The sequence below is a fragment of the Capsicum annuum genome, chromosome 9 (assembly GCF_002878395.1).
Source record: "Capsicum annuum cultivar UCD-10X-F1 chromosome 9, UCD10Xv1.1, whole genome shotgun sequence".
Classification (NCBI taxonomy): Eukaryota; Viridiplantae; Streptophyta; class Magnoliopsida; order Solanales; family Solanaceae; genus Capsicum; species Capsicum annuum.
The window spans coordinates 213,328,323-213,400,411 of NC_061119.1; the positions used below are offsets into that span (position 1 = coordinate 213,328,323).

The window sequence follows — 72,089 nt, forward strand, 5'->3', positions numbered from 1 at the left end:
AAACTTAGTGGTGGCTTGCAGAACTTGGCTTTTCAGGTATCTGCCCTAGCACTTGTTCCTTTCGTCCTTGCTTCCAAATCGCTGACACCTGCCCTGTCTTGCCGCATCATTGACCCGGACCTATATTGAGGGAAATGAATTCTGACTCAAACAACGAGTTTCCATTTTACCATGCCCCTAAGGTGCACTCTTTTCCCAAATCTGAATGTTTGTACGAATCCAATAGCCTGTCGGTTGATAGACTTCCTTTACTTCATGTTGAATTACGATCATATTTCTTCCTGTGTTGTTCCTTGGCTTTTCCTCATATAATTGAAAAGACTGGTAATAAATTTTAAAATCCTTTCTCGCTTGTTTTGACACAGACTTGACTTAAAGATGTAAAGAAATGATGGTGACTTTTATTTTGATAAATGACATAAAAAAACAAAAAGCATGAATATGTAAATGAAAGAAAAGGGCAATGTCCCATATTCAAAAGAAAACTTATCTGAATACGACAACCAACTCCAATGAGTATGACATGCATTTTGGATTGAGCTGCCTGATCTTCCTATCCAAACTCCCCATTTGTTGTTGAATTCATGCCTTTGCTGCTGAGCCGCTTCTTCAAATCTATTGGACTCATACATCACATTCGACTGACGACATCTTAAAACACTTTTGCCAACAAATCTCTTTCTTTTCACTTTTCTCTTTTCTCTTGAACTCTCCATCGCCTTACGGTGCCTGCAAAGGTTTTCACCGATAAGACTCTCTCATTTTCATTTTCTCTCAACTCACCATCGCCTTATGGTGTCTGCAAAGGTTTTCACCAATAAGACTCTCTCATTTTCATTTTCTCTCAACTCACCATCGCATTATGGTGCCTGCAAAGGTTTTCACCAATAAAACTCTCTCATTTTATTTTCTCTCAACTCACCATCGCCTTATGGTTCCTGCAAAGGTTTTCACCAATAAGACTCTCTCATTTTATTTTCTCTCAACTCACCATCACCTTATGGTGCCTGCAAAGTTTTTCACCAATAAGACTCTCTCATTTTTATTTCTTTCCTAATTTCTTATGCTGAGGGAGACAAGTGGCACTTCACACTGTATCATCATATCCATTGCAAGCTTAGCCTTAACATTATCAAAAATTGATCTGAAGGGCTTTCTTTGGTTGTAACTTGGCTTTTGGTTAAGGTTAGAAAAGATGGTAAGAGGCTCAAACGATACTTGAAGTGGGGGTGGGACTTACAACTTTTAGAATCGACTCAAACAACACATTAACTCATGCCCCAGCTTCATTGACTGGGTGAATCTTAAATCTTTATTTGGTTGTACCGAGCCCGAAATAGGGCAGCCTACGTATCTCACTCCCGAGAGAGGAGAATCAGGTCGGGCGTAGTTCCATCAGCTTGTTCTTTGTTTTGATTTGATTTTGATTTTTTTTCCTTCTTTTTTTTATTTTCAAACTCTTTCTTTTGTTCTTATTTTCTTGACATTTATCTTTACTCTATTTTGATTCCAAAAGAGGGATATGAAAGAAAAATAAAATGAAGCTCAAACGGGTAAACAAGGGATGATACAATGTTTGGATAGAAGAATAAAATACCTTCATCATATCAATCTTCAAAAATCCAAGTACTAAACATGCAATAAAATCAACAAAGGATCAAGTATCATACATAATATCTTTTGACTGCATCAGCATTGATAGCCATTTCTGCCATTTTGCCTTCAGTATCTGTCAAATAAGGCTCTATTGGGCAACACTTTCTTCACAACAAAGGGACCTTGCCAGTTAGGGGAGAACTTGCCTTTTGCTTCAACCTGGTGAGGAAGGATACGTCTCAATACCAACTGACCAACTTCAAAATTCTTGGGACGGACCTTTTTGTTATACGCTTGAGTCATCCTCCTCTGATACAGGCCATGACACACAGACGTTAGCCTTTTTTCCTCAATTAAACTAAAATGTTCCAGTCGAGTTTTTACCCATTCGTCATCATCAATCTCTGATTCTACAATGACTCGAAGAGAGGGAATTTCAACTTCTGCAGGGATGACTGCTTCTGTCCCATACACCAATAAATATGGAGTTGCCCCTGTTGAAGTGCGAACAGTGGTGCGATAACCTAGCAATGCAAATGGCAACTTTTCATGCCACTGTCTAGACCCTTGTACCATTTTTTGTAGTATCTTTTTTATATTCTTATTGGCGGCTTCTACAGCACCATTGGCCTTTGGGCGATATGGAGTAGAATTTCGATATGCGATCTTAAACTGTTGACATACTTCTTGCATCAAATGACTATTGAGATTCGCAGCATTGTCTGTAATGATCATCTTAGGAATTCCAAATCTACAAATGATATTGGCATGAACAAAATCTACCACAGCTTTCTTTGTCACTGACTTGAAAGTTACTGCTTCTACCCACTTTGTGAAGTAGTCAATGGCTACCAAAATGAATCTATGCCCATTTGACGCCTTTGGCTCAATCGATCCAATCACATCCATTCCCCAAGTTATGAATGGCCATGGGGCGGCCATTGCATGCAACTCAACAGGAGAGGAACGTATCAGATCACCGTGTACCTGACATTGATGACACTTCCGAACAAATTGAATAGAATCCTTTTCCATAGTAAGCCAGTAATAACCTGCTTGAAGAATCTTCTTTGACAAGACATGACCGTTCATATGCGACCCGCATACTCCGGAGTGTATTTCAACCATGATTGCCGAGGCTTCTTTTGTATCTACACACCTCAAAAGTTCGAGATCTGGGGTTCTCTTATACAAGATTCCCCCACTTAAGAAAAATCCACTAGCCAAACGCCTAATTGTCCTCTTTTGATTGTTGGGGGCATATGCTGGGTATTCTCCTGACTGAATGTACCGCTTGATATCCAAGAACCAAGGTTCTCCATCGAGCTCTTCTTCAATCGCATTACAGTAAGCATGCTGATCACGACTCTGTATATGCACTGGATCGATGTAGGCTTTGTCAGGATGTTGGAGCATTGAAGACAAAGTGGCTAAAGCATCAGCAATTTCATTATGAATCCTGGGAATATGCCTAAATTTTACTAACACAAGCCGTTGACATAGCTCCTACAAGCATTGTTGATATGGGATAAGCTTCAAATCTCGCGTCTCCCAATTGCCTTGAATTTGATGGACGAGCAAATACGAATCTCCCAACACTAATAATTCCTGGACTCCCATATCAAAAGCTAGCCTCAAACAAAGAATGCAGGCTTCATACTCTGCCATATTGTTAGTACAGTAGAATCGAAGTTATGTTGTTACCGGGAAATATTGTCCCGATTCAGAAATAAGAACCGCACCTATTCCGACTCCTTTCATATTGACAGCTCCATCAAAAAATAACCTCCAACCTGGATCAGAATCTATGACGACTTCATCGACACACGACACTTCTTCGTCAGGAAAATATGTCTTTAATGGCTCGTACTCTTCATCGATGGGGTTCTCAGCAAGATGTTCTGCCAAGGCTTGGGCTTTCATGGTGGTTCGAGTCACATATACAATGTTGAACTCGGTAAGCAATATTTGCCACTTTGCCAATCGACCTGTCGGCATAGGCTTCTGAAAGATATACTTCAAAGTATCCATGCGGGAGATGAGATAAGTAGTATAGGATGAGAGATAATGCTTCAACTTCTGTGCTATCCAAGTTAGGGCACAACACGTCCTTTCAAGAAGAGTATACCTAGCCTCATATGCGGTGAACTTCTTGCTAAGATAATAAATAGACTGCTCATTTTTGCCTGTGATATCATGTTGACCCAGGACACAACCAAAAGAATTATCCATGATCGATAAATATAAGATCAAAGGCCTACCAGGCTCCGGGGGTACCAACATGGGCGGATTCAACAAATATCTTTTGATGCGATCAAACGCTTCCTGATATTCTTCAGTTCATTTTACCGCAGCACTCTTTTTCAACAACTTGAATATGGGCTCATAAGTGGTTGTGAGTTGAGCAATAAACCTGCTACTGTAGTTCAGTCTACCAAGCAAACTCATCACCTCTGTTCTATTCTTGGGCGGGGGCAAATCCTGAATGGCTTTGATTTTTGAGGGATCCAATTCAATTCCCCGATGGTTGACTACAAACCCCAATAGCTTTCCAGATGGAACTCCAAATACATATTTTGCCGGGTTGAGTTTGAGATTATACCTGCGAAGCCTTTCAAAGAACTTTCTTAAATCTTTAACATGGTCGGCCTGACTTTTTGACTTAATAATCACATCATCCACGTAGACCTCAATCTCCTTATGCATCATGTCATGAAATATAATGGTCATGGCTCTCATATATGTTGCTCCAGCATTCTTCAAACCGAACGGCATCACTCGATAATAATAAGTTCCCCATGGTGTGATAAAATATGTCTTCTCCGCGTCTTCATCATCCATAATGATCTGATGATATCCGGCATAGCAATCCACAAAAGAGGCAACCTCATGTTTAGCACAGTTGTCTAACAAAATGTGAATGTTGGGCAGTGGAAAATCATCTTTCGGACTTGCTCTGTTTAAATCACGGTAATCAACACACACTCAAATTTTGCCATCTTTCTTTGGTACGGGAACAACATTGGACAACCACATGGGATAACAAGCCACTCGAATTACTTTGGCTTCAAGTTGTTTCATGATTTCCTCTTCAATTTTAATACTTACATCCATTTTAAACTTCCTCAACTTTTGTTTGACAGGAGGGAATGAGGGATCAGTTGGCAATTTGTGAGCCACTAATTCAGTGCTTAAACCCTGCATATCATCATAAGACCATGCAAAAACATCCCTATAATCCATTAATGCTTGAATCATTTCATCTTTTAGCTGAGGCAAAACATGTACACTGATTTTAGTTTCCCTAACATCTTCTTGATCCCCTAGATTTATTGGCTCAGTCTCATTCAAATTAGGATTCGGTTTGTCTTCAAATTGTTCCAACTCTTTGCTTATTTCTTCTAGTGCTTATTTTTCATCATATTCCCTATCCTGCTTCATTACATATGGATTAGTTTGGATTTTAAGACCAGGCTGAAAATTTCGCATGCATGTCATGTCACTAGAATCAGCATAAAGAGAACTGTGTAAGAAAGAAAAAACAAAATATATTAGACACAAAACAAAAGGGACATTGTATTTCATTAAATAAAATATAGAAGGGTTTAAACATAGATACCAACATAACATAAACAAACTAAAATCCGAATTACAACCCTGAAATAACTCGGACAAACAGAAAGAAAAATGAAATAAACTACCAAAACTCCCTCCTGACGGGGAGAGGAGTGACTTCCCAATTATTGAGTCGAACAGCTGGACCTATAAATTGTACATCGGCCATACTGGTACCTTCTCCTGCTTCAACCATATCAACTTCAATACAAAGGTTCTGGAAGTCATTAACCAATTCAACCTCAAATTCCACATGCTTCGTGACACCGCTCTTAACAAATGATTCATTGAGTAGTGGCATTGGGCAAGGGAGTGACCATATTTCCTTTTTCCTTCCCTTGGCCTTCTTCAGATCTTCAGCTGTAGGCTCAAATCCTAGACCAAACGTGCCCACGTTCTCACTCGGACATATGGGATGAACTATACCATGCAGAGACGCTTCCAAACCCTTTCCTAGCTCAAATCCGTACTTCTAAAGTTCACTCACCATCATGATAGAAGCAGAAGACAATTGTGGTCCCGGTATAGCCTGCCATTCAGGGATACGACTCACTGGCACTATATCAAAAATTTGATAGACGAATGTCTCCTCTACGTTATTTGCTTCAATAAGGGACAAGGGAGAATCTTCGTAGGCTGACAAATCTCCTTTACCATAAATAACTACCTCTTGCCTATCATGCTCAAACTTAATCATTTGGTGCAGTGTAGGTACAACCGCCTTGGCCTTGTGGATCCACGGCCTCCTCAACAACAGATTGTAAGAGGATTCTACACTCAATACTTGAAACTCTATGGCGAACTCAACAGGCCCTATGGTCAACATTAGTTCTATTTCGCCAATGGAATTTGATTTTGCACCATCGAAAGCCCTAACACATACATTGTTGGGCCTGATCCTGTCAGCACCAATATTCAACTTTTGCAAAGTAGAAATAGGGCAAATATTTGCACCTAAACCTCCATCAATCATAACATGTGTGATGTAGAAATCTTCACACTTCAGTGTAATGTAAAGGCCCCGGTTATGCCCTGTACCTTCAATAGGAAATTCATCATCAGAAAAGCTGATCCGATTGACCTCAAAGATTTTTTCTAACCATTTTCTCAAGTTAGTTGATTGTAATCTCCCTTGGAACATATGCTTCATTTAATACCTTCAGTAAAATATCACGATACTCCTTGGAGTGCAACAGCAAAGATAAAAGGGAAATTTGAGCAGGGGTTTTCTTCAACTGGTCTAATATTGAATACTCTGGTAACTTCATCTTTTTCAAAAATTCTTCGGCTTCCTCTTCAGTGATAAGCTTTTTGATATACGACGGTCCACTCACCATTGGCTTGGACTTTCTTAAACTTTCAGGCACGAAGCATCTTCCTGACCTAGTCAAACCTCCTACCTCATCTACATCTTCCACAACTTCTTTCCCTTGATAGGTCATCACAGTCCGCCCATACTTCCAGGGAATCCTTTTCGTATCAACTATCGGAGGTTGGTTCACCGGTTTGAGGACAATAGGCGCTGTCAGTGCTCCTTTCACCGTCAAGATGGGCTGACTCAGAGCTCCCACCACTGTCAATTTGGGTTTATCCTGACTTGAATCAACATGCCTTCTGGCGCCTTGTACTGTGATCAGGGGTTTCTTTGTGCTTTCTTGGGCTTTATCGTCTCTCATTCCTTCCCGATTCAATAACATTGCTTTCAAAGACTCCGCTACATTACCGACTTCTCCTCAGTGGTCTGTATCTTGACAATAGGCTTATAACTCCCCGAAGACTCTTTCCCGTCATATATCAATTCTAACATATTGGCTTCAGCATGGGTTGGGAGCAGATTCTGGTTAATATTTGGACCCTTCGGGGCCTGGACCAGCATCTGATTTGTGTCAATTAAATCCTGGACAGCTCTTTTTAAATGCTAGCATTTCTCAATATCATGGCCTGGCATATCAGAATAGTACGCACACCTTAAAGAATAATCAAGATTCCTTGGTGGTGGATTTGAAAGCCTTCCTTAAATTGGGCTTAAAACCTTCAACTTTCTCAACCTATCAAACAAGCTAGCATATGACTCCCCAAGAGATGTGAATTGATTTTTGACCGCCTTCTCCTTCTTATACTCGGTCCTAGGCTGAAAACTGGGTCTGGAGGGGTTTTGGTAATTTGGTGGAGCGAATAGGCGATTTTGTGGAGCTTGCGCACGCCATTGCGGGTAAGAAGGGGTTTGGGCAATGGTTGTGCGCTATATACTGGGTACGGTGGTGGTGGAATGGAATATAAAGGGGTTTGTGAAGGGTAGTAATGGTGGGGAGGAATATATGGAGCTTGGGTGTAGACTTGGGCTTGGGATTGGGGATAGGGGTGAGGTGATCTTTTGGGATAGGAATTGGTTCCAGCTACGACAGTCGTCGCGTCCTCTTTCTTCTTTCTATCTCCAAATGCGCCAGATCCACCTTGAATCACTTGTGTGGTGGCTTTTAATGCGGCAAAACTCACTATTCGGCCGGTCTTAATTCCGTCCTCTATTATCTCCCCCATTTTGAGAACTTCCATAAAAGATTTTCCCATTGCCGGAAGTAAATGCTGAAAATAGGTCTCATCTTGTGCCTGAATGAAAACTTCTACCAACTTACTTTCTTTCATTGGAGGCTTTACCCTGGAGGCCTATCCACGCCACCTTATCGCGTATTCCCTGAAACCTTCAGTGCTCTTTTTCTTCATGTTGACCAACGATTTTTCGTCCGAAATCAAGTCGATGTTGTACTGAAAATGTTGAACAAATTCAGAAGCCAAATCATCCCAGCTGTTCCATTTATCGATATCTCGATCGATAAACCATTCGGAGGCCAGGTCTGAAAGACTCTCCCCAAAGAAGGCCATGAGCAATTCTTCCTTTCCTCCTGCAGCCCTCAACTGGTTGCAATAACATCTTAAGTGTGCCACGGGATCGCCGTGTCCTGCATACTTCTCGAACTTAGGCATCTTAAAATCGGGGGGAAGATTGATGTCTGGGAACACGCACAGATCTTTATAAGAAACACTCTTGTAATCTCCGATCCCTTGCAGATTTCTCATAGCCTGCTCTAAACTCTTCAGTTTTCGAGCTATGATATCGTGTTCCTCTATCGCGACAGGTTTCTCCGTATCAAATGGAAATGCAGGCGGTTGAGTGTACCCATACGATTCATTCATTTGCAAAGTAGGCTCCGGGGCATAATACTGACCATCTGAAACCTTCAGTACTAGCTCACTGGAAGATCTGGGAAGCCTCATTGTGGGTCGCGCAGCATCTATGGGAGTTTTATGTGGTGGCAGAGCCACGAATACCGGTGTGATCGGTGGCGCTGGCTCAGCAGCGGGTCTGGTTGAGGAGCTACCAAGGGCACACTAGAACTGCTAGGATAATAATGTCGCGGAGTGTATCTCGGCGAGTGGTCGGGTGACTCAGTAGGAGCAGAGAATTGCGCCTGAGAGAGCGGTGGGAAATTAGAGATATTTCCAAGACCTTCAGGGAGTGGAGGAGGAGGCATTCCACTGGCCCATGCCCGGTGCAAATCTATCAATTGTTGCCTGAGCCTTACTATCTCATTATTGTGTTCAGAATTTTCTTCCCTGTGATCCTGATCCGGGTCAATGAGCGAATTTTCAATCTCCCTGCTAGCCATGGCGAACTTTGCTTTGGATCTGGTGAAGTATGGGTGACTAGCCAGAGTGCTGCAAACCTACCACTGTTATCTGAAAGAACATGCTCATCAAAGACGACATCCGTTAGGATTAAGGCACACAACAAACATGGGAATCACATTGGTAAAATTGCCCTAAATTCATGCTCATTTCTACCAACTTTTGAGGGTAGCGAGGTTATTTCAACATCATCCTGATTTTTGTCTACACTAATTTTATCTTCTACGCTCCTTATTATTATTATTTTTTTGCATAATCTCTGTTCTTTTTCTTTTCTCTCGTTATCTACCTTTATTTTATAATTCTTTATGGCTTTTGTTTTTCTTTAAAAGAGGAAAAACAATGAAAAACAACGAAACAAAATGATTAGATCGAACCCAAAAGTAGGTTGTCTACGTATCATGTTGTACATGAATCAAATCTTGCGTAGTTCGGACAGCATGTGCATAAACACTACCCACACTTTTTTTTTGTGAAAACAAAAAAAAAAAAACCAAGGAAAGACGTAACAATAAAACATTTTGAAGAAAGAAAACAACAAAAACGTACAAAAGTTTGGGACCACTTTAAAACTAAACAACAAATACGAAACAACATTATAAACCCCTAAGACGACACAGGTGAAATTACTAGTAAAGACTCTAATACCCAAAACAACTTGATTTCGACTTAAAACCGACACCACTCTACAGTGACAGACACATAAAAGACTCAAACTAAATAAAGATAAGAAGTGCTCTTTCAGACTGGTGCTCTGCGTGATGACCCTGGCTGATATGGACCAGCCTCTGAAGTTCTCTTTCTCCCGTTTAAACTTTGTAGCATATCCTGTAAAGACACCCCGATACCGGGGAAGAAGCTTCGGGCCCGTAGTCCTTCTTCATGAGGAGTGCACTTGGAAAGATTATTCTGACACCTTTCTACTGTCTTGAACAAATCTGCTAGCTGAACCCTCAGTGTTTCCACTTTGGACCCTACACTTTCATCCTGTTGATCGTCTACTATGCATTCTTCCTGTATTCTCCCTCTAAGCTGTGCTGGTAAGGGTTGACTGATACCCCGAGGGACAGATTGAAGCCAGACCTCATATCCCTGAGTGTGGCCCGAATTATCCAAACTTTCTTTGAGTGTGTCCACACCTAGCTTTGTTGCATGCTTCCAAAACTGCTCATACCTGCTCTCACCTAAGGCTTGGTCCTTGAAGTACTCAACATCCTTCAGAAGATCCACTGCTGGTGGCACGTCCTGTAGCCTGCCTAACTGGCGCATTACCCTAGAAGGATTGTATGGTCTAGTGCAATTGAGCCCTAACATAACTAAAGGGAACTGCGTCTGACAACCCAACGATACTATCTTTGGTCGAAACCACAGATAAGTCCACAAAATGTTATCCCCGGTTCTTGATTCAAGAAATTTAATCCAAGCCTCGACTCCCACAGGTAGCGAGAATTTGTCCAAAAGCAACCTAGAATCCATGGCTTTCACTCGATTGGGAATACAACGATCTAACACGTCTGGTCTAACTAAAGAAGGTGCATGCAAGTGCTCCATCATCCATAACTGCAATATCAGGTTACTGCCCTCGAAAAATCTCCTTCCCCCTTTCACTTCGGTTAAAGCCTTATATATTTCTGTTAAGATCATGGGTATGAGAGTGAACCTGCCCTTTTGATTAACGCCCTTGTCGTTTTGATCCTTATGAAATAGGGTCATCACCACAGATTGCAAACAGGTATTAATACGTCTTTCTTCTAGTGGAAACACTAAAGTACCTAACAAAGCGAGGGTGAAGACTTCAAGACGCTTTTTCTCCCATTTCTCCTTAGTCACATGAAATTTATCCCAAAAGCAATCAAAACCTTCCGAGGGCCCGAATCTATCGAACAAAAAATCTAGGGAAACCCACGAGTCACTTAAACAACCCAAACGGATACCCTTACTTTTTAAACCACAGGACTGCAAAAATCTCACGCCAGTATGATTTCGCGCTCGGATCATATCCTTCTCGATATAGGGAAAATTCAACAAACCGGACATTTCTGCCAAAGTAGGAGTCATTTCACATTCTCCAAACCTGAACACCAAACTACTCGGATCCCAAAAGGTCAACAAGGCCTCTATTAATCTAGACGAGGGGTAACATGCAGAAGTTCCATAAGATCACCTAATATTTTAATCAGTTTCTGCTGATCAACATAGTTAAACATTTCCCACCATTTGATTAACTTTTTGGGAACCTTGACAACCATCAGGACTCTAGACTTGGTGGACAAATCCATCCTGTAATAACACACAAGACGTTACCTCAAAAATTCGACAGGAGTAGAAGATTCCCAATCCTTGGGATTTTTGACGCCAACATATATCGATGGAACAGACCACATTCATGACTCCAATTCGCCGAACAGAAGTACTGAGCGAAATCAATCTACTTGGCAAACAACTCTAGATTACGGGATGAGAGACCTAGGCTAATACTAAGACCAAGGTCGACTCAAAAATTTAACGGACCCACCGAGGGTTGCCTACGTATCCCCACCCGGGGGAAGGGAATCAGGTATGCGTAGTTCATTCAGATTGGACAATTAATGATTAACAAATAAATTGACCCTAACTTACTACCAAAAACAAAAAAAACTTTTTTTTTCAGCTAGACGCTTTAACCAAGGCTGACACCACCAATTATACAGAAAAATCTTTTTGACATTTTTGTTTTTGACAAATAAGTAGAAAAGGCAAACAAAACTTTTTCTCTTTTTTTTTTTTTTTGGAACTTACGATACTTTATAAAACGTAAGAAAAATCTTTTTTTTTGTATTTTTGGATTGTGCAAAACAAAAGTCATAACGAATTCTAAAATAAACTACGACACTCCTCTCTTTTTTTTCCTTTTTTTTTTCAATCCTTCCGACTCACTTTTCTATATTTTTTCTTTTTCGTTTTTGCCTATGCACCTTACTCCTAAACTTTATTATTATTTTTTATTTTTATTTTATTTTTATTTTTTGTAAATCAGTCCGTCAAATGACCACGTTACCCTTAAAAATGCAACAGTTAGCACGTAGGGATGCTTTAAACGTGAGTCTCCTACAAAGGGCCACGTGGGTCCCACTAGGTCTCCGTATGATGCACATAAGCATGACCTAAAGGCTGACCTACGTTGTGGTTTACTAACAAGGCTGTTCGGGGGAGCGTATGGTCGATAGTGGCTGCTTTGCTTTCCACCTACTCCATAACACCGACGGCTCCCCCCCCTAAAATAAGGGTGACTCAACTAGAGGTTGTGTACAACACGTGTACTACGGACTTGTTGCAGAAAGAAGGCCGAGGGGTGGACTCATGATGACAGATATAAAGCGGTAACACATAGGATAAATAATATAAACAAAGAGTACGAAAAAGCACAAAAAGTGAAAATAACACAAACAATAACCACAAATAATGTTTATACACTCGTAATGCCAAACAAAGCCGATACGACTCCAAAAATAGCTCAAATTCTGAAAACTTGTCATACTCCCCAGCAGAGTCGCCAGAAGCTGTCACACCCCTTTTTCACGCGTACTCCAAAAAATGTTTATATTTTAAAGTTCGAAAGAGTTTTATTATTTAAGTGACAAGAAAAATGAAAATTTATTTCGGAAAAAGATTATTTGTATTTTTTATTTAGAGTCGCCACTTGGTATAATCCGGTGTGTCAAGTCACCTTTGAAAAATCCTTTTCGAAACCATTTAACTCTTAAACCGGTTTGCGAACAGATATTCCGGCTAAGGAATTCTGTTGACCGAGGGGAAGGTGTTAGGTACCCCTCGATCCCGTGGTTCGACCACGGTCGCTTGATGGAGTGTATCGACTATTTTGGCATTATGAAATGTATAAACCACACAAAAGAACACAAAATAATCAAACAATAAACAAAATAAAACAGTCCAAGAACGTGAAAGTCCAGTCCAATTATACAGTCCGAAAAATAGAAAAAATACGAAAATATAAATCCTAATCTAAAACTAAATCTAGGCTCCAATGCCCTACCCGACGCCGCAGGTCTTTATCACGATCATTTTTCGCCAACATGATACGTCGGAGCATTCCCCGGTGAATGAATACAAGTGATCTCGGGGCATTCCCCGACTAAATAAATGCATCTAAATTAAATACGATAAACTAGAAATAAACATTCACACACACATTCCAACATCCAACAAAACGCTTATTCCTAAATTTCGCCTACCCGAACCTACGATTGCCTACCCGCTTGACTTATCATGATACTATCACGAATTTGATAATTAGACGTGAAAGTAACAATAACGACGAATCAAAACAACAACAAATCAAAATTAATCCTAATTCACTTTAACAATTTTTAAACTCGCGCCCTGAATTCCTTTTAAACCACGTGATTAGTGCATGCTTCGATTTTCCAATCACATCTCATAATCCGAAACCAACATCAAACACAACACAAACAACGAAGATTCAAACCAAACACACAACAAATAAATCATCCACACCAACAACATCAATAACAAGTCAAGATAAATTAAAGATTCGGTTAGAAGAAATGGACCTTGACGAAACTAATCCTTGTCGATAATAAAGAAATTTGAAGACCAAAATACTTGATCGGAGAGCCTCACAACGAACAAACCAGACTCGGTATTAAAATAATAACCGGACAGCTCCAAAACCAGTGAAGAAAAATTTTACTATACGAAACCCAACCGAGAACGACAACACGATTCGATAAAGACGACTCGAGATCTACTATTGACGACAAACCAAGAAATAGACGAAATCAAGATCAACCAACAAACAGCAGAAAACCGAAAAACCCAACGCAGATCGAGCTTCGGGAGCTCCGACGACGGAGAGACGGCGGCGGCGCCTGTTCTCCGGTGGCAGCACTGGTTCGCCGGCTGTTTCACCGGACGGGAGAGCTGCGGATGGAGCTTAGAAAGAAAGAGAGATGGAGGGAACCGGATGCCGAGAGAGAGGGCGGTCGGATCTCGGGTTGGGAGATCGGTTCGGGTCCGGTCGACGGCGAAGCGGTGGCGCGTGTTCGGAGATCGGAGGAAGAAGAAAAAGGGAGGGCCGGTCTCACTGTACGCTGACCGGGGGGACGAGCTGTGGCCGACGGCGCCGGCGCTATTGTCGCCGACAGGACGGCGGCGCCGCTGCTTTTCTCTTCTTTTTTTTTTTAGTTTTGGAGGGAGAGAGATGGTAGAGAGAGGGGAAAGATGGTGGTGTTGTGGTGACCGGAGCTCCGGTCGGCGGCGAAGTGGTGGTGGGGTTCAAAAATTTTTAGGAGAGGAAGAGAGAAAGTGGAGAGAGAAAGCTGATGATATTTTTGTTACCCTCTACTGTTCATCCATTTTTTGTCTATGTGGGTATGTATATATATTGTGTTTTTGAGTCTTTTCCTTTTTAACAAGAAAAAGAGAGGAGGGTGGAGTAACGTGGGGTAGGTGGTAGTGGTGAAGTGTTATTTTTTTATTGGTTAGGTTGTTAGGATAAGATAGGGTTAGTTATTTTATTATTTGTTTATTATTTTTTTTGTATTTTGTGGGGTATAATGGCATGGGTGAGGGGATACGGTAGGATAAAATAAGAGTGAATAAAAATGACATCGTGGAGGGTACATGATATGCTAAGGTAGAAAATGAATAAAATCGAACTTCTTAGGGGGGAGGGGGGGCAAAATTACGTGTCTACATCACCATGATTGCGGAATCACACTGGAAAATGACAATTGGAAAATTAGCTAGTGGCGCGACGCGGTGGGATTGCGATGGCTCACTAGATTTTGGACAATTACCATTTGCACCCTCTCCGCAACGCAGTGAAGTACTAGGTGGTACACTGTTTTACTAAAAATGCTATAAATCTTCACCAGGATATCGAATTTGGGCAAATTTTATATCGTTGAAAAGCTGACTGAATTCCCTACGCAATGGCAGGCTCTAAACTGATAAATTCTTAGTATTTTTTAAAAAAAATTATGATTACTCATGTACTCAGAGTTAAATTGAGTTAGGGAAATACGGGGTATGACAGATAACTGTTAATAAAGTTGTCAGGAAGATTAGCAGTACACTACACTCTATACTTACAAGTTGCAACATTTACATGACAAATGGGGGGTGTGCAAAAATCGATTTCATGATTTTATAAAATAAATTTTTTGGGTTATTGGTTCGATTTGATTTTTTTTATTGGGTTATTGGATAAACCGACAACCTAGTAAGAATATACTATTTACTATTTTTTTATTTTATGAGTATTTTCATATCAATTAAACCAAAAACTGAACCACTAAGGACTAAAAATCGATAAACTGAAAGTCGATAAAAAATATCTTATTGGTTTGATTATTGGTTTAGCATATTTAGAAATCGAAAATCGATAAACCAAATCGATAATACATAAAATCGAACCGAACTGACCGATACACACCCCATATGACAAATTATATATTAGCTTTGTTTCATATAACTATTCTTCATTGTTTATTGCTTCATTAGTAGAGCTTTAATTAATCTACTATTTTTTTTTGCATTCAAGAGCAGGTAGTTTGACATGTGTTCACAACAAATTTTTGTCGACGCTGAAAATTAACTACAATCAAAAATAAAATAAACAAAAAAAATAATTTTATATAAATAAATTTTGTGGGTACAATTCTGTTATTCTCTCGATTCTTATCTCCTAAGTTTTTTCGTGATTCGAGGGCATTTGCAGCGTGATTCTCGAATGTAGGATGATTTGAGCCTCCTCGAAATGTGTTTAGATCTCCAGGAATTGTCTGACAGCACTTCGTCTTGTCGAGTTGATCTCCGGACAGAACTCCGTTAGTCAATTCATTGAAGAGTTGTGTAGTCAATGTAGAAGCTTTCTCCAATGCTTGCAGAATGTCCTCCTTTTTCTTTTCTTCCCACTAGAATGTTATGTTACTCCCCTTTTTATAGTTGTAGGGGGTAGGCCTAGTTGATTGTGATTGGTCGAAATATCTCACTTTGCCACTTGACGTCTTTTGACTGGTTGTTGAATTTGAATGAGATTTCCACATTATTTATACATGATACAATAAAGACAAGGGAAATACGAAAAAAACACCAAATCAGTCCACAAGTTTGAAGAACCGAGGACACCTTTGGTGACCACTCTCGAATTCACTACAACAATAATGAAAACACTCACTACAACAATAATGAAAACACAATAACAACAAGATATTGAAGGTGTAAATACACCAAAACAGCAAAAAGATGACGATATGGACAATAATAACAAGATAGAAACAACACGCGGTTTTACTAACTAGAGATAGAAACGGTTACAAGAACACAAACTACTACAAGATTACTATAAAAGTAAAGGGATAGTTAGATAGACTTAATGAAATTATAATCTTAAGAACCCAAGAGCATATTCCACTCTTGGAGCCTTAACACTATACACAACGTTCACCTATCTCTTATGAAGACACAAGGTCGGAATCCACCTCCCAAGCATCACGTTTCCAAGCTATGAGATCAACAAGAGTGATTCCACACTCCCTATGCCTAATTTCGATTTTGGTGCCTCAAGGAGAGAGGACTTGTGTTTCTTTGTGTTTCAAGACTTAAAACATCATGAACAATCTAAGTCTAAAAGCCCTACAATGTTCTATTTATACTAGGTTACAAATAAAATACAAATATCCAAAATGCCCTTTTAAGAACTAGGCTCCCTTCAAGTGTATTTAGGGACTGCCTTGTTGTGTTCCAAGGCTCCTCTTTACACTCCAAGTGTGAGATTAGGGTCAGTTTGGTGTGTTTTAAGTCCTTCACTCGCACACTCCAAGCCCCGGGTTCATTACATTCTCGCATGCGTCCATCTTCGTGGTCGTACTTGTATCAGTACATGTGGCAGTGTCTCATTGGTCTTGGATTTGATTGGGATGCCACGTCACTTGATGAGTTTGGGCTTCAAGGTGAGATGGAACTTGATGAGAAATACAATAGGCTTATTATTTTTTTAAGCCCAAAATAAGTTTAAACCCAATAAAATGTGGATCAAATTTAAATTTTATATGAATTTGATCTAATAAATTTTATGTGTCTACAGATGCCCCTACTTCAAGGTTGGTCGACGTGTAGGCTTGTCGAAACTTGGCAGTGAGACTTAAAGTACTCATGTGTTTTCATTCTCGTGATTTCAAAGGTATTTGTTTCTCCCAATGTTGATCATGTCAAATTGAAGCATCGTGCATTTCGTACCGACTCTTATCACCAGATTAAAGTTTCACGTAGTTGGCATCAATCCGCATAGAACCGAGAAGCTTAATCCGGTCAACACTGTAGAAGTGTTACATCTTTATTTTTTTGTACAGGTTTATGCAAATGGTCTTGATGTCAAACCAAAAAGGTCGACATGATTGATGTTGAACCATTTAGTGCACTACTTCCTTACTGCTTGATAAGAAAGTGACTTGGAATGATCTGATTTTATCCTTGACGACGCTGAAAATTTTTCATTTTAGCTTTAGTGAGCATGTACTTGGTATCATTCTTGCGACCTTCTGATGATGAAGTTCTGAGTGTCTGCAGTCCATCGTTGCAAAGCTAGCATGTGGTGCATCTCATCCATGGGGCTCTACGATAAAGAGGCTTCAAGTGAGAGCATCTCATTTTTCAAGGAGCACGTACGTGATGCCATCCAGCTTGATAATATTGACATAGGGAATAGCCTTTTCTAACTTTGGTGAGCAAGAACTAGGCACACGTCCACAAAAATATTTATTCTCCGATGGAAGAACAAAATATGAGTTGTTTGATTCATAAAAAATGGAATTCAATTCCCTATTTTATCAGTTTTGCGCAGCGTCACGATAAATTCCGTATTTTGATGTAGGAGTATTAAAATCAGGAGCCGTTTTTTTTTGCGTTAGAAACTAGACTCGTAGAGCTACGTCTTACACAGGAATCGTAATCATATTGCATCCGAATCGTCCCTGATATTGCTCCAAAAACAGCCTTCTAATCTTGGTTCGCTGGTTATTTGAGCTTTGCTCAATGTCACAATAAATTCTATATCTTGACGTGAAAGTATCAGAATCAGGTTCTATTTTTTTGCATTAGAAAGTAGATTCGCATATCTACGTCTCACACGGAAACCACAATTAGATTGCATCTGAATCGTCCCAGATATTGCTCCAAAAATAGCCTTCTAATCTTGGCTCGCTGGTTATTTTAGCTTTGCGCAGCGTCACGATAAATTCCATATCTTGACGTGAAAGTATCAGAATCAGGTTTCGTTTATTACATTAGAAAGTAGACTCACAGAGCTACGTCTCACGCAGAAACCACAATTGGGTTGCATCCAAATCGTCCCAGATATTACTCCAAAAACAGCCTTGTAATCTTGGTTCGCTGGTTATTTCATCTTTGCGCAGCGTTACGATAAATTCCATATATTGATGTGGAAGTATCAGAATCAGGTTCAGTTTTTTGCATTGGAAAATAGACTCACAGATCTACTTTAATCGTGAAATACATCAGCATATAACCTTTATATTTTCCCAGGTACTTTTCCAAAGTTGCAGCCTAAATCTTGTAATATTTTATTTCTCCTCAGATTTTGGATACTTCATGAATTTCATCATCTACTTCAAGCTTTGGGCCGCATCACTTCCGTAATATGTTGAAGGCTAGACTAGAACAATATTTAAAGTACCACAATTCTTTTTCTTGTCAAGAAGACTTTATTGCTTGGGAGATAAATCCTTTTGTTTTAAGATGACATCTTTAAAGGACTCCAAATATGCATTCAAGCTTCATACTTTTCCTTCCTTTTTTTACGGAGAGCCGTTCACAGTTTAGACTCATACGGGCCAGGAGTGACATGCAGTTTAAGTTCATGCCTTAAGGATCATTTTGACTTGCAGTTTAGGCTCGTGCGTTGAGAAGCGTCTTGACTTGCAGTTTAGGCTCATGCATCGAGGAGCATTTTGGGGAGGAATTCTTGTAATGTAACTTTCATTTCAACCCTTTATAATGGAGTATTGTTGCACTTCAGTTTGGTATTGATTGCCCCCATTGGTTGAAGCAGATTTGCACTTGATCTTGTGTCGACTTTTGGAAATTGGAGTTTAGAAGTCTTTTGATATTTTCTTCTTTTGGAAGTGATCGATGTCCAAGTGTCACCCTTTTTGCTATTGGAGAAGTTATTTTGCATGGATTTGCCCGTTGTTTTCTTCAAGGCTGGAACCCCAAATGGGTTAAAGCTCTGAAATTGTAGCATGATGATTTCTACAACTTTTAGTGATTCCACAGAGCGCATGGCTTGAAGAGCTTTTGAAATTGAACCTTTCATATGGTGCAGTTTGGCGCTAACATGATTTGCATCAACTGTATCACCTTCATCAATGATGATCTTTCCCTCTTGCATTAATGTCATGATCTTTTCCTTCAGGATGAAGCATTTTATGGTGTAATGACCAACAGTGCGGTGAAATTTACAGTATTTAGGATCGTCGACTTTGTTTGATTCTTTGGTCCGCTTTGACTTAGGAAGTTCAATGACTTCTTTGGCTAACAACTCGTCAAGAATTTCAGGAACATCAGAGTAGGGAAAAGGATATACCCTTGCTTGTAACTCTTTCAAGGTTGGTTGATTTTTCACCTTTCGCATTTGTTACTTTGGAGCTTCCTCTTTTAACTTTTGTCTTGTAGGACTTCGTAAAACTCACAGTTGTCGTCATATATTCCCCAATTTGGTTTTCAGATGAGTCTTTTAATTTCATGACTTCCTTCCTAGGATCAAAAATAGGTGACGCCCTTCTATGACTTGCAATACTTAGCTCCATGTCAGGAGCGCGCGTAGCTAATTCTTCAAAAGTTTGAGGTTTAATTCCTTAGAGGATATACACAAGGCCCCAACGTATCCCTTGAATGCAAACTTCAACTGCGAAAGTTTTATAAAGTTGATCCTTGCAATCAAAGCTCAATGTTCGCCAGTGATTTATGTAATCCAGTACAGGCTCATCTTTACTTTGTCTTGTGTTTGTCAACTCTATCATGCTGACCATACGACGAGTACTGTAGAAATGATTTAGGAACTGACTTTCTAGTTGCTCCCAATAATCAATTGATCCAGACTCCAGGTCTATGTACCAATAAAAAACATTGCTTTTTAAAGAGCGAACAAATTGCTTGACAAGAAGATTGTCATGTGTACCAGTACTGCTATAATTCTCAACAAAATGAGTGATGTGTTGCCTTGGATTTCTCTTTCCATCAAATTGTTGAAACTTTGACGGTTAATATCCAATTGACATCGATAAGCCCTCGATTCGCTTAGAATACGGCTTTGAGTATCCTACGAAACTTTGTGACGGACCGTCATATTGTGACTTGATGGTGTTTGCAATCATATCTTGCAGTTGCTGAACTGTTAGAGTAGCCACTGAAGCGGATTGATCATGCAGTAATTGTCACTTGTCTTGATGAGAGATTCACCATCAACTTTTTCTCGCGGTGTTAAATTATAATTTGACTCTCCAGGATTGTAGAGATATAACTTGCTCATAAGTCGGGCGATTTGATGATCTTTCTCATCAATGGACTTTTTCAAGGCTTCAGTGGTTTGCTCCATTATTTCAAACTTCTCATCCAAGTCAATTGCATCAACCATGAAGGTGTTGACATTTGTTGAAGTTGGAGAATTCATTAAGTTTTCAGATTCTCCAAAGTTGCAGTCAGTTTCAGACGGTTCATCTGATAAAATAGATGCAAAGTTGCCCCCAGGGGTTGTAGTTACTGTCGAAATTTGAGATTTTCTCTTTTTTGTCATCTCCAAAATGGTGAAGTATTGGGATCTATCCAAAGCACAAGCGTTGAAATTGCGTCGATTGATGGGGCCAACAAGTTTGATCTCAGTAGACGTGGTAGTAGTAGACTTCTTGCACGAAACTTCATTGATTTTTCTGAAGTTCATTGTAGTAGTTGAATATGTGATTTCCTTTGACTTGTAGGAGGAAGAGATGAAAAACGGAACTAGTCTCACTGGGCGTGCCAATTTGTTCGCAACAAATTTTCATCGACGCTGAAAAAAAACAAAAATAAAATAAACAAAAAGAATAATTTTATATAAATGAATTTTGCGAGTACAATTCCGTTATTCTCTCGATTCTCTTCTCCTAAGTTTTTTCGTGATTCGAGGGCCTTTGCAGCGTGATTCTCAAATGTAGGATGATTTGAGCCTCCTAGAAATGTGTTTGGATATCCAGGAATTGTCTGACAGCACTTCGTCTTGTCGAGTTAATCTCCGGACAGAACCCAATGCTTGCAGACTGTCCTCCTTTTTCTTTTTTTCCCACTAGAATGTTATGTTACTCTCCTATTTATAGTTGTAGGGAATAAGCCTAGTTGCTTGTGATTGGCCGAAACATGTCACTTTACCATTTGACGCCTTTTGACTGGTTGTTGAATTTGAATGAGATTTCCACATCATTTGTACGTGTGGCGGCGTTTCATTGGTCTTGGATTTGACTGAGATGTCACGTCACTTGATGAGTTTGGGCTTCAAGGTGAGATCGACGTTGATGAGGAATACAATAGGCTTATTATTTTTTTAAGCCCAAAATAAGTTTAAACCCAATAAAATGTGAATCAAATTTAAATTTTATATGAATTTGATCCAATAAATTTGATGTGTCTACAACATATGATGATGATAAAACACAAGTGTTATCAATGATGTTCACATTATAGCCAGCAGGACAGGAAGTTGGTAGTTTCATTTCGATGATGTTCACATTAAACTTTGGAAAGAGGAAAAATTAGTACAAACGTTAAAATCTTGTTCTGCGTTTGAAATATTATTGCGTAGTATTCTCCTTGTTCCCCTACACAAATGATGATCACGTAATATGCATTACCTTCGCGGATGATCGCCTGAACAGACTAGTCTACGCTAAGTCAGTATTCCAAACTTGTCTTGATACCGACAATTCAATCATCAATGGATGGGATAACTCACGATTGCTATGTCACGACAGTACTTTCGCGTTAGTATTGGAACTTCAGGACTTAGTTCTAGAACATGTGGAGGAAATAGCAGCCTTGGATGCAATGGATGCAGGAAAGTTGTTTAGTGATGTTAAGACATCAGAAGTACCAAGTGCAGCGGAAGTTCTCTGTTATTATGCCGGTGCAGCGGATAAAATTCATGGAACGACTCTCAAGATGTCAAGCGAGATACAAGGATACACATTGCTCGAACCAATTGGTGTTGTTGGACACATTATTCCTTGGAATTTCCCGAGCCAGGTGTTTGCGTGTAAGGTTGCCCCTGCATTAGCTGCTGGTTGCACCATGGTTGTTAAACCTGCTGAACAAACTCCTCTTTCGGCTCTATATTATGCTTATTTGGCCAAGCAGGTATTCATCTGCACTCGGAGGTGGATCTAAGATTTAAATTTGACGTATTCAACTTTGAACATTCTTAACACTGAACCTACTGTACTTCAGTAATTATCGTTCAGAACCAAACGCTTGTTAAAATTTTTTTGATTTTTTCACATATATATTGATGTTCCATGTCGAAAGTACTGAGTTCAGTTGAACCCGTAGCTCAAATGATCCATCCGACATTGTCTGCATGGTGAACTGCTTGATTTGTCAGATAATTTTATGTCGCTGAACGCTATGTTCTCTTGGTTGTATACCTTCTTGAATCAGGCAGGAATTCCGGATGGAGTGATCAATGTGGTAACAGGATTTGGACATACTGCTGGTGCTGTGCTTAGCTCTCATATGGATGTAGACAAGGTAAGTCCCAATCCATGAAAGTTACAAACATAGAGCGGCGAAGTCAGGATTATTTCATCCTGGCCAGAGGGAGGATGCAATGTTGTTAACTGGAGGCAACACATTGAATAAGAAGGGTTATTTCATCGAGCCAACCATATTCATCAATGTCACTGTAAGCATTTCAAAACTACGACTGTTGCATTTGATGAATGCTGCAATCAAATACATATCATGCAACATCTTGTTAATGCATTTGGCAGCTATGATGCTCGGACTCTTCAAAAATGTCAATGGGTGCGTGTCGGATTCTCCAAAAGTAGTGCATTTTTGGAGAATCCGACGCGGGTGCGGCATCAAAATTTAAGAGTCCGCGCAACATAGTTTGGCAGGATGACATGAAAATTGCAAAAACCAAAGGCACCAAAACAACAAAAACAAAATGTACCTCAAAGAATTAACAGTTTTATTGTTTGATCATATATGGTATAACATGAGAATACTATGGCAATAGTAATAAAAATCTAATATGTTGGCACTTTGTTTTCTGAAAATTTACAGCCAAGGAGAGTTGTAAATAGGAGTGGCTACAGATTTAGCTTGAAGATACTTATGAAGTCCTTCCATTCCCAAATCTCTTGCAAATCCACTGCTTTTGTATCCTCCATACGGACAATCCGGATCGAAAGCAAAGTAACAGTTTATCCAGATGACACCAGCGCGTATCGATCTTGAAACTGTGTTAGCAATGTTCAAGTCATTGGTCATTACACCTGCTGCTAGTCCATACTTTGTACAGTTAGCTCTCTTTATCACCTCCTCCACAGTCCTGCAATCCGTCGACGATGAAATACTAACCATGTAGAGAAAACTTTACTAGAAAATAAAAGATTGCTAATATTGGAATCAACTTACTTGAACTTCATTAATTACAAAACAGGTCCAAATATTTCTTCTTTTGCAATTTTCATGTCATCCTGCCAAATGTGTTAACAAGATGTGACATGATTTATATTTGATCGCAGCGTTCATCATATGCAAGAGTCATAGTTTTAACATTTTTACAGTGACGTTGATGAATATGGTTGGCTCGATGAAATAACCCTTCCTATCCAATGCGTTGCCCCCAGTTAACAACGTTGCCCCCTCCCTCTTTCCATGTTCAATGTATGAAAGTACTCTTGCAAACTGTTTTTTGTCGACCTGCAGCAGGTAAACAGCACGTTAAAGGACAAGTGGTAAACGAAGTAAATGATAGCAACAACAGCATGTTAAACGAAATTTCAAGTGCATACTTGTGGTCCATGTCAAGTATTTGGATCAAAAGGATCGCCAACCACCCATGTTTTGTCTATCTGCTCCAGTTTCTTGACAAACTTATCGTAAATTCCTTCTTGGATGAAAAGGCATGATCCAGACACACAAATTTCTCCCTGAAAGCGATAAGAAACTATAAGAAACTATCTCATTGATTATATTGAAAACATAACAAGGAAAGACGGTGTGGAATTCAGTTTAACTTGTTGTATATTGCTCCAGCAAAAGCAAGTGGTGCAACTTTATCCACATCTACATCATCAAATACTATAAAAGGCGATTTGCCTCCGAGTTCTAGCGAGACAGGTTTCAAATTGCTTGTAGCTGCAGCTTGCATTATTAGACGTCCTACTTCTGTCGACCCTGTGAAACTTATCTGTAAGAACACATTATAAACGGGTGACATTAGCCATTGCAGTATGCTAACTGTTGGACATAGTTGCTAATTACCACGGTAGCCTATTCGTTTGTCCTCCTGTTGGAAGAACAACGATTTTCACCATTTGTATGATTTCTAGGTTTATCTATTGAGGATATCTAGGCTGTGGCGAAAGGGAGTTCATCCGCTTTGTGAGGATTACCGATGACCAGTGACTCGAGTCCTGGTTGCTGCAGATCCGCTTCCGCTATGGAAAAATCCCTAAGTTTCCTAAATAGTACTTACTGATCGAAATACTATACTAACTTTTGTTTATACCCCACTATCAGTGTTTGGAGCCACCTTTGTGCAAAGCAGGTCCATCGACACCTCTTTGCTGGAATATTACACTCATAGATAGGTAAATTATTTTATGCGTCCATGCTATATGCTGAATCTCCTTGACTTCTTCGGGTGTTTAGTTCTTTATATATTGACTCTCCTTTAGTGAAAATCCTCATTCCGCTACTCTATGTTTTATAACTTTCATGGCCAGTTGGGAATTACCTTATCGACATCCATATGAGAGCTAAGTGCAGCAACCGCAGTATGTCCAAATCCTGTTACCACATTGATCACTCCATCCGGAATTCCTGCCTGATTCAAGAAGGTATACAACCAAGAGAACATAGCGTTCAGCGACATAAAATCATCTGACAAATCAAGCAGTTCACCGTGCAGTCAATGACGGATGGAGCATTTGAGCTACGGTTTCAACTGGTGTCAGTATTTTTGACATGGAACACACATATATGTGTGTGAAAAATCAGAAAATTTTAACATACGTTACATTCTGAACGGATAGTTACTAAAGTATAGTAAATTCAGTGTTAAGAACGTTAAAAGTTGAATACGTCCAATTTAAATCTTAGATCCACCTCTGAGTGTTGATGATACCTGCTTAGCCAAATAAGCATAATATAGAGCCGAAAGAGGAGTTTGCTCAGCAGGTTTAACAACCATGGTGCAACCAGCAGCTAATGCAGGGGCAACCTTACACGCAAACATCTGGCTCGGGAAATTCCAGGGAATAATATGTCCAACAACACCAATTGGTTCGAGCGATGTGTATCCTTGTATCTCTCTTGACATCTTGAGAGTCGTTCCATGAAATTTATCTGCTGCACCAGCATAATAACGGAGCATTTCCGCTACATTCAGTACTTCTCTTGTCTTAACAGCACTAAACAACTTTCTTGCATCCAAGGCTGCTATTTCCTCCACATGTTCTAGAACTAAGTCCGCAAACTTCAGCATTATCCTTCTCCTCTCCTGAATTTAAGCAGTTCCAATACTAACACGAAAGTACAACATTTGAAATTAAGAAAAAAACAGACACAACTTATGACATAGGAATCGTGAGTTATCCCATACATTGAACTGTCGGTATCAAGACAAGTTTGGAATACTGACTCAGCGTAGACTAGTCTATTCAGGAAATCATACGTAAGGTAATGCATATTACCTGATCATCATTTGTCTAGGGGAACAAGGATAATACTACCCAATACTATTTCAGACGCAGAACAAGATTTTAACACTTGTACTAAATTTTCCTCTTTCCAAAGTCTAATGTGAACATCATCGAAATGAAACTACCAACTTCCTGTCCTGCTGGCTATAATGTGAACATCATTAATAAAACTTGTGTTTTATCATCATCGTGTTGTTGTATTCTCTTCTTATTTTAGATCAAGAAGGATTTACTAGCATTAAACATGGAACTGTATGGACAAAATAAGATTGACATTTTCCATCATCGATCATTTGATAGTCTTTCAGTTTACTACAACTAGGTGTTGATTACCAAAGCAAGGAACACTTATTGCTTACATGAAGTTACCTTGGGTGCTAAGCGAGGCCAAGGGCCATTGTCGAAAGCTTCACGTGCAGCTTTGACAGCCAAATCAACATCATCCTTGTTACCTTCAGCGATTCTTGCAATCACCTCCTCATTTCTTGGATCTATCGTTTCAAACGTATTTCCTGCAGAGTAAATTTCCAACTTTTTGTTCAGTCCAATAAACACTTTGTTTTACGCGTATTATATCTGTTTCAATGCTCTATCCAAACGCGTAACGGCCGCCAAGTAAGGTCTAAAGACCTGATTATAGGTCCACGTGAGATCGTTGTAGGAACATATAAACTTCGAATCCTGAATCCACCTCTACTGAAACACTTAACTGCTTTATTGTAATATCAGCTTTGCCATACTTACATTTTCCTCCGTCTCAATTTAGGTGTCTTACTTTCCTTTTTGATCTGTCCTAAAAAGAGTATCTTCTTCTATATTTAGTAAGTTTTCAGTATCTCCTTCTATATTTAGTAAGTTTTCCAATTCCAACATATTACATGACAAGTTTAAGACCACAACATTTTAAGGACTACACACATCTTTAGTTTAAGATTTAGTTCTATTCCAATCTATGTTGCTAGGACTATTCAAAAATATCGTTAGGTGTGTGTCAGACTATCTCTACATGTACGATAACATTTTTGAAGAGTCCGACCAACGTATATTCCAACATCAAACTTTCCATTAGTAATATATAAAAAAATAGAGCTAAGAGAAAACTGATAAGAATATGAAACTTGAAACAGAATCCACAAATTCTCCATTAATGAAGAGCTTTGTGAAAATCTTTGGAATCTTGAAGTTGATTTCTGAATTATCTTTAGATTGCACCATTTTTTTTTCTTTTGATGCCAAAAATCTTAAAGAAATCGGCTTGTTATTATTGTCACGTTGCAATATGGTCATATATAGAGAAAAAATTTGAAAAATATTTTATTAAAAAATTTCTTAAAAATGAGAAAAATAACTTGTTTTATTAAAAGTAGGAAGACAAAATTACGACCCTGTAAATGGTTTTATAAATTTGTCTTGTTTTAACCCTCCTCATATTTTTTTTTTTGAAGTGATTCATGACTTACGGGGTTGATAGTACCAATCCTCGAGGTGTTCAGGAGCGATTTATCTCATTAGTTGGGTTCTTGAGTTTTAATAAGGTTAAGCCCGATTTCAAGTGGTGGATCCCAACATATATATATTGATGCCCAAAGCTTTTTAGGTTCCGCCTAGAAATTACAGCACTCAGCTATCTTCTTGGTTTACTGGGTGCTTTTACAAATCTTATACCAATTTTTATACAATTCTTATATAATTGTACCTAATATGCGATAGATTTAACGGGTACTGGAGCACCAAAAGCTCCGCACTTGCCGATCACGGTTAGCCTTCAATCAAGACAACCTTAGATTAGTGTTTTCAATAGGCTCAAAACGTGCTTTTTAGTCAAGTTACACATTTGATTTGTTTTTGGGGATTTCCAATAAATTTTAGTGTTTTCAATAGGCTCAAAACGTGTTTTTTAGTCAAATTACATATTTGATTTGTTTTTTTGGGATTTTCAATAAATTTCAAGGATCTATTTAAAATTTTGAATATTTTAGATAATTAATTTAATCAGTAATTAATCAAAATCATAATTTATTTACTTGTATGATTAATACAAAATCAATGATTATGGGTGACAAGAAGATAGGCTAAATGCAGTAGAGTAAGTAATGGGACAAATTGAGATTTTTTTAGATTCTTTTTCGAATTGCTTATGTATTAGTTATGTGTAATGGGAGTAATGGGGAATGGAGTCCCATATAGGAAGCGGCAAGCATCTATGCGAACCAGTGTTGTTTGAGGGGTCAAAATCAATCAATTGTCTGTTTCGAATGGGTTGTCCCTATTTGCTAGCATGATTGGACAGATTTGCAATTATACCTAAATTGTTGAAAATCTTAGTTAATGATAATACTCTCACTTGATAAGTTGGGTTTATTTTGGAATTGATAATATCCTGGCATAAAGCATGAAATGTTTTGCTTAATTTTATTGTTAATTTATGATCAGACGTGCACGCTTGCACATCATGCATTTCCTTTCATATGGGGTCGGAGTATACGTCTGCACATTATTATCTATTATTGAGATTGGAGTGCACGCCTGCACATTATTATCTATTATTAGGGTTGGAGTGCACGCTTGCACGATATATTTATTGGGATCAAAGTGTGCGACTGCACAGTACATAGACCTTGTGAGTCATCCAAGTGTACTAACCTCGAAGCCATTGTTTGATAGGTGTGTACACAGCATATACATCACTTACATTTATTTCTGGTTCATACTGAGTAGGTGTATTTGCTGATTTTGCATTATTTATTGAGTACTTGAATATATGTTACTTGATTCACTGCTTTGAGAATTTTATGGATTGTGTTATGATATCCTTATATCTATTAAACTTGATTATTCTGTTGGATTAGGGCGGCTTTCCTCAGTGCAGGTTGTATGGTTGTTTTACAGAATTGACGTGGTGTTACTCGTCACCACTTTGAATTAGGATCTGTCGATGATGCTTGTTGAGTACACGTGTTAGTTGTTACCGTACTCAGTCTTGCTTTTTCTTCACTTTATGTGCAGGTACCGATCAAACGACATTGATTTCTGTGATTTCTTCTGTGTTAGCATCTTTACAGATTCGAGGTAGTTGCTATTGTTTTCAGAGACCACTGAAATCTCCTCCACCCTTATCTTTATGCTTTTCCACATTTTGAGATACTCAGACTTTTTATTTTATTATTTTATTTTATTTTTATATTTAAAGACTTGTATTAGTGACTATCAGACTTGGGATTATTTATGTTTTGACTATACTAGTCTATTAATCTACTTTGAAGATTATTCGGATTTTATTATGTTCTTATTTTCTTCAGCTTCTATGCATTTGGATTGTTGTGTTTGGGATTGGGTTATTGGCTTACCTATTACGGAGAGTTGGATAGGTATCATCACCATCTCAATTTTTGGACCGTGACAACAAGCAAGTTTCACAAATAACATTTCATATTGATTATGTTCTTCCACATTCAACACACCTCATCTTTCTTCCGAACACCATAACCTTACCCTCAACTCCGAAAAAGTGACTTCCGAGAGTCAGAAGTATTAAAGGAATGACCATAAGAATGGGAGCATCAAAAACAGATCTAAGTACATAACTCAACATTCAATCAAGTGTACTATTTAGTCTTTTTTGAGCTTGGGTGCACCTAATAAGATTGGATGAAAATATATACGTAAAATACCTAGTTTGACAAAAAGATCATGAATTCACGTGCACCGTAAAATAGGCAATAAGTCCACCCATGCCCATGCTCACCGCCTCACCCACACCTCCCAAATAATATTTATCTAAATTATGTACAAATACTTTAAAATTATATTTTTGTTTACGTATCAAATATTAAAAAAAAATCAAAAATTCTCTTATTCTTCAAAAACATTTTCCTCAATATTGAACACACCCTCTAAGAGAAGCATCAATCACATAGTATGACCAAATATTTCTTATGCACTTTTATCTAGTCAAGTTTTCATCAACCAACTAAATATTATTAGAAAACTATTTTGAGGAAATGTAATTTTCTATATTAATATACTTCTATGGTACCAAACACATACAACATATTATGTAACTTGGTCATACAAAGATTTTCCTTTTTTTGTGATATTAGTTAACGATGAGTTTGTCATAATTAAAGTTGCTATTTTCTTGTAGGCTTTTTAGTACTAACGAACTAATAAAAAACAACTTAACGTATCAACGTGAGTTGTGGTAAAATGATTGAGATTTTGTTATTGTTAATCAGAAGTTTCGAATACGAGAACGGGAGAGTGAAAAATTTTGTTTAGAACGACATCTTAATTTTAGATTTCTAGCTAATCCGCACGTCCTAATTTACGTCAAAGAAATTTGAACTACCAAGTTAAATGTACTTTTAATTTGACTATAAATTTATTTATAGATTTCTTACATATTTTAAGTGAAATTATATATATATAAACTACGCAAAAAATTTGTCTCGCATGAATTGAAACAATGAGAATATTTATTTTTAACAAAAGGATATTATCCTAATAAAATAATGTTGAATACAATAGACCCTCGTAGTTGAGCCTTTCCTCGAACACTACACATAGCACGAGCTTTAGTCCACCTAACTGCCATTTAAAATGCAAACTGTGCAACTAAGTGTAAATTTTCCCCATATACTCTTGATTTTGGATCTTGATCTTATTTGGGCCATCTGTTAACATTTTATATACTAATAATTAGGGTAACTTACATATATTCCTGAATCCTTAAGTGGTATTATATGAAATCTCGACTATTTTATTAATTCCATTTTAACCCAGTTTTTTAAAATGGTGATAAATATGTTATATGGTGATACATATAAAAAAGTGATACATTTAAAACTAACAAGATATTTATTTAAGGAAATAACAGATTTTCTTTTATTCATGGCATTCTTTTATTTAAGGAAAGATATCTAATTTTTCTCCACCAGTTACTCATTCAAGCTATTTTTTTTCAAAGGTTTCCTTTCCTAAAATATCTCTTTAATTATCAACAATTAAATTATCTTCCTTCCTGATTTTTTTCTCTTCCATTAATGCTTAAATCATCTTCATTCCTGATTTTTTCTCCTCCATTAACTCATGCAACTATTTTTTTCCTCTCCTAAAATCTCTTCCATTTTCTTTAAAAAAATCTATTGATACATATATAAGGCTTTTTAGTTATTCATATATGTTTATTCTTTTAAAGGTGACTCATATGAATAATAAATATGATATCATTATATGAATATTATGGTGACTCATACGATAGATACATTTTGTATGATTTTAACAGGTGATACATATGATTTTAATGGGTGATACATATTGTATTATGGTGATTCATATGGTAGATATAATTATTTATTTCAATTATTGGGTGATTCATATGATATTAATGGGTGAATATACGGTCTTATGGTGATTCATATGGTAGATACAATTATTTATTCCAATTATTGGGTGATTCATATATATGGTATTATGGTGATTCATATGGTAGATACAATTATTTATTCCAATTATTGAATGATTCATATGATATTAATGGGTGATATATATGGTATTATGGTGATTCATATGATAGATACAATTATTTATTTCAATTATTTGGTCATTCATATGTTATTAATGAAAGGTAATGGTGCAGTTAATGTAAGAAACAAAAGTAATAATATTTTTTAAAAAAAAACTAAAAACAGAATTGAAACATAATTAAAATTAAATCTAAAAAAAAATAGACTAAAATTAAAGACGAAAAAAGAGAAAAAAGAAGAAAAAAAACATATCTTTCATAATTAAAGACGAAAAAAAGAGAACAACAACAACAACAAACCCAGTGTATTCCCACCTAGTGGGGTCTGGGGGGTAAGATGTACGCAGTCCATACCTCTACCTCTGAAGAAGTAGAAAGGCTGTTTCCGATAGACCCCCGGTTCAAGGCATGAGATACCACACAAACACATAGTAAAGCACAGCACAAGATTACATAACATAAATACGGCACCCATAAGTAATATAAAACAGAGGAAAGCACACAGATTCGTAATAAAACATGGAACACGGACTCATAACAGGAATAAAACCCCCACCAAGTAATTCCCTACACTAGCGACTCAAACTGGCCCTAGTCCTCTGCCCTAATTCGCGTCCTCCAGACCTTCCTATCTAGGGTCATGTCCTCGGTGAGCTGTAACTGCTCCATGTCCCGCCTAATCACCTCACCCCAGTACTTCTTCAGCCTACCCCTACCCCGCCTAAAACCATCCAACGCTAGCCTCTCACACCTACGGACCGGGGCATCCATGCCCCTCCTCTTCACGTGTCCGAACCATCTCAATCGGGCTTCCCGCATCTTGCACTCCACTGGAGTCACACCAGCCTTCTCCCGGATAGTCTCATTCCGAACTCTATCCCCTCTAGTCAAAGAAACATAATTAAAACACCTAAATTAAATCTAAAAAAAAGAGAAAAATTAGATATCTTTTCTTAAATAAAAGAATACAATGAATGAAAGAGAATCTATTATTTTCTTAAATAAATATCTTTATCAGTTTCAAATGTATCAATTTTTTTATATGTATCACCTTATAACATATGTATCACCATTTCAAAAATCGGGATAAAATATAATTAATAAAATAATTGAAATTTTATATAATATCACTTAAAGATTCAGGAATTTATGTAAGTTAATTATGGCCTAAAAAAGCTCAAAATCCAAATGGGAAAATTTGGTCAAACTGAACTTTTTCTATAGCCAAAAAACAAAGTATAAATAACATAAATACCAACCCCTTTAAAAGTGAAGTATTTACACTCTCTCTCACTTTTTTAATTACTTTACTCCCTCTCCCTAGTAATATACATAACATAGCCGACATATACATAGTATTTTGTGTATATGTTGAAATTTTTGTAATATGTTTAGGGAGTTGAGATTTTTTATAATATTTAAAACATAAGTTGTGTATTTGTGTAATTTTTAGAAAAGCAAAGGCACCAAAACAACAAAAACAAACTGTACCTCAAAGAATAAAAGTTTTATTGTTTGATCATATATGGTATAACATGAGAATACTATGGCAATAGTAATAAAAATCTAATATGTTGGCACTTTGTTTTCTGCAAATTTACAGCCAAGGAGAGTTGTAAATAGGAGTAGCTACAGATTTAACTTGAAGATACTTATGAAGTCCTTCCATTCCCAAATCTCTTTCAAATCCACTGCTTTTGTATCCTCCATACGGACAATCCGCATCGAAAGCAAAGTAACAGTTTATCCAGATGACACCAGCACGTATCGATCTTGAAACTGTGTTAGCAATGTTCAAGTCATTGGTCATTACACCTGCTGCTAGTCCATAATTTGTACAGTTAGCTCTCTTGATCACCTCCTCTACCGTCCTGAAATTCATCGAGATGTTGGTTTATGTTGTGTATATATATACCGATACTGTTAAAGATTTTTTACACCATCGGAAAGTCTGTTATACGCTTTGGAAATGCTGGTAAGGGAGTGAACTTACTTGAACTTCATTACTGATAAAACAGGTCCAAATATTTCTTCTTTTGCAATTTTCATATCGTCCTGCCAAAAGCATTATGAAGATGTAAGTGGAATCTCGGGAGGGTGGAGTGTACGCTGAGTTGTTGACCTTACCCCTACCTCGTGGAGGTAGAGAGGCCGTTTTAGAAAGAGCAAGTAAAACAAATCTACGTAGTAATGAAAAGGTAAAACGACAGTGAGAAAACATAAAAGGAAAGCAATGCTGAGCATAAACAACGGTAACAACAACCAAATAAAACGATTATAAAAGCAAGAAACTACATGAATATGACTAATACTACGATAGACACGGTGCTCCAGTCAACCAAGGCTAATCTAGTCGAAAAGAAACACAAGATGTAAGTAATCCACGACCTCCATGCCCTCCTATCTATGAAAGATGTAAGTAACAAAATGTATATTTCATCTCAACATTCAAAATGCAACGATGATAATTTAAAAATGCTTACTTCAACATCAATGAATATGGTTGGCTCGATGAAATAACCTTTCCTATCCAATGCCTTGCCTCCGGTTAGCAATTTCGCTCCCTCCTTCTTGCCATGTTCAATGTATGAAAGTACTCTCTCGAACTGTTTTTTATCAACCTGCATCCAGGAAACAGTGAGTTAAGAGTATACACGGTGAAATATCATCGCAATTTTGGTGATGACAAGTCGAAAACATCTTAAAAGAACAGTTCAATGTATAATACTTGAGGTCCTTGATGAGAATTTGGATCAAAAGGATCGCCAACAACCCATGTTTTTGCCATCGCTTCCAATTTCTTGACAAATTTATCGTAAATTCCTTCTTGGATGAAAAGACGAGATCCAGCCACACAAATTTCTCCCTAGAAAAGAAACAAAAGCGAGGAATTAACGACACAAATCTACCTGACTAATATGTGTGAAACATAAGGAATGAGAATAAAAAGGTTACCTTGTTGTATAGGATTCCGATAAGAGCAAGTGGTGCAACTTTGTCAACATCTACATCATCGAATACTATAAAAGGCGACTTCCCTCCCAGCTCTAGCGAGACAGGTTTTAAATTGCTTAACGCTGCAGCCTGCATTACTAGTCGTCCAACTTCTGTCGAGCCTGTGAAGCTTATCTGGATAAACACACATTACAAATCGGTATGATTAGCCAATGCAGTACAAATATGTACAGATATGTCGATCAGGAATCACCTTGTCTACGTGCATATGCGAGCAAAGTGCAGCACCAGCAGTAGATCCAAATCCTGTTACGACATTGATCACTCCATCGGGAACACCTGCCTGTTTTGCAAAAACAGGAAACACAGTACTATTTCAGTGTCGTCTACTGAACTGACATGATAGTTTCGTGCACATGAGAACGAAACATTACCTGCTTAGCCAAGTGAGCGTAGTATAGAGCGGAAAGAGGAGTTTGTTCAGCAGGTTTGACAATCATAGTACAACCGGCTGCTAGCGCAGGGCCAACCTTCAGAGTAAACATCTGTGTCGGGAAATTCCAAGGAATAATGTGTCCGACAACACCAATTGGCTCGAGCAAAGTGTACCCTTGTATCTCGCGTGACATTTTAAGAGTCGTCCCATGAATTTTATCGGCTGCACCAGCATAATAACGAATAGTTTCTGCTGCTGACGGGATTTCCATGTTCTTTAAAGGAGCAAATAACTTTCCTGCATCCATTGCATCCAATGCTGCAATTTCCTCTGCATTTTCTACGATTAAGTCCGCGAACTTCAGCATTATCCTTCTCCTCTCCTGAATGTAACCGCAATGCAAAGTAAGACGACGCAAACTTGAATCTAAGCAGTTACAAAATCAACTCAAAAGTAGGTTAATTGAAGCGTTAGATTTCTCATATGCTAACTTTCTGAGATGATAACTATTAGCTCCTGTCTTAGAAATGATTCAGTTAGCTAGTTGATTTCTCATATGCTGACTTTCTGAGATGATAACTATTAGCTGAGTGACCATCTGAGAAATCAACTCGCTAACTGAATCATCTCTAAGACGGGACTATTAGGAACGGGAACCTGGATAGTGCGGAATTTAGCCCAACAATGTTATGATGACAATAACAAAGACAATAATAACGAAAAGTTCAGAAAGTAAAGGAGACACAAATTTAACCTGGTTCGATCTAATATATAACAATTAGGATAAACAATATTGTGGTCTACCACCATTTGACTAAGGGAACAAGGTAAACACAAGGAATATTAACAACATTAAGCTAAGAAATACAAAATCATTTTAAATTTGAAAACAATTTAATTTAAACTTCATATTTTAGGCTTCATGAGTAATTATATAGCCATAGAAATATTACTAAAATGTTTAAAGACCATAAATGTTTCACAAGTGTTATTACTACACAAATGTTATAGCACGTTCAAGAACAACTAGTTCTAACATCTTTCTTTCTTAAGCTATCGTTTGACCATAGATTTACGATCAGATTCTGAAGATTTATTTTCAAAATATGTTTGTTTATGAAATTTTATCCGATTTTGAAAAAAAAAAAATTCAAAATATTTTCGAGTCAATTTTTGGGAGAAGTTTCACTTCACTCACAAAAACGTCAAAATTTATCCAAGCAAAATACATGTCCAAACACAACTTTTAAGTTCTCAAAAATCACACCTTCAAAAACTTCTTTTTATGACATTATTATGATGTAAACATAATCCCTTTGTGTAAGCAATATTGTAGCTTATATTAAAGTTAATGGAAATAGGAATAAAAAACCTCTTTTGTACTTTTACTATAAAATCTTTTTCCATTTTCCACTTGTACATCCAATAATATTGCAGAAAAAAATTGTAACTTTTTTCGAAATTGTCTGTTTCTAAAGTTCAAATAAATTATATTAATAAACTCAGGCTGTAACATTATCAATAATAACATTATGGGGCCCCGCATATCCAGGACTGATCACGTAGAGCGTGGATAATACAAGATGAAGAGTCTAATATGAAAAAAATAAATTAGGATGGGCTTGAATAATGATGGTTGCAAGTTGTAATATTACGAACAACGTAACAAAAATAAGGGACTCCTCGCACGCCCAAGACTGGTCATATGAAACGTGGACAGCGTACAATGTGTAGCCTAATATCAGAAACAATGAATTCAGATGCATTTAGCAAATTAAAAAAAAAGATTCCATTCATTTAGTAGTGTTGTGGAAAACGTTTTAATGATTTGTACTTGAAAATATTTTACCTTTTAAAAGGTACTTTTTTCACTTTATGGTTGTTGTTGAGAGTATCTTTTCATAGTATATATATATTCTTTTTGGTATCAAGGAAAATTTCATTTTGAAGAAACATTCTCCGAATACATTTATATGTTATACCACAAATCAATTAAAATTAAAATTTTGAAAAGACCTAAAATTAGAAATTTATGAACATGTAATGTTCCACGAGTATGACGAAACGATGATTGTCATACTAATTAAAAAGACACTTGTCACTATTGGACCCAGGGATGGATCTATGTAGAAGGTATGGGGTGGCACGGCACCCGCACTTCATGGATGAAACTCTGTATATTTATGTGTATATATATCAGTTAATGTATGCACCCACAATATCAAAGGGACTACTAGCGTAAGTGGTCGACAACGCGGGTTTGAAACCCGCTCTCAACTGTATTTTTAGAATGATTTTTAGTTTTCTCTTAAAAAAAGATATTGTGGCTAGGAAGAATAGAACCAATGACCTCTTCTTTACAAAGCACTTGACAATACCAACTAGGCAAGCCTTCATGAAATACTAATAGTTGTTAGATATATATAATTATAGTTTACTCTTTGAATATTGATTCCACTATCCTAAAATATCGTACGGAATATACGTTATTGTTCAAAACAAGATGACATCCAGAGCTTTCGAATCTTGAATCCGCCTCTAATTGAACCGCAAAATAAAAGAAGATAAGTCTGACATATTAAAGCTTCCGTCATGAGTGAATTATTAATATTTTCCAACTAAAGGTACATTAGTATCTTTTTGTAAACAAATGGATGTTCAAACTTTTGAAACAAATTAGTCAATTAACGTGTTCTACAAAGCTACTACCACTTGATGGATGGTCAAAATTGACATATTCCTAGGGTTGTTGATTTGAAATAAAAGTTGTTTTGAAGGTGAAATTTTATTTTAATATGAAGTCTAAATTTCAAAAGTTTTGTTTTGAAAAATAAAAATTTATGGATCAACTTTTAAGTTTTAAAAATTTGGATTGAGATTCTATCTTAGTTTGGAGAATTTAAGATTTAAGACTGAAGTTGAAGTTTTGTTCAAATATCATAAAATGATATTAATTTCAAATCAAAACTTCAAATTTGAACTCCAAATTGCATGGTCACACCTCACAAGCCTACCAAACAAACCTTTTGAACTTGTAAATTATGATCTTAAACAAGTCATGACATTTCTATTATTATTATAAAACGGATGATTATTACTCCCTCTATTATGATTTTTCATTTATTCTCCATGAAGAAAAGATTATATTCACACAAATATTATAAAATATTTAATTGCAACATCTTTATGATCACGAATTTAAAAGTATTTTTTTCTTAGCTGTGTATTAAACTAGTCACATAAATTAAAACGATGAAATAAATTTTACCGAAGGTGCTAAACGAGGCCAAGGGCCATTATCGAAAGCTTCACGAGCAGCTTTGACAGCCAAATTAATATCCTCTTTGTCACCTTCACTAATTCTTGCAATTATCTCCCCATTTCTTGGATCTATCGTCTCGAACGTATTTCCTGAAATCAATGACGAAATTAAAATTTTTATTAAAATATTTAAATATGAAAAAAATAAATAATTAAAAGTAGGGACGTCAGACCCAATAAAATTTTTGTTATGCATGAAGTTTCTAAAAGGATCGAATTATTACACTTCTAAGAGGGTCATTCGACACATTAAAATTTTTGTTATACATGGGATTTGTGAAAGGATCGAATTATTACGAGAATTTATTGTATGCAGCCTTACCTTATACTTCTAAGAGGGTCATCCGACACGCTAAAATATTCGTTATACATGGAGTTTGTGAAGGGGTCAAATCATCACGAGGATTTATTATATGCAACCTTACCTTGCACTTCTACAGGAGGGTCGTTGGCATGCTAAAATTTTCGTTATATTGAAATTTGTGAAAGGGTCGAATCATCACAAGAATTCATTTTATGCAGCCCTACCTTATAGGCTTATACTTCTGCAAGAGACTTTCTATGCATTGAACTCGCGATCTTTAAATCACATGACAATAATTTTATTAATTGTTTCAAAAAATTTCCTATTAAAAATATTTAATATATAAAATTTAAATTTGAGTCCCACCTACCATGTGGGGCTCCTGCAATACTTATCACATGGCAAAAAATAGCAAAAATTACATTTGTACATATTTGTATGCAGCACTCAAATTTCTGCTACTATATATTACTCCTTGTGCAGGACTAAATATTATTTTATAATTTTACTGTCACAAACTCACGAGGGGACGTGTTACTTCAGTCACCATAAAATACATTATGTTATTATATTTCGTTTGATAAAGAGTTGATTTAACGTAACTTTAATATAAGAACGTCACTTTCTAATTCAACAATTACTGTGGCCAATAATGACATAGTTACAAAGTTTCATTATGTCATACTTTTTTATTAATTGCTATCCACGCAAATATATGATGTTTAAGTGCAAATAAAACTTAAAAAACTAAGAAGTTGAAAAGTTGACGTATTGAAATTAGATATTTAAACACGAAAAGTATTATAAATTTGTCATTTTTTCAATATATCAATATAGTAGAAAAAGAAAGATCATTGAAGTATAAAATTACTATTGTGTAATCAAAAGATCACGAATATAAATCGTAGAAATAACCATTTGCAAAATGCAGGGTTAAACTAATTATAATAAATCTTTGTAGTTTTGTCCTTCCTGAACTCTACACATAAGAATAAGAAACTTAATGCACAGAATGCCAACCCGAAAAATATATTTTAAAATTTTTATAATTATTTCTCGAGAAACTAAATGTGATAATATTTTAAAACAAAAATAATAACAGTATATATTTCCTCTCTCATGATGAAAAAATTTACAGAGAAATTTCCTAATGCACAAAACTATAGCTAATACTATATCCATTGACACAATTTAACAAACAGTCAAAAGATAAAAACAGAGGAATATATACGAATATTAAATTAAAATTAGATTATTGATATTTGATATCGTTATTTTGAATTTCAGAACCTCTAAAGTTGAAATTTTAGTTCCGAACCCACCAAATATTAAGCGTTTCTACTTTCTCCGCGCAATTTTACTTATCTATTTTTGAAAAAATGGATAAATAAAACTAAACGGAGAGAGTATTTACCATTTTGGATATGTTATGAGGTGGAATATTTGGTATTTTTCAACCGTTAATCAAATATTTCAGGTTTAAATTTTAAAGATAGAATGAAAGCAAGTAAATTTAATCAGCTTCAATACGAGTACCAAAACATAAGGTCAAAAAAAACAACCTATCTATTGGTTAATTTCTAATTTTTATATTACTCAAAACTCTTCAAAAATATAAGCAAGTCCATTTAGACTCTCAAAAGTAGTGAATTTTTTTTAAGAGAATCTAATACAGATACGATATTAAAAGTGGAGAGTCGTAGAGTCCGTGCAAAGATACATCCACACAATTAAACAAACACATAACAAGAAAAAAAACTAGTTAATTTCTTTCCATCTATTCTAGTTTTAACAGAGTTATCTACCCGTAACCGGTGGGACACAACAGATATACTATTGAATTTATCTTTTTTTTTTATATTTTCCATTCGGTATCCCGTACTCCATATTTGGAGTACGACTAATTCAAATTCGCGCCGCATAAGGCCATGCTACACCACATCTTTTGGTGGTTACTATTAAATTAATCAAAGGTATGCAAAAACTAACCTGAATACCGCTCGTAAAAAAAAAGATTAATTAATCAATTTACCTGAAACGGAATCGACGAATTCTCCATTGATAAAGAGCTTGGTGAACTTAATTTTTGGAATTTGGACATGATTTTCTAAATTTCCATTTGATTCCACCATTTTTTTTTTTTTTCTTTTAAAAGCTTCACACAGGGGAAATGGCAAATTAAATTTGACTGTTTTCTGCTAGTGTTGTTGTTTTTGTGTAGTCTTACGAAGAGAAAACAGCACATGCATAGATATAGCATATATATAGCCTGAATATTAGGGGGGGGTCTTTTTCTCGTGGGGGGCGGTTATTATAAAAACAAATAAAGTAACAAGAATTTAATTCTTAGATTACATTTTCTTCCTTGATTTAAGATATCTCATTAATGATAGTAAAATATTAAATTTGGTATGTTAAAAGAGTGATATATAGTAAATTATCATATTATTTATTGCTTCTTAAGTTTGGTGTAAAATTAAAAGTGAATAAGTGAAAATAGGTGAAAAAAGTATTTAGCAAAACTTTTTTTTCCTCAAAAAGTTTATTTTTTTCGAAAGTATTTATTTTTTTAAAAATGAGATGTTTGGCCCCAAGTTTTTAGTTGAATATAAATGTTTTTAGACTGCAACAGAAATTGTTTTCGAATTTTAAAACAATAATTTCTCCCTAAAAGCACAATGGCAAAGGTGGATAAAATTGCGTACATATCATCCTTTTCAGAATTTACTTGTGATCTGTGAAATTATATCGAATATGTTATTATTGTTGTCGTTCTTGATGGACATCAAATTCTAAAGTTTGACCAATCATTGAAGCTAAATTTATTAAAATTTAAATACTCAAAAATTATTTGAAAAAGATGATGAGAAAATATAACTTAAATTATTTATTAAAGTTCATATATCTTTACTCTCGATAAAACAAAACGTGACATTAAATATGAAAGAAATCAATATAATGTATTTTTTTTGAAAAAAAAAAAAAGTTTGAATAAACCCATGCCATTCGTTGACGTTTCTAAGAAATGTCTTTTTAAAAAAATATATTTTTCTATAAAAATATAGTTTCTCAAATGTTCGATCTAACACCACGTTAGCAGCCAGACATGCAGGCCTTAATTAATTGTCTTGGTCAATAAAGACAATTTTGTTATTTTTAAGATAAAATTAATACGCTGCTCCTTAAGTATGCATCATTTTTTACTTAGGCATTTCAATTGGATATTGTTTCATTTTAACATTTCAAATAGGTATAAAGTGTGCCGCTTTAGCATCTTTTACTGAATCAGTAAATTTATATTATGTGCGTGTATTACACGTGCCTGGTGATATGGAAAGTAATAAATAATATGCCAACGCATGTCATTTTTCTAAAAAATAATTTTAAAATCATTAATTAATTTTTTTCAATGTTAAGGGTATTTTTTATTCAAATAGGTGAATTGAGGGTATTTTTGAACCAATAGAGAAAGAAGGACATTTTTGAGTCATTTCTAATACATTAAGGATATTTTTGAGCCAAATAGGTGGATGGAAGAATATTTTTGAGCCTAAAGGTGAAAGAAGGGTATTTGTGTACCATTTTCAATAGTTGAAGGATATATTAGATCCTTTTCTGAAAAATCAATAATCACCCTTTCCCCGATAATTAATTTTAAATAAAAAATATTCAAATAATTTATAAATAATTAATTTAAATAAAAATACCCCCTCCCCCTAACCTACGCACTCCACCAACCTTCTTCTTCAAACACCCCGCTCATCCACGCCTACCCCACCTCACCCACCCCATCAGTCCACCCACCCACCCCTACCAGTCCACCCATCCCGCTACCCTTCCCAATCTACCCACCCGCCACCTCACCTACCCCGCCAGTTAATTTTTAATTTTTTTAATTGATTTTATTTGATTTTAATTTTTCTTCACGGATTTAGTTTTATTTTTTAATTTCTTTCATCAATTTTGCTTCGATTTTCAATTTTTCTTCACTGATTTTTCTTGATTTTTATGCTTCAATTTTAATTTTTTTTATTGATTTTGTTTGAATTCAATTTTTCTTCGCTGATTTAGTTTTATTTCTTAAGCATTCTTATTTCTTGATTTAATCATTATTGTTTTTTTATTTCTTCTTTCATAAAAGAAGTAAGATTCTTGATTTGACCATTTTGGCATAAGGATGTGTCAAGAAAAAAAAATGATGGTAAGTTAATGGATTGAAGAAAGAAGAAGAAAAAAAAGAGAAGAAAAAAAAAATAAAAGAAAAAAAAGAGAAGAAAAAAAAATAACGAAAATATCACTGAAAAAATACAAAAATGTCACTCAAATGCGCTTTTAATGCGTGTGTCACACGCACCTTGCCAACTCAGCAAAAGTGTTAAAGTGGCACACTTGAAGGCCACTTGAGGTGCCAAAATAAAATAATATTCACTTGAGGTGTCTAAGCGAAAGATGATGCGTACTTGAATGACCTATATTTTGCCTATTTTTTAAAATTATAAGTGAAGAAGTCAATTGTCTATTCAGGGCCTAATAGAATTTGCTATAGTTTTTTCCATTTTAGATATTTATAAAATTGATTAAATTCATATTTTTATATTGCATGATCTATTTTAGAAGGTTTGCTTAGGGGTGGAGCCACCTTAGACTTCTAGAGGTTGGTGAATTCGTCTTTTAGATAAGATATAGATAATAAACTTTTGAGCAGATTTATCTGAACTTCTAAAATTACTCTATTATATATGATTAAAATTATATTATGAATATAATCGATGTTGATCCTTTTTCAGCTAGTTTTTATGTTTACTTATTCATATTTTAAATTTTATTAGCGAAAATACTGACTCAATCGCTGAATAATGCTCCCAATTGAATATTTTCATTGCTAGAGCCTAAAAACTGATTAAAGAATTTCAATCACCTCATCGTTAAAGACATTGATTTTTTTTATTTATTTATTAACATTAATGTCATTAACCACCAAAATGTGTAACTTGCATTTTAATGTTTAGGGACAACTGCCAAGCGATTTGTCACGTACATTAAAGTCATGGGTCGTCCTTGTCATTTTCATGAAGTTGATTTAGACAAAAGAAAATAAAAATAAAAAGATCATGAATAATGGAAGAAGAAAATATAGAAAGTGTAATAAAATGGGAAAATCATGAATAATGGAAGAAGAAAATATAGAAAGTGAAATAAAATGGGAAAATCATTAATAATAGAAGAAGAAAATATAGAAAGTGAGATAAAATGGGAAAATCATTAATAATAGAAGAAGAAAATATAGAGACAAAATGGGAAAATCATGAATAATGGAAGAAGAAAATATAGAAAGTGAAATAAAATTCGAAAATCATTAATAATGGAGGAAGAAAATATAGAAAGTGAAATAAAATGGGAAAATCATAAATAATGGAAGAAGAAAATAGAGAAAGTGAAATAAAATTTGAAAACAATTTATAAATGGATGATGAAAACTATTCTATCAATTATCATAGTAGTAAAACCACTTATTGGTAAAGTCATTGGAGAAGAGAAGTCTCAGAGTAATTGGTAAAGTTATTGCTCTATGATCCTAAAGTCATGAGTTCAAGCTTCGAAAACAGGCTCCAGCAAAAATACAGAGTAAGCTAGGCTGCGTACATCAGACCCTTGTAACCGAACCCTTCCCTAGCCTCTATATGTAGCAGAAACTTTAGTTTATCGGATCAGTGGCGGAGCCAAGTATTTCACCAAGGGGGTTCACAAGTGAACATACGAACCAATCGACGGGGTTTCGACATCTACTATATATACATAAAAAATAATTTTAACCATGTCTATATAATATAATTATCCGAACCCCTATCTCAAGTGTAGCTCTGTCGTTGTATCGGATATTAATTTATTGGATAGAGTAAATTATGCTATAATGGAGGTAAAAATGATGATAATATTGACATAACCTAAAAAGATTTTGTAAATTACGTAATCTCCATGAAGATTTTGGGGGCTATTAATGAATATATGAAGGTGCTAGAAATCGTTATATTTAAAAAAAAAAAAAAAAAACGAGGTAGATTGAAAAAGAACTGAGATTTATCATCAAAAAGGCAAGTCGGGAAGGGATTGAGACTTATCATAAAAAAAAGTTTTTTTGAAATCATTCCTATTTGATTGATGCATCTCTCAAAACTAGAGGTCAGCACGAGCCCACCTATTTGATTGATGCATCTCTCAAAACTAGAGGTCAGCACGAGCCCAGCATTAAGTTATTTTTACTATGTATAGTAAATTAAATTGATATTAATCCGAATTATGGATTATAAAACATGAATACACAAAACATATTAACTACACGGTAGTATTTTTGAAGGAGTCAAGTCTTACAAGATAATTATATCTAACTTACTCATATAAACAACAAAATTCGATGCCTTTAAAAGTTTATATCTTTAATCATATGATCGAGATTTGCTACATTAAGTAGAAAATTTGAGATTAAAATTGATACATAAGACTTGACATTTGTTGTATAAAACAGAGAATGATTATTGAAAAAGATAAAGAGTTGTTTAATCATTACATATTACATCACATGTGAATTGCAATTAATAACCCACATTGTATTCCTTACTAAGCCGACATAGACATCATCTGCTTTCATTTTCTCCTTCTCTTTTATTTGTCAACTTGTTCTTTGAAGTTAAACTAAATTAATATTTTAAATTCAAATTTTAAGTGTTTCAGAAATTATATAAAATAGAAAATTATAAGTTCCCATCTTTCATATTAATTTAAATTATTTGATTTTGAGAACATGATAAAACATACTTATGTAGATATTTTATTGAACTTTATTTTTGTATATGCTCCTTCCATTAAAATGTGGAGTCGTTTGTTAGAGTGTACAAAAATAATGTTGATACAATGTATTAATACTGTTGGCACTAATAATGCTTGTATAGTAATATTTGTATTATGTATGCTAATATTATTTCTTATACGTTGTTTGATGTACTGTATTAGAACTTGCATTTTTCAATTTTGATATATTTAAACAAAAGTTGAAAAAAAAAAAAAAGATGGATTGCATATACATCCTAAGATTCATCCGGAATCTAGCACGAGCTCAATATATGTTTTTTTGTTTCAATTTTTGTGACACAAATTGAATTTAGATAATCAATCATCCTTTTAATATGTTTTTAGATATTTTAAGTTGTTAACATTGTAACCTATAATATTTTTGTGTAATTTTTAAATAATATATGTTACTCTCTCTATTCAAACTTTTGTGGCATTGATAATCAATTGTATTTTAAAAATAATTTAAATTATTAATTATGATGATTTATAATATTTTTATTCTATTTCAATTTAAGTGACATTGATATAATTTCGAGACTCAACCAAATATTTATATCATTTAAATTTTTTAAGTTGTTAATTATTGTGATTTATAGTATTTTTTATGTATTTTATAAAAATATATAATAGATTAAATTATTTATAGATATTTCAAGTTTTTAATTATTGTAATTTATAATGTTTTTTTAGTAATTTTTTTAAAAAATATGCTACACTCCTTGTCCAGAGTCTTGTGTCACTAATAGTCAATTATATTTTTTAAATAATTAAAATTTTTAATTATTGTGTAAAACTTTTTCTACTATAATTTAAGTGATATGATGCTTAGATGACCATAATAATTAATAAGAGGTATTATAGTAAAATCACGATTGAAGCTGTGAAATAAACATGTCTTGAATAACTCACAATAGCTAATTAAAAGTGATATAATAAAATTACTATAAAAGATACTTGTGAAAAAAAGTAAGTGAAATCTCATATAAGACGTCAAGTTATTTTAAAACATCAAGAGTTAACTTAGAATTTTATATCTATTTTATCTTTTTAGTTAAATATTTATTATGTATTTAATACTTAGATGACTTGTAATAATTAATTAGATATGATATTTAGTAAAATTATAATTAAAGTAGCTGAAGCAAACGTGTCATAAATGTTTATTTTATTATTTTATTAGATATTATTAATTTTTTAATAAAAAATAATTTATAATAATTACTTAGGAATGATATAGTAAAATCATGGAGCAAACAGCTGAATCTGACAGGTTGACGGAGAGCTACTTTAAATACTTAGATGACTTCTAATAATTAATTAGGGGTGATATTTAGTAAAATTACGATTAAAGTAGCTGAAACAGACATGTCATAAATGTTAATTTTACTCTTTTTTTTATTAAATATTATTAATTTTTTAATATATACATAATTTACAATAATTAATGAAAAATGATATAATATAAAGTAAAATTACAATTGAAGCAACTGAAATAAACATGTCATAAATGTCTATTTTTTAAAAAAATTAAATATATGTCTATTTTTTAAAAAAATTAAATATACTTTTTTTAATATATAAATGACTTATAATAATTAATTAGGGGCAATGTAATAAAATCACGATTGAAGCAATTTAAACAGACAACATGAGCAGGCATATCAGAATTTTCTCTTCTATATATTAGAAAAAAAAAATAGGTGAAATTATAGTAACAAATAAGAAAGAAGGTAAATTATATATTTGATATGAAATTAAATAAAGAATAAATTTTATTTCATTGTATCAATAATTAATTTTTACAATAAATTATCATCTTACTAATTAATTTACTTAAATATAATATATTTATAATAATTTTATACAATAAAAAGATAAATAAATGGAAGATATGGGGTCCACGTGTGTGGAAATACATGCAAGACATGTGATGACATTATGGTAAATTTTATACTTGGCATTGTTGGTAATTAAAAAGAAAAGAATGGGCTTTTATTAAAACTTTTCATGTGGTTCAAAAAATAAAGCACAAAAAATTATCAATTTAAGCTTAGAATTTGAAGTAAATGACCAAATTATCCTTAGATAAATTTGTTATGTCATTTCCATCGCATGACCAAACCACCTCTTCTATAGAATATAAATTATTTTGTATATAAGAAAGAAAGAATTAACCTTGAAAGTTGTTTATTCACTTGTTAAATTAAAAATAATTGATAAATATATAATATATGTATAATTCGCATATAATATATGTATGATCATAGAAAATCTGTTTATAATCAATGTATGTGTGTTTTAACAACAAAAAAAAAAATTAAATAATAATATATTTGGTTATGTGTGTATAAATCCCCCCAAAAATATGTTATGCACTTAGACTAAGGGGTCATTTGTTTAAAAACAAGTTATGTCAGAATTAGTTATATTGAGATTAACCGGTAATATTGAATTAGTTGTATCATAATTAGTTATGTTAGAATTAATTATTCATTATTTTTAATTAATTGGTTGGTAAGTTATGTTACAAATAATATGTATTGCGTCATTTTTAAGAAACAATTAGCAAAGGAAGATTTGAGGAACATTAACGGTATTCTTGTCATTTTTTATTATCATTAATTTATCACGAAACAATTGATTTCGATACTATTATTTCACTGTCTTGTTACATCGAACACAAAATGATAATACCAACATGAGTTATAGTGCAGCGATGGAACTATTTCATCCTTAATCAGAGGTCTCATATTCGAGCCCTAAATATGAAAAAAAAAAATCTGCTGGGAACGCCATGCCACCATCAAAATGAATTTCGCAATGCGCCATCCGAACAAATCAAGACTTCAATACGAATATCAAACACCGAGAAAAAAAACACAGAGAAGATTGTGCTCACCATGACATGGGCAACGTGTGGAGCACTAATTTTACTGTTATTTATGTTTTAATTTATATGAATTAGTTTGACGTGATATAAAATTTAAAATAATAATAAAAATTTATATTTATGGTCTAAAATAAGCTTTAATATTTGTATGACCGTAAATCATTTCATCAATAATAAAAAAAATTAAAAGTTAAATTATTACTTCATATAAAAATATGTTAAATTATTATTAAATATAGTAATATGTCATTCTTTTTGGAACATACTAAAAAAATGAGTTATATAAATTGAAACGCACGGAGTATATTTTTCCAAGTTTCTTGTGAACGCACGGAGTATATTTTTCCAAGTTTCTTGTGAACATAGGCTTTGGAATGCATATGTTTTTGTTAATTATATTGTGTTATCAAGAGTTTGACAAAATTTAAAATTAAAGCAAACCATCTAGTATTTTTTGAATTATAATCAAATTTGTTATAGCATATTTCAACTTCACGAGGGTTTTATTATCCCAAATTTTAGCATATTTTTGTCAATTTTTTAGCTGATGTGACATCTTTTGTCAATCTCTTTAGCTAACGTGACACCTTTGACGTGAGCCCTATTTTATGTAATAAAAGTGTCACATCAACACAAATTTATTATAAAAGGATGACAAAGAATAACGCTAAAACTAAATTTGGGGGATAATAGAACCCCTATGAAATTGAAATATTCGTAGCAATTTTGGCCATAGTTCAAAGGTTCTAAATGCTTTATCCCGTTAAAATTAATTAGTTTAAGAGTAGGACAATGGTTGTTATAACCCTATATCGTGTCTGATTATAGGTTTACAAATGCAAGATTAATTAGGTTTGCATTAAATTATGGTTTTATTACTTCTGACTTTCTTTCATTTTTTATGAAATAAATATTTAAATGAACTAAAAATAATGTGTGATGCTACTAATCACATTCCATAGGACTATAACAATTAAAATGTAAAATAATACTATAGTAACTAAAAATAATATAACAAGAAAAAAATGAAAATTATGTCATAATATATTCTTGTCATCATCTAATTGTTTTTTATATTAGAATTGGTTTTTGCCTGGCCAATCTTTGTCTTACCACTTCTCATAGGCTTATTAACAAATATAAATTGCAAATTAATTATTCAATTCAAAGTAATGATTTTGTTTTTCTTTTAGTTTTCCATATGATTTTTTTGACATAAAAGTAGAAGAAATAGAAAATAATTAATAAAGATTAAAAAGGTCGTCGTCGTCTAGCTGGCAGAAGGTGAAACCGAAAAAACAAATCGAATTTAAAGAAATTGAATTGAACCGAATTTATTTCAATTGGATTTCGATTGTCATTTTCGTCAAATTGAAAGTCGAACCGAACCAATCGAACGTTCACGCCTACAGGTAAGAAGAATTTACCACTTCAATATAATATTTATTACTTCAAAACGACTTACTAGTTTCAAAAAAGAAAAAGAAAAACTATTTCACTCAACAAACAAACAAACAAGAAAAAAAAAATATTTCAGTGCACAAAGTTTGAGCTATACATAAGATCTAAGAAGGGACTTTCATAAAGATCTATTACATGCCATATTATTATATGCATTTATGTAAAAGACTATTTCAAACATTTGATTAAAAAAAAAAACATACTGACCACCCCCCCCCCCCCCCCCCCCCCCCCCCCACCCCAAAAAAAAACAAAAAATTTATAATTTGAAGAGAGGTGTGATTTTCCAATTATATGTCAAATCCCAATAATTGCATCTAGAAGTTTTTTTTTTTTTTTTTTCATATATGCGCAATTAAAAGAAGGGGCAAAGCTGTCTATCAAATAAGCGGATTGAATTAAATCTGTTAAAAAATTATTGAAATAAATAATAGTAAACAGTTATATTTTCTTGAGTTAATTTTGTCAATTAATTAGAGTAGGCAAAGGTTCCTATCCTATTAGTAGTGAATTCAATCATGAATATTAAATTTTGCGAAAAATTCAAATAAATTTTTCAGAGTTGATATTCTCAATTCAAAATTTACGATGTTTAAATTCTAAATCCGTCACTACCACCTTTGTTCATCTTAAATGAAAAAAAAAAATAGTAATAGGAGGAGTATGCATGTATGTGGAGAAAAAGTTAGGCCTAAATCATCCACGACCCGTTAAATTTATTTTGAAATTTCACTTGAACCCTTCAACTATTTTTTGTACCTATTGAACACTTGTATCCCAGTGAATTTGGACCATCTGAGCATCTTTTTGACAATAACCTAAAATTATAAAATGCGTGCAATCTACTCGCGTTGACATGGCAACTTAACAAAGAAAATGTCGACATGTGTCACGTGAGTTCAAAAAATTAATTTATACATAATTTATACTATTTTAGTTCTTTTTAATTTTTGTAAAAGTAAAAAGTTTTTTGAATCGATCAATTAAATTTGTAAGAAGAAAACAGAAAACATATTTTCGTCGCTTAAATCGATCATTTTAACACTTTTTGCTGAGTTGGAAAGGCGCGTGTGACACACGTATTGAAGGCGCGTTTGGGTGGTATTTTCGTAATTTTTTAGTGGCATTTTCGTAATCTTTATTTTTCTTCTCTTTTCTTCTCTTTTGTTCTTCTTCTTTCTTCAATCCATTAACTTACCACCATTTTTTTTCTTAACACATCCTTATGCTAAAATGGTTAAATCAAGAATCTTACTTCTTTTATGAGAGAAGAAATAAAAAAACAAGGATGATTAAATCAAGAAATGAGAATGCTTAATTATAGAAAATAAGAATGCTTAAGAAATAAAGCTAAATCAGTGAAGAAAAATTGAATTCAAACAAAATCAATAAAAAAAAATTAAAATCGAAGCATAAAAACCAAGAAAAATCAGTGAAGGAAAATTGAAAATCGAAGCAAAATTGATGAAAGAAATTAAAAAATAAAGGTAAATCCGTGAAGAAAAATTGAAATCAAATAAAACTAGTTAAAAAAATAAAAAATTGACTGGTGGAGTGGGTGGGGTGGCGCGTAGGTGGGTGGGTGGGGTGTGAGGGGCGGTGGGATGGGTGGACTGGTGGGGTGGGTGAACTGATGGGGCGGGTGGGTGGGTGGGGTGTTTGAAGAAGAAGGTTGGTGGGTTAGGGGGAGGGGGTGTTTTTTATTTAAATTAATCATTTATAAATTATTTGAGTATTTTTTATTTTAAATTAATTATTGGGGAAAGGGGTGATTATTGATTTTTTTTTTAAAATTACTTAATGATTTAAAAAATATTTTTTAGAAAAATGATACGTGTCGGCATATTATTTGTCATTTTTCACATCATCAAGCGTGTGTAATACACGCACACAATATAAATTTGCTGATTCACAAAAGGTGCCAAAGTGACACACTTGAAGGCCACTTGAGGTGCCAAAATGGAACAATGTCCACTTAAAGTGCCTAAGTGAAAGATGGTGCGTACTTAAGGGTCCTGCATATGTATTCTGCCTTTAATATAATAGGCCAAATATAGTACTATGTTGTGGTGCGATCGATAAAATTTATTCATTCTTAATTATAAGTCTTTAATTTAAATTTTAACGATGAAAAAATTTTCAATAGCGAGTGCTTTCCTTTTCAATAAATATGATGCAAATTAGTATTAATCGAGCACCAATAAAAATACCGAAATCAGGTGGGGAAACTAGAAAAAAGGTCAGAGTTTTCATAGAATACAAGTCTAGAAGATCATGATATTTATTCATTAATTTTTGGGTAAAAATAAAGTAGCTTTTAAAGATTAATAAAAAGTTTTCCACCCCTTTTCGTTTTTTTTTTTATTGAAAGTGGAAATGTAGTTGATAATGGCCTTTGGAAATTAGAACATGGAATATATATAGAAGAGAAATAGATATTTCCTTTTTGCAATAATTAATTTACTTGGAAAATTAACTGGTGTGCTACTTTAATTTATTCATAGTGATAGCATTATTTTTCCAAGTCAAAATAACGTGTACTCTTTTGACAAAAAATAAGAGACAAAAAGTCTATTTGTCATCATAAATTAAAGAAAAAGATGAAGGTTTTAGGGTGTGTACGGTACCGCAAAAAATATTTTTCAAAATTTTTATGTTCGGTTGATCAAAATATTTTGAAAAATACTTTCTCTAGAAAAATAAATTTCTAGAAAAACATATTCATAAAAACATTTTTCTTCCTACCGAACCCACCCTTAGTTATCTCTTATTTTTTACCGGAGAAAACAAAAATAATTATTCAATATACAAAGTGGCTAAGCTAGCTTGAAAAAAATGGGTTTAATTGATATTCTTTTAGTTGAAAAATTATATTGTGTCACTAGGATAAATGTTATTATCTTTCAATATATATATATATATATATATATATATATATATATATATATATATAAATTAAGGTGTTGAATCTGCTTGATATAGAGAAAAATTCTAGTAAATTTGTGAAGGAGGTCTAAAATATATTTTAGATCATGAGTTCGACTTCTAAAATTCAATATTTTTGAATCGCCATATATAAATTCTTGATTCGCCACTATATTTAAATATTTTGTTAGGAGATATGGATAGATCAAGACCCTACTGGCAATATTATTGATAGATATTGAATTTATTATTGAATATGCTAGGTTGTATCGAGTTAAATCTGTATTTTTGTTTCTCTTTACATAGTGACATATCCAAAATTTATGGGTCGTGGGTGTTCAAACGATTCGAACACATATATAGATACCCTAAATTTTAAGGTTTTGCCTGAAAACCAAAGCACCCAACTATCTACGTTATTTAATGATTGTTTTTCTCCATTTTATATCAATTTTTATATATAATTATACCTAATTTACGTCACGTCTAATAAATATCGAAGCACTATAAATTAACACCTAAGTTTGCCCCTGTCTGCACGCATAGAGATCTCTATTAAAACGATGAATAATACAAAGTCTTTTTCTTTTTGATAAACACAATGAATATATTATATATATATATTTTAATTCGTTCTCAACTAGGAGTCCCATTCATTTGTTTATAATTACGATTCTATCGATATGTATACATATATATTTTTATAATGTACTCGTGTCATTTGACTCGTGCGAAATTCGAGTTCAAACTACATTAACATTTTATATTTATAATTTTTTTGTTTGTTCGTGTAACATTATAGTATTAGTTGAAAGTAGTTCGATAATCTCTCAATATTTTTAAAATGTTAAATCATATATTTGTTTAATTTATCGTGTCCAGTTTCTTTTTTGTTAGTTTATAAAAGAATATCTTGTTCCTTTTTTTTAAGACTCTTTTAATGTATCTTTTTTCATATGACATGTTCAATACCACAAGATTAAAGGATATTTTGGTTCTTTCCACATATATCTTCAATTTAATATCACAACATTTAAAAATCTTTATCATGCATCTAAACTTCGGGCTAAGTCAAAATCAGGCAAACAAGTTAAAATGAAGGAAGTAAAAGTTTTTGTAAGTTAAAAAACTAACATTTTTAAAGTATATTTTAGATTTTCTTTTAATTTCAAACAAATGCAGACACTAAAATTATTCTTCTTTTTATTTTACTGATTTTTTTTCTAAATTAAAGGTTTTAACAATCTAAAATGATTGTTGTTTTATGTTGAATTATCTTCATTATCTTTTTATCTCAATTAAATTTACTGACTAACCCATTTTATTTTTAAGAAATATAATATTTAAGTAATATAAAAAATATTTGATGCTGCAAATTATTATATGATTATGTCAACAAAGTTAATTTATAGATAAAGATAACATTTAAATTAAATGGTTGAAAGTCTAATTTAGCAAAATACTTTTGTAGATGTTCTTTCAATGGGTGAAATCTTACAAGATTATTAAAACTTCCATTAGAGATAAAATAGATTTTAAAAAGTTAGGTGTTATCTCTTATTATTTTTTTCATATAAAATTTTTTATTAAATTGTTTAGTTCATTTTTAATTTAATTGAATAAATATATCTTTTATGGTGTCAATATCACTTTTTCTATGACTCATTACTTTTTGTATAGCATTTTAAATGTCAATATAATTATTTAAAATTATAAAAATGAAAATATTTTTTAGTTATTATATAATGACAAGTGAAGTAATATTGAACTAAATCAAGGATAATATATAAAAAAAAAAAAGAGAAAAAATAAATTAATATGAAATTTAATAAGTGAAAAAACCTTTTAAAGTAATTGATAAGCATTAATCGTAATCTAACTAAAAATGTCAAAATATTTAAATAATCATTAGTTAAAATCCAATTAAGTATTGCCAAATCGTTGGAGTATTAATTTATTGTGTGATCTAAGGTTTTTGTTTGTTTGTATTTGTGAGGGTGGTGAGCAAATCAAGAACTTCTTGTCCTATTTTAATTAGCTCATGTGATTACTTTATTAATATACGTTACAACCTATAATATAATATTTGTTTATCTGCATCTGATATGGAAATTTTTGACTAGCATATCGAAGGTTTAAATAAGGTTTGACAACTGCATTGAATATTGGATGACAAATAAATATTTAAATTATTAATTCATTGACGGTAAAAAAAATAATTAAATTTAAAATTCTATTAGTAATATTTGAGATCATTATCTATAATCTATAATATAGTAAAAGTGTGAAATCCTTAAAAAAGTGATTTAAACTTTTTGACTTTCATTAATATATCCTTCTCTAGATAAAGTCGTCTTTTCACTATATTTTTAATTTATTATTTAATTATTTTTTATTATATTAATTAGACTTCCTAAAATATACGGAACTCCTAAAATATATGGTAGAAAATTTAATTAATATTTTCCTTTCTATTAGACTTTCTAAAATATATGGGACTCTAGAATATATGGTAGGAGAATTAATTAATATTTTTGTTTCTACTGTTCAATTAGAAAAATACTCCTAAAATAAAACTCTATTAAGAAAATACTTCTATAAATATTGAGATGTACGTTACACTAGAGAACAACCGGTTTGTTTATTGGGAGAATATGATTGATGCTCATCTAACTTGATTCGATTGCATTTCTAGATAACTTCTTTATTGTTTTTGTCAACATAATAGAATTCAACATGTGTGTGTATATATATATATATCTTCTTTGTTTTCATTCAAAATAATTCTTAAGGGTCAAAATTTTCGCTTAGACAAGAATTAATTGGATCAAAATCGAAATTTTGTGATCACTATTATATTGTTTTTATATAGTTTACAGGTCGTAGATGAATGTCGGTTGACTTTGAAGAATTTCTTGTGTAAAAGTTAGATTTAATTGTATTGTTTTGATATCTTTATTATCTTATTGTTTTGTTTTAATTTACAGATGTTAGATGAATGTGGGTCGGCTTTTGAATTTTTTTTTTAGGTAAAGTTTAGGTTTAATTGTATTATATTAATATCTCTATTAGTTTATTATTTTGTGGTAGTTTACAGTTCGTAGACGAATCTCGATCAACTTTGAGAAATTTTTGTGTGTAAAATTTAAGTTTAATTGTGTCGTTTTGATATCACTTTTATCATATTATTTTATTGCAGTTTACAGGTGATAGATAAATGTTGGTCGACTTTGAGAAATTTTTTTATGTAAAGGTTAAGTTTAGTTGTATTATTTTGATATCTCTATTATCGTATTATTTTGTTATTATTTACAGGTGGTGAATGATTGTCGGTCGGCGTTGAGAAATTTTTTGTGCGTAAAGATTAGATTTAATTGTATTATTTTGATGTCTCTATCATTGTATTATTTTGTTGCAATTTACAGATGGTAGATGAATGTCGATCGACTTTTAAAAATATATTTGGTAAAAGTTAGGTTTAATAAATAAATTCTCCATCTTTACATACTCAAAAGATATTATATTTAATTATTATAGTCATCTTTATTCTTTATTTAAATAAATATTCTATTTAGTGTAATATTTGAACTCATTAAAGTGAGGTACACGTGCAAGGTGCGTACACCTAAACTAGTTTTAAAATAAATCTAAACTCATATATTGCAAGACCCATTTCTAGTACGAGAATTTATAGTAAATTCTTTTTTATTTTCAAAAACTTAAACACGAGACCTCTCATTAAAGAGGGCAAAATTTCGATCGTATTATTTCACCCACGACTTATTTTGATAAACTAAATCGAAAGCATGCTTTTTCAGCAACTTTTTTTTGTAGTATATTTAATTTGTTAAGTTAATTAACGACTATAGTTTACACACATGGATATTTAATACAAATTGAAATATAAAATTTTGCACACTACTTTTAATCTTTAGACTTTCTTTTGTACTGATGAATGATCAACTATAGAATTATATTATAAAGATAATGTGAATACGTGTTTATTAATTGATGGAAGGTAAAGTCCAATAACTTGTGTAATTCATATATCATATTTAATTAGTAATTAAAAACGCTTGCAATGTATATGTGACGGTCTAAAATTAAAGATTTTTACTAACTGCATTTTTGTTATAAATATATTTACATTATAGTAGTGAATGTCTATCAATATCTATCAAAATCTACTTTAATATCTATTAGGATTTGAAATATCCGTCTTTTACTGAGACTAGGAGTAAATTTTCTCTATAAATAAATAGAGGGGTTTTGTTCATTGTATTTACAATCTTATGATCTCTCATCCCTCAAGAGAAGAAATAAGAATTACTCTCTCTATTTTCTCTATTATTCTTTTTTATTCTTTATTAGTTTATAACACGTTATCAACACGAAACTCTGCCAAATAAGAATTACAGGTAAGTATATATGATTCATATTTGGATATCCGATCCGTTAGAAAGTTACAAATTGTGTGAAAAGAAACTACTGATTCATTATCTCATGTTGCTGCCTCCATCAGTGTCCATTAATGTTAATGCATATCAAGTTTTAACCAATACCATCATGTCTTAAAGTATACGTGAGTAACTTTAATAATTAATATATATTTATGTTGGCTAACTTATAGTCAAACCATGTACTATTGATTTCTTCAATCTCGAAGAGCAGCATAATTACACAGTTTACATATTCCGGTGATATTCATATAATGTGATCTTATTACTAATGATTATTAATTTGGTATAATATGTGACTTTTGTTTTAGTAATTTCTTATGTTATTTGTCTTTTGCTACTAATGATATAATTATTGTTGGATTTGAGGAAAAATAATTGGTTTGAAACCATTTATGTTTTAAATTTATTCTTCAAAAACAATATTATCAAAAGGGATGATAATATGTTGGGTTTAAATCCCATTAATTTATGCCTAAGAAGCCTTTATATGGGTAAGACGTTGAGTTTGAATGTCAATGCACCATATTGATAATATTATGATGGCTAAGGCAAAATAATGGGTGCTTAATGAAAAGTCATAAAATTTGACCCATTGAATATGCTCTATTTCATGAAGTGAATGAAGTGAATGTGGTAGCAATATATGATAAGTCTGAAATATGACAACTTACTTCATTCTTGAGGTGTATATGGTAGCAGTCATAATATGTCTGAAAGAAAACAAGTGATTGAATGGACGAATATACACGTGGACAATATGATAATGATCATCAAAAGTGTTGATATTTTCGTACGCGTATTATGATCATAAGATATGTTAGAGAAAAATTCTCTAGATCATATTTATGCCTCGATTTGCTCCTGAAGTAGTAATATCATGACAGAGGTTATAAGCTATCAAAATTTGATAGGCTTAAGACACGATTATATTCTATTTTGGGGGAATGAGCATGTTGATTGTTATAAGCACAGATCCATTCCCTGGGGTGAATGTGAAAATATTTAGTAAAGCTTATTAATATAAACGTGTACTTGATTGTGATGGTATGACAACTCACTTTCGAATGAGGAAAAATAACTGAGAATTGATTGTGATGGTATCACAACTCACTTCCGAATGAGGAAGAATAATTGAGAATTGATTGTGATGGTATCACAATTCACCTTCGAATGAGAAAGAGTAACTGAGAATTGGTTGTGATGGTATCACAACTCACCTCCGAATGAGGAATAATAACTGAGAAAAGTTATTTTAGAATTTACCTCTAAAGTAGTAAATCTGAAATTTATTCATATAATAGTAAATCTGAAATTTACTAAAGCAAAAACACATATCATGGTAAACTTGGAGTTTACTAGATTAAAAGTTCATAAGTTGATGTGGATTGTGACATCTCGAAGATGTGCGTATTGAATATTAGACATGTATTGAAGAACTAGAAGATTCTTCGAGAATTGTTTATGTCCTTTGTTCTCATGATAAGTTGGTTTTACCAACTAATATTGGGATTGGATCCCTTCAAATCTGAAAAGAATAAAAGTTGAATAAGGGCCAGTTCATCTATCACGTGATATGTTGAAAAGATGCATCAATAAGACTATCACATGTACATTCATTGTCAACCTGCAGTTTGACATTCATAAAGTTGCTTGCTCAATAAAATTGAGTTAAGAACATAATTTTCAGATTGTGCAATCAAGAAAGTTATCTTGATGATGATGGTTTGGCATTGAATGCATTCGATAAATAGCTAAACCATTATTAATGAGAACAAAACTTTATGTATTGATCTAAAATATGATATATTGCAATAGCATTTGTATGCATTAGACCAATAAATTATGATTATTTCTTCTCTCTCAATTGGTTCAAGGTCGGGAACCAATTATTCCATCTAATAATTTTGATGTGCGGTATACGATTAATGAATATACCATAATGTATAAAGATGGATTCCTCAAAAAGTAGAGGTTGTATGTTAGTTTTCCTAACATAAGGGGGAGATTATAAGCGCTATGAAATATGTTAGGAATTATCACCATATCCTTATCCAAAAGATAGTTCAAGTCAAATTCTGAAAGCATCTCATATTAAGGGCAAGTGCTCTTATTTTGTATTCCTAAAGGACAAAGTCTATGCATGCGTGAAACGTGGTAGACTGATCGGTTCCAAATGAAATAGTCCTTCAAAAATAAGGAGCAAATAATCATAATAAGAATGCAATAAGCTCTTGAAGAGCCTATGACATACCACTTCATGAAACCTTATGAGAGGTTCATGTACCTGAAAATAATGAAGTGATGAGATCTCAAAATGTTATGTCGCATTGTAAACCGATACAAAATGATATATCATCAATATCTTTGACACAATATTGGCACAATATTATGAAAGATTACGAGGATTTGAATTCTACGTTTACTTAAGCATGCTGACGTAGAAAAATTAATCAAGTGACATGAAAGGATGCATTTTGGTAAACGTAAAACTTATTTGATTTGTAGTCCAAATACTTGAAGATGTCACTCATGAAATGTTAAATATTGTCACTTGACAAAACTTATGTGAAAACTTGTAAGGATTCAAACTGATTGAAGCATATAAAAGTTTCTGAGAAAATTATTTATAATCCTTATATTGTATAAGCTTATTGCTTGAACATCATTGGAACTCTTGGAGAGTTTTCAAAGCAATAGATTATTTGCTGAAATTCGAAATATATCGAATTAGATTGGTTATGAAGTACCATATCTTAATGCAATTGATGCACTCATGTACCTTGCAAATACTACAAGGCCTATAGCCTTTTCAGTCAATTTGTTAGCAAGGTATATTTCTGCTCCTACTATGAGACATCAAAATGGGATAAAACACATCAACTTGTTTTATTCTAAAGATTGCAGTCCCGATCTTATTGGTCATGCTGATGTTGGGTACTTATCTAACCCGCATAAAGCTTGGTCTCAAACAGGCTATGTGTTCATATGTGGTGGTACTGCCATAGCTTGGAGATATACAAAACAGTCTATCGTAGCCACTTCATCGAATCATGCTGAGATAATAGCTATTCATTCGAGAAAAATGTGGTGTGAAATATGACGATCTACCCACAATTTTATACAGAGATAATTCAGCATACATAGCACATCTTAAGGGAGGATTCATAAATGGAGATAGAACGAAGTACATTTTGCCAAAGCTTTTCTACATACATGAGCTACAAAAGAATGTTGATATTAACGTGCAACAGATTCGTTCAACTGACAATGTGACTGATTTATTCACCAAATCTTCTCCAATTGCAACTTTCAAGAAGATGCTGTACAAGATCAAGATGCAAAGGTCAAGGATGTTCTTATTAGGGGGAGTTAATACGCGTTGTACTCTTTTTTCCTTATGAAGTTTTGTCCCACTGGTTTCCCTTGTAAGGTTTTTAATGAGGCAGCCGAAATGTGTATTATTAGAGATGCGTACTCTTTTTCCTTCACTAGATTTTTTTTCTACTGGGTTTTTTCTAGTAAGGTTTTAACGAGGCACATTATCTACCAATTAAACATTCAAGGGGAGTGTTATAAATGTATTTACATTATAATGAATGTCTATCTAGGATTTGAAACATCCGTCTTTTACTTAGACTAGGAGTAAATTTCCTCTATAAATAGAGGAGTTTTGTTCATTGTATTTACAATTTTATAATCTCTCATTCATCAAGAAAAGAAATAAGAATTACTCTCTCCATTTTCTCTACTCTGCTTCTTTATTCTTTATTAGTTTATAACAATTTTATAATTGAAAGTGATATTTATTTCTCTCTTAAAAGTTACCATAACTGCATTTGGATTACTGCTATCAATCTTGTGATTCAACAATTTAATAAATATCTTAAATAAACTTATCAACTATATTCAACAATATAAAAATACGACGAAATTATACAACCAACATAACCCAAACAGTTGATGAATTTCAGAAAAAAAAAAAATCAACATCAAATATTGATGAATTTCAAAAAAAAAAAATTCAACCTCATACAGTTGATGAATTTCCACACATAAATCAGCCCTAAATAATATAGGTCAAATTTCATAATATATTGAAAAACTCGTGAGTCACAGAAAAATTTCAATTTTCAGTTTTTGGGTTTTTCATCCCGTGTTTGGAAAAAATTCGCACTAAAGCCCCAACTAATTTGAATCGTAGGTAGCGCTCCCACAAGGCCGGCTCTATCCTTTAAAAAACTACGCAATCGCTTTAAGACCCAAATTCGAGAGGCCTTATTTTTTTAGCAAAACTAAATCATAGATTTTTAATAAAAATAAATAAATACTATGTGTAGAAAAAATAATTTTTTATATAAAAAAAAAATTCTAAGAAGAAGTTTGACATATCTAGAATAATATTTTATCAAAAAAAGATCAAATGACACTGATTATATTAGTGATTGAAAAGAATTATTAGAAAAAATTAATTATAAAAAATATTACTAACAACTTTGCATTTCGAGAAAATTTAAAAAGTAGACTTCATAAAAAACTTTATAAAAAAGTATATTCATTTTTCTTAAAAATTTAATGCCTTCGTTCGATTTTGCTCTTAGGTCACAAATATGCTTGAGTCGCCCTTGTGTTTCCAATATGATTTCTCCATAACCAGGACTCGAATATGAAATTTTTTATTAAGAATTGAATAGTCCCACCATTGCACTACAACCCCGTGTCAAATTTCCAGATTGAAATTTTATAAAATAAAAAAAACTTGTGATTCACATCAAATGATGCCATGGAAAAAACTCAAAGAGTCAACTATCTCCTTTTTTTCAAAAGGTTTAAACTTTTGGACTTTTAAGTGGGGATACTCAATAAACCAAAATTAAATTTAAATTACCAAAAAAAAAAAAAATTAAATTTAAGTTCTATGACATAAGATGAAACAAATTATTAATATAATTAGATTGCTTATAAAGTAATTGTAGATACTTTTCTTCTTTTAATTGTGAACATATTTAGATGAAAAAAATGGTGCCTTTCTTGATGATTATTATAGTCATACAAATATTGTGGTATATTTAAGATCATAAATATAAAAAATTTTACTTTGAAAAGAATTTTTCGTTGAGTTAAATTATATCACATAAATTAAACTTAATAGAATATATCTTCTCGTATATAACCATGCAAACGTACCATTGTCAGTGCAGGTTCAATAGAACCCATAGCTTTCAATGCAGAACATAAATTTATGTGTAAAAAATTATTAAAATTGTAATAAATAATGAATATTAACTCATAATTTTAAAATATAATAAGTTTAATATTAAAAATCTTAAAAAGCTAAATCTATAAAATTTAGATTCTAGATTCATATTTAATTAGGTACAAATTTTATCTTATATAAGCATCTCCGAATCATGCGTTGATTTGAATATTGAACTTTCATTGATCAATAGTTCTTTAATTAATTAATAATTGTAAACATAAAGACATCATTCAGTTGACATTTTTTTTTTTTTTTGGGGTCATAGTTGACATTTTTGATAAGACCAATTCCAATATATTGAATTGACTTTTCAATTTTATCATATTGAAGAGTCGGTTAACTATGATAAGATTATCAAAAAGAATGTATAAAAAACAAATTTTCTTCCTTCAAAAAAGAATAATTTATTTTTAATTTTAATTTTATTTTAAAAGAAATTGACCTTTTGTTCTTTTTAATAATACTTTAATTTCAACTTTTGACGTAATATATTTAAGTTCATAAGATTAAAAAAAATATTTTAGTATATTTGACATAATTTTAATTTAAGATCACGTGATTTATAAAATTTTTTTTTATCTTTTTAAATTGTGTATCAAATTAAAATAGATTTTTTTTTTTGAAACAGATGAACTATATGAAAACCATCGCTTTGACGGACTTTTTGGGACTTTGATTTTTGATGGGGTACTTGCAAAATGTCTTGAGATTTACGTGTAGAGTTACTTTTTTTTTTTTTTTTGGTAATTATGATACTTGTATTATAATAGCATCATAACAAAAATTACAGGGAGGTAGTTGGTAGCATAACCACCGTAATATCTGCATATGGTGCAATATTTACAGACCATCCATTCATAGAACTAGTAGGAGTAATAACAGTGACGCTACGTGACAGAGCTGCTGCAGATTTGACACACCTAATAGCAAAAACTCCTCGCATATCAGCCTGCAAAAACTTCATCAAATCTTGAGGAGGTGACCAAAAAGTGGATACAGTATCCATAACCGAAGTACTATGAAATAAACTGGATGGTAGTGAAGTAGAGATGACTTTTTTTGCCAGGCCATCAACTAGCCTGTTTTGCTCCCTGTAGACCGAGCTTACCATCAGATTACTCATGTGTAGGAGCAGATACCTGCAGTCATCCAGAAGCGAAAAACTGTCAATAAAATAATTAGCACTTGTTAACATTGTTACCACTTGCGTAGCATCCACATTTATTTCAAGAGATTTGAAATTATGTTTACCAGCTAGCTGTAAACCTGCAAAAAGTGCTAAAAATTCAAGGTGAGTTATGTCCTGATTATGTCCTGAATAGTTGTAAAAGCAGTAAAACCCATAATCCAATCGCCTCTGAAGTTACGAAAACCCCCCCTAGCCAGCCAATACTATGCTCAGAAGATATAGCAGCATCAGTGTGTGAACACGAGATTGTTAATATTAGGAGGGTTCCATTTGACATAAACAGTTATGTAAAGGGAGGGTCCCAAGCCAATTGAAAAGCTAAGCTTCTCCCAGAAACGTGTAGAGTTACTTATGTAAAGCTTATATCTTAAGCGCCCCATTGTATTTCCTGAGTGCACCTAACGCTCAATATTCGAGACTCGCCCAATAATTTCGTTCAAAATTATGTGTCAAAATCTCTAATTAGAATAATTAATCCTCTACATTTTTTAATAAATGAATAAAAATCTCAAACGATGAGCGATAATTTTAAATAATTAGTAATTGAGAACATCCTTATAAAAATAACTAGACAATAGAATTTATATCTTCACTTACTATTAATTTTTAATAATAGTTACATAAATTTCAATCCTTTTTGAGGTAATTTTTTTTTTAAAAAAATTACTAAAAGTTTCTGGTTTAATTTACACTGATACATCACATTTCACATAAGTATATCATATTCTTTTGAATACATAATTTAATTTTACATAAATACATCATATTCTTCCGTGTTGTATTCAAGCTTATAAGTAAAATAAGAATTTTATATAATTATTTAAAAGAGTAGAAATTTTAAATAATCATGATAAATTAAATTATGATATGATGTAATTTTTCCTATTTTTTATGTCTTATATTCTACATCTCTTAAAATTATCATATGCATGTAGTACTTTCATATTTGAAAGTGATTTTGTATATGATCATGAAACAGTAATGTTTAAATTAAAATATTAATAACGAGGGAGTCTTCAAAAGAAGAAGCGGATGGAGACTAGGAGATAGCATCCTTTTCACTCTTTGGGATATTTATTAATTAATTACTTTTTGGGAGGTAATATGATGTTTATTAGTTTATTTATTTTAGGGAGGTAATATGTGTAGCATGATAATATTCTTTAAGAAATTATAACTTTTTTAATTGTTTGAAAGTTAAGACGATATACTTTATTCGAATTTCATAATAGCTTTAATCCAATTGCATTATTTATACTTGTAAGAGTACGCTAGATATTTTATTTTCTACGAATTTCTTTAATTTTTTTTAACATATACTTTCTACACATTTTGTGTTGTTATGCCTTTTAATATAAGTTAAAATATTAAAGATCCATGAGCTTTACGTCTGAAATTTCAATCCTTCGTTTCATCCCATATTAAGTAAAATGCCTCACCTCACCTCAAATCCTCCACCATTAAATAATACCATATTCTAACCATCTTCTAATCACCGCTAAAAAGCCGCGAAAATCGCGTAATATATTTCTTTCCTTTTCAATTGAAACTTACACTTTCCTTCCTCAATTTTACCTCAGGATTCCTTTCCATTAATTTTACCTCACAAATACTTTTTCAGATACACCATATTACCTTAAAATACCTTCATAAATTGCATATAAAAATATAAAATCCTCCGTCAATTAGCTTCAAAAAGTTTTTTTTTTCCATTCACAATTAGCTTCAGTTGACACAAAATTATGGCTTCAAGTTCAATTTTAGTTCCAATTATGCTACAATACGGAGGAGAGTGGTTAAGTGATGTACAGTTTGAAAAGTTTACAATCAATGGAGTACTTTTGAATTCGGATTGCAGGTACGAATATTTTTTTGATGAACTGTATAAGCAGTTGAATCTAGAGCGAAATTCTGGTTTAATGACAGTAAAATACACTGTAAAGAGTGTATCTATGACTATTTACAATGATATGAGTATTAGACTTTATATGGAGATGAAGAAATTTTTTTTGGATATAAATGAATTTCCATTTTGGATATAAATGAATTTCCATTGTGTATAACACTATAAAACGCATTTGAAAATGGAGAATCCTCAATTGAAAATTTGATCGAAACATCTCTGACTGCTATTCAAGTTCATCCGATACATATTTCTGATTATACAATTGAAGATGAAGAAATGGAAGAACAACCCGAATCGATAATTAAGGATCCACTTCATAGAGATGTTGAAGAAGGGCAATTATACTGGGATAAAAATACATTATCAAGTGTGATGAAACATTATGCAATCCGTGAGAGATTCCAATTTAAGGTGAAAAGATCATCATCATCAAGGTATAAACTATATAACTACTTTATATGACCTGTGTCAACAATGTATAAGTTTTATATTTTATTGGAATACTGGTATAAATTTGCATAAATACTGTATATAAATTGCATATGACCTATGTACATACTGTGTAACTACTATATAGGACCTGTATATATACTGCATATAAAGTACTGCATATGAACTGTGTAATTTCTGTATAGCACCTGCATATATATTGGATATTAAGCTATATAACTACTTTATATGACCTGTGTCAACAATCTGTAAGTTTTATATTTTGTTGAAATATTGGTATAAATTTGCATAAATGCTGCATATAATATTGTAACTGCTGTATAGGACCTGTATATAAACTGCATATGACCTGTGTACAGAATGTGTAAGTTTTATATAGGACCTGTATATATACTGCATATAAAGTACTGCATATGAACTGTGTAATTTCTGTATAGCACCTGCATATATATTGGATATTAAGCTATATAACTACTTTATATGACCTGTGTCAACAATGTGTAAGTTTTATATTTTGTTGGAATATTGGTATAAATTTGCATAAATGTTGTATATAATATTGTAACTGCTGTATAGGACCTGTATATAAACTGCATATGACCTGTGTACAGAATGTGTAACTTCTATATAGGACCTGTATATATACTGCATATAAAGTATTGCATATGAACTGTGTAAGTTCTGTATAGCACCGACATATATATTGGTTATGAACAGTGTACTGCATAATGTATCTAGGTACTATCTTAAGTGTATCAATCAGAGATGCAATTGGACTTTTAGATCTTCAAGTCAACAAAATTCAGAAGTTTTCATGGTGACAAAATTTATCAATGATCACACTTGTCCAATTGCGGACAAAATGCTTTCACAATGGCATGCTACTTCTTTAACCATCACTAAAATGGGGAAGCACAACTTTCTAAATCTTAAGTCAACATACACTCCAGCAGAGATCATGGAAGAAATAAGAAACTTGTACGGAATTAGAATGAACTACAAAAAAGCATATAGAGCCAAAGAAAAAGCACTTGAGCTGGCCAGAGGTTCCTTGCGTGAATCTTATGCTAAATTGCCAGCTTACCTATATATGGTAAACACAATAAATCCTGGATCATTCACAAGGCTACATAAAACGGAAGACAGTCACTTTTTATATGCTTTTGTCGCATTGAGCACATCAATAAGGAGCTGGAGATATTGTATGCCTACCATTGTTGTTGATGGAACATTTCTGAAATCTGCATACAAGGGAACAATGTAGTCTGCTAGTGTACTGGATGCAGCAGGTGAGTTTTATGAATTTTTTTTAGACAAAATTATGTATATGCTGGCATACACTGATAGACACTATCCCACTTGTTTAATCAGGACATATTTTGCCATTAGCATATGCTGTTGTTGATTCTGAAAATGATACTTCATGGAAATGGTTTTTCCGCATGTTTAACACTGCTTTTGATGAAAGAGAAGGCATGTGCATAGTATCTGATAGGCATGACAGCATATTAAAAGTTGTTGCACTTGTATATCTAAATGTAGCTCACTGTATACGTATCTACCATCTATGGAATAACATTAAGGGTAGATTTAAGAAGAATCAAAAGCAACTAAAGGGGATCTTCTTTATAATGGCCAGAACGTACATAAATGCAGACTTTAATTGGCTTATGGAAGACAAAAACAAAATCGATAATAGGGTGAAGGAGTATCTGTTTGATATAGGCTATGAAAAATGGTCCATAGCTCATGCCCATGTCAACAGGTCGATGTTCATGACTTCAAACATAGCAGAGTCCTTAAATTCAGCAAATAGAGATGCAAGAGACCCGCTAATTAAAAAATTCCTACAGTTTATGATGGATCTGGTCATGAGATGGAATAATGAGCATAGACAGAATTCAGAAGCAACATTTACAGAACCGGGAAACAAATACAATGTAATAATAAGGGAAAATCTCATTCTATCAAATAAAGTGATGGTATTACTTCTTATTTCTACTTCACAGACACTTACATATTCTAATGTGCACACTATCTACTAATATATTCATACATTGCAGGTGATGGGTTCTACTCACTATTCTTATGTAGTCATTGATGAAACTGGAAAAAGAAACATTGTTTGCATGCGTGAAAAAAATGCTCCTGCCTACAATTTCAAGTAGATGGCATACCTTTTCCATATACTATGGAAGTCCTAACTTAAACGTATATGGATTTACAAAGCTATTGTGCTCCATATTACAAAAGAGAAAACTTCTTGAAAGTATATGAACTTCTAGTTATACCACTTTCGAATGAAACAGCTTGGCACATTCCAATAGAGATATCACCTAATATAGTACTACCACCAATCTGGAAACCAAAACCAGGAAGACCAAAAAAGAACAACCGAGGAAAGGGCATTATGGACTACTTTAAGCAACAAATTTCACGTGGGTTCTATGGAAAAATAGGACACAATCGAAGAACATGTGGAAATGCTCCAACAAGAATATAATAAGATGCTGCTGCAAGAACACTTTTATCTTTCTCATTTTTTTCCTTGAAAAAAGACTATTCTTTTCATAAGAATGTAATGGCAACAATATTATTTTACTTCAAATGCATTCTACTCTTATAGAAATGTGTGCATTATGGTGTTTCATTAAGCCACATTCTTTGGTGAGGTGCACTAATCAACTCCTAAAAAACTGCATATCATTTGTGTCAATCATGTATAATACCTATATACTGTTTGAATACATATATGTACTAGTATTAGTATTTATTTTTTGAATTAATTAGCAAATACATAGCACCTCTATATTTTGAATATAACTACTTTTATAAACTGTATAAATACTTTATTAAAACAATATATAAGTTCTATATCTGGTTGGAATAAATGTATAAAACTTTAGAAATAGTGTGCTTAAATTGTGTAAAAACTGTATAGGAACTGAATAAATGTTGCATATATACTGAATATTCATATAAATTTGCATAAATATTTCATATAATATTGTAACTACTGTATACAACCTGTATATAAACTGCATATAACCTGTGTACAGACTGTGTAACTACTATATAGTATCTGTGTGTATATTGCATATAAAGTACTGCATATGAACTGTGTAATTTCTGTATAGCACCTGCATATATATTGGATATTAAACTATATAACTACTTTATATGACCTGTGTCAACAATGTATAAGTTTTATATTTTATTGGAATGCTGGTATAAATTTGCAGAAATACTGTATATAAACTGCATATGACCTGTATACATACTGTGTAACTAATATATAAGACCTATATATATACTGCATATAAAGTACTGCATATGAACTGTGTAATTTCTGTATGACACTTGCATATATATTGGATATTAAACTATATAACTACTTTATATGACCTGTGTCAACAATGGGTAAGTTTTATATTTTGTTGGTATAAATTTGCATAAATACTGTATATAACCTGTGTACATACTGTGTAACTACTATATAGGACCTATATATATACTGCATATAAAATATTGCATATGAAATGTGTAATTTTTGTATATCACATGAATATATATTGGATATTAAACTCTATAGGAACTGAATAAATGTTGCATATATACTGAATATCAGCTGTGATCAACATAAAATAACATTTCACCATCAGTTGTACTGAATTGTCTCAGTTACAAAAATATATAGTATTCAGCATAACATTTCATAATAAAAATCTACAAGTGTATCAACACAAAACAAAAACAACTCTAAGCATTTCAACACTAAAACATATCTAACATCTATGCTTCAAAGACATTTCTAACAAAATTTGCTGTACACCATCCTTTTTCTTCAACAATCTACCAGTAGATTCAACTTCACTAACTGCACGTTGGCTTTGTTTCTTCTTTCCATAATCCCACAGAAAAACACCATATCGAATACGAATAGCATCAATATCATCTAGATGATTAGAAATTTGAAGACCATCAAGCAAATACTCAGCAAAGGCAACAACAAATACACCACAGTGTGACGCCCCAAAGTTTTGGGGCCTGTCACTCGCCAGGAGTGTGCGTGCCAACTAGGCCGCAACCTTGTCAGCTATGCAAGCGGCATGTGCTGAGGGAATATGCTGAAGTCAAGAATGAGGCAAAGGGGCATAACATGAGGCAACAAGCATCTATATACGTTGCATGACATGTCCTAAGAGTGCCAATGTGATTTGGGGAGGGCTTGGTGTGAGCCCAAGGGGGCGGAGGCATGGTGAGGATCGTGTGCGGCGTTTGATGTTAGCTTGAGTTGGCAGTCCATCAACAATACGAATATCAAAAGAATTAGCCATTGGAAGTCCATCGCTCCTACTTTCTCAAAATTCAATACAAGAAAGAAAGTGCAAAATTAATTCTGAATATGCTGTAACTGATTTCTGAATACGAACGACATGCCTTGCCCCATGCATTGAATCATACACATATATGCATTGATCTTTAAAAGACAGCTTCGCCAAAATCCAGTGAAACTCCTCAGCAAGATTAATTGGGAAAAGAACATTGTCAACACTATTCCACGGGACATTGCATCTCATAAAAAAGCCAAGCACGTACTCAACGATTTAATGTTCTTGAGTGATAAGTGTTACATCTCTATTGTTCTCCACAAAATGCTTATACAAATTCTGAATCAAGCAGTTAAACTAACAATCAGTGGTTGTAAATTTAACTGAATCACAAACATGCCCGTACTTTGACTTCTTTCACAAATAGTAAAAGATAACATCAATATGCTGAAAATACAAACAACAAAACAACGTTAAAATGCTAAAAATGAATACAGAACACTAATTTAAATCTGATAAATACAAGCTACTTATATAACATGCATCATATCAACTACTGCATACAAACTGTGTACCTACTGTACAAGACCTGTGTATATACTGAATAGCAACAACTACATTTAAAAATGTGTACCTACTGTGTAAACACTGCATAGGACCTGTATATACATTGCATATGAGGTGCTGCATATAAACTGAGCATAAAGCACTGCATAAATAAAGCATAGGACTTATATAACATTCAACATATACAAAATTTTAGTATTCCAATTAGCTTATCACTATCAAGTACAAAAATAAAAGATATATAACCTACTTAACTAACAAATTCATTACTTACTGAATCAGTTAACGGTACTCCTGGATATGCCAATGTGAAGAACCACTCTTTCATTTTAACAGTATCAACTGCATAGTCAAAATATTTTTGGAGAGCATTGACAGAATTTGAATAAACAGACCTGGAAAAAAATGTTACAAAAATTATAATATATTATAAAATAAAGTAAAATAAAAAAAATTACGAACAGAAACTTACATATGTTTAACGCGCAATGATCTCGTAACAAACTTGTTAAATTTTAATGTCACTTTCATATCATCAATTCACTCCGTAATACTCTTCACAAAAGGATGCTTTATAGACAAGACACATTTACTTGGCTGAGCATTTTCTACACACTTAGATGATTGGCCTTCAAATTTTCCACAACCATAATCAAATTTTGACAAAAATGGAGATTCACATACTGCTGCTGGCTTACATAATCGGCGAGGAATAGCAGGTGTTTCATCCAACATAACAGACGCAGCCACCATGTTTTTCTCAATCCCTTTAATATTATCACTTGCAGTTGCATCAACTTTTCTAACATTATCACATACTAAATCAGTTGCATCAGTTGTTGCAATACTCTTATCGGGTTGAGTAAACTTAGAAATTCCAGCGTCTGGAATTTCTGACCAGTCAAGCTCATCCTGGCTAAGCACTGCCACATCACCTTCTTTTTGTTTCTTTTGATCACGAAAAGGTTGAGTAAATTTAGTCACTTCAGAATCAGTAAAATTAGACCAATCACTATCAACCTGACTATTTCTACCCTCCCTTATATCCTTATTTTCACCTGAGCTTTGTGTGAACTTCAATAAATCAAAATTTGGAAAATTCTTTCAAGCACCATCCTTAAAAGTTTCAGCTGCAGAATCAACATCGACATGACCACCTACACAATCACCTACAAAATTAACTTTCTCTCCAACATCATCCACCAAATGTCCAGTTTCGTCACCACCTACACAATCTGTTGTTTTCCCTACACCATCCATCAAATTGTCACTTATATGATCCACTTTCGGTATAACATCATTTTGTTATCCCACATTATGTGGATCACTAACTTGATCATCACCTGTACCACCAACATTAGGTGTC

General features: G+C 33.2%; 2 protein-coding genes and 1 pseudogene across 2 annotated transcripts; 1 reads left to right on the forward strand and 2 right to left on the reverse strand.

Annotated features, from left to right (window-relative positions):
* Positions 1-21,149: 21,149 nt before the first annotated feature.
* Positions 21,150-22,958, forward strand: LOC124887197 (aldehyde dehydrogenase 1-like). Its single transcript, XM_047396392.1, has 5 exons — positions 21,150-21,232; positions 21,939-22,320; positions 22,621-22,710; positions 22,778-22,864; positions 22,953-22,958. The coding sequence occupies exons 1-5, from the start codon at positions 21,150-21,152 to the stop codon at positions 22,956-22,958; spliced, it is 648 nt and encodes a 215-aa protein (XP_047252348.1).
* A 242-nt stretch (positions 22,959-23,200) lies between these two features.
* Positions 23,201-27,453, reverse strand: LOC107841158 (annotated as a pseudogene).
* Positions 27,454-32,951: 5,498 nt separating this feature from the next.
* On the reverse strand, positions 32,952-40,671 carry LOC107841038 (aldehyde dehydrogenase family 2 member C4-like). Its single transcript, NM_001324591.1, is given in 11 exon segments — positions 32,952-33,206; positions 33,208-33,248; positions 33,251-33,293; positions 33,416-33,477; positions 33,906-34,043; positions 34,151-34,288; positions 34,378-34,551; positions 34,631-34,720; positions 34,812-35,195; positions 38,082-38,224; positions 40,471-40,671. Coding segments are annotated over 11 exon segments (1,500 nt in total). The 5' UTR covers positions 40,571-40,671; the 3' UTR covers positions 32,952-33,019.
* Between the last annotated feature and the right edge of the window lie 31,418 nt (positions 40,672-72,089).

Coding starts and splice junctions, on each gene's coding strand:
- LOC124887197 (XM_047396392.1), top strand. CDS start 21,150: ATGTGTTTGGATATCCAGGAATTGTCTGACAGCACTTCGTCTTGTCGA. Junction 22,321..22,620: donor ATGCTTATTTGGCCAAGCAG/GTATTCATCTGC, acceptor TTCTTGAATCAG/GCAGGAATTCCGGATGGAGT. Junction 22,711..22,777: donor CTCATATGGATGTAGACAAG/GTAAGTCCCAAT, acceptor CATCCTGGCCAG/AGGGAGGATGCAATGTTGTT.